The sequence below is a fragment of the Oreochromis niloticus genome, linkage group LG6 (assembly GCF_001858045.2).
Source record: "Oreochromis niloticus isolate F11D_XX linkage group LG6, O_niloticus_UMD_NMBU, whole genome shotgun sequence".
Classification (NCBI taxonomy): domain Eukaryota; kingdom Metazoa; phylum Chordata; class Actinopteri; order Cichliformes; family Cichlidae; genus Oreochromis; species Oreochromis niloticus.
Genome location: NC_031971.2, coordinates 28,708,698 through 28,768,499, shown reverse-complemented (window position 1 = coordinate 28,768,499; position 59,802 = coordinate 28,708,698). Strand labels below are relative to the sequence as shown.

The 59,802-nt window shown below is 38.6% G+C and overlaps 2 protein-coding genes across 4 annotated transcripts; both read left to right on the top strand.

Moving 5' to 3' along the window:
• The first annotated feature begins 20,755 nt into the window (after positions 1–20,755).
• Positions 20,756–34,231, top strand: LOC102079154 (von Willebrand factor A domain-containing protein 7). Its single transcript, XM_019359715.2, has 18 exons — positions 20,756–20,850; positions 22,784–22,991; positions 23,123–23,330; positions 23,527–23,612; positions 23,719–23,812; positions 24,331–24,459; positions 24,858–25,044; positions 25,300–25,469; positions 25,578–25,690; positions 25,998–26,114; positions 27,492–27,698; positions 27,843–27,978; positions 28,438–28,590; positions 28,680–28,766; positions 31,056–31,165; positions 31,471–31,635; positions 31,812–32,111; positions 32,912–34,231. Exons 2-18 carry the CDS (start codon positions 22,800–22,802, stop codon positions 33,623–33,625), a joined length of 3,168 nt encoding a protein of 1,055 aa, XP_019215260.1. The 5' UTR covers positions 20,756–20,850; positions 22,784–22,799; the 3' UTR covers positions 33,626–34,231.
• An 8,586-nt stretch (positions 34,232–42,817) lies between these two features.
• Positions 42,818–58,225, top strand: LOC102079061 (von Willebrand factor A domain-containing protein 7). Of its 3 annotated transcripts, none has more exons than XM_019359710.2 (18): positions 42,818–42,952; positions 49,447–49,669; positions 50,433–50,640; positions 51,132–51,217; positions 51,333–51,426; positions 51,558–51,671; positions 51,772–51,958; positions 52,759–52,928; positions 53,164–53,276; positions 53,532–53,648; positions 54,016–54,219; positions 54,304–54,439; positions 54,742–54,894; positions 55,026–55,118; positions 55,410–55,519; positions 55,991–56,155; positions 56,408–56,731; positions 57,346–58,225. In XM_019359710.2, the coding sequence occupies exons 1-18, from the start codon at positions 42,921–42,923 to the stop codon at positions 57,760–57,762; spliced, it is 2,946 nt and encodes a 981-aa protein (XP_019215255.1). In that variant the 5' UTR covers positions 42,818–42,920; the 3' UTR covers positions 57,763–58,225. The 3 variants fall into 3 exon arrangements, with proteins under 3 accessions (XP_019215255.1, XP_019215258.1, XP_019215256.1); XM_019359713.2 differs by having other exon boundaries at positions 42,819–42,952; positions 49,447–49,529; XM_019359711.2 differs by lacking the exon at positions 42,818–42,952 and adding an exon at positions 48,448–48,665.
• The last annotated feature ends 1,577 nt before the right edge of the window (positions 58,226–59,802 follow it).

The following is a 59,802-nucleotide window of genomic DNA, read 5'->3' as shown; positions in this document are numbered from 1 at the left end:
CACACAACAGGAATAAATAAATGCTTTTCCTTGTCTTGATAACAATTTTTAGATATACACTCATCAGTCATTTTAAGAAGTACACTTTGCTGGTACTGGTTTCTGCTTCCAGAACTGCTTTAAATCTTTGTGTCACAGACTGCTGGAAACATTCCTCAGAGATTTAGGTCCATATTGCACACACATTATATGAATCTCGGAGAAATGATGATATTTTTAGGTTTTCATGGACACCCCTAACCCCTAACCATGCTTAACAGAAAACAGATGTGAAAGCAGTGACTTAGTAGAAAGTCCCCTTACTTCCTTAAAATCTGAAGTCCAACATGGTTTGTGGGCAGAGAAGAAACAGGAATTTTAGTTGCTGAATGATGGTTAGTCACCCTGTGTTCTGCACTTAAACTCTAAATGTGGATGATGTGCTTACTCACCATGGAGAAAGGAAGGACTAATAATGAAATTTTTCCGATATAGCATTTATACATTTTCTCATGAACTCACTCCTCCATCTGTTCTTGTCATGAGTAAGCAAGCAACAGGTACATGTATACCCTGTGAGTCAGACATCCTGGGCCTGACCTTGTAATATTCCACTCCTCTGAATTCTCTAAGACAGTATGGTGGGGAGAATTATTATTTGATCCCCTTCTAAATTTTTTATGTTTGCTCATTCACAAAGAAGTGAACAGTCTCTAATTTTTATAGTACTTTCATTTTAATGGAGAGAGACAGAATGTCAACCAACAATCTGGAAATCTATTATCTTGATTTGTTTCTTCTTTACCCTCTTTTTTGTTGCATTGGTCATGATGGAAAATAGATACAAAACCCATCTTCAGCATCGTGGTATGTGGTCATCGTCGTCCTGTACCCTTAGCAGAAAAAGAGCATCACAGAACAATGTTTCCACCTGCTTGACTGTGGGGATGGTGTTCTTTGGGTTATACTAAGCATTTCTCTTCCTCTAAATATGGTAGGTCGAGTCAATGGAAATTAAACTCAATTTTGGTTTCATCTTGATTTTCACCTTAGCATTTTCTCCCAAGCCTTCTCTGAATAATTTAGGTGTTCCCTGGCAAATCTAAGACAGGCCTGTACATTTGCCTCCTTTCACCCTCCTTTCATTTCCTGGTAACTGTTGTCCACCTTCAGATTATTACATAGCTCGTCACATGTCATTTTCTCAGGATGATCCTCACCCTATGAGGCAATATTTTCCATTGAGCTCCAGACAAATGGCGTTTGATGGTAATTTTATATTTTTTTCAATTTCTGAATAATCACACCACCAGTCACCTTCTCACTAAACATTTTGTTGGTGAGCCAACAGCCCATTCCAGCTTGGTGCAGGTCTATCATCTTGTCTCTGACATCCTTCGACAGCTCTTTGGTCACCCATGGTGGTGGAGAGGCTGGAATTGAAGAAAATTATTCTATGGAGATGTGTGTTATCTACACATAACAAGTTGAGATCAAAAATTGAGTGTTTGATTGATTTGATCGTAATCTATGTGCCACATGAGCACGATGTAGAAGCCAAAACTCTAACTGCATTATAAGGGATCAAAAACTTATTACACTCAGTGATGTGCAAATCTATTTATAACTTAAATGCCATGTGATTTCTGGTTGATGTTCTCTCTCACTTTATATAAGTGAAGCTATAATATTATATAATTATATATAATATTATATATATAATTATTTCCCTTGTTATAGAAAATTAGACTTTGTGTATTTGTTACAATGTTTGAAATAAGATTGATTTTGTTTTGGGTTTGGGTTTTTTTTTTGTTTATTTCTTTGTTTCATTTTTCTCATGTTTGTTTCTACAGACTGATGGGCCTCTCCCAGTCTCCTGTGTTGTGTTTTGTCATAGACACAACAGGAAGTATGAGTGATGACATTGATGAAGCAAAGAGGGTTTCTTTAGAGATCATTGACAGAAAAAGAGGAACAGGACAGGAACCCTCTGGTTACATATTGGCAGTGATGGGAATAACGGCGTTACAAGTAACGGCGTTACTAACGGCGTTACTTTTTTCAGTAACGAGTAATCTAACTAATTACTATTCCTATCGTTACAACGCCGTTACAGTTACTAACAAGGTAACGCGGTCCGTTACTATTTTTCAACAAACAGTTGAAGCTGTGTTCAGTTCACCGCATCTTATATCAGCTGCAGGAAGTAGCTGTAAGTAATCTGGGCGCTACAGCTTTAAGCAGCTGCGCGCTCCCGCACGGACGGTAATCACGATCACTGTCTAGCACAACACCTGGAGCTAAGGAGGCAAAACAATCGCATGAGTGCTGCTGTTTGACTGAGGAAGAATAAAGTAGTCGTGGTAAGCCGATCACATGACCACTTAAAGACAAAGCAACAAGGTGCTAGTTTATAAATTGTGTTGATAGGCCACGTAAAACTAGAGTCATGATAAACGATATATACGCGGCGTTTTTTCCTCAATAGTTTCGCCACGTTAGCGCTAGCAAGCACTCTCTGCTTATGGGCAAAAAAACAAAACAAAACAGGGGAAGTTTTAGGAGTGACGGCGAGAGAAAGAGAGAGGGAGAGAGAGAAAGAGGGAGAGAGAAAGAGAGAGGGAGAGAGAGAAAGAGGGAGAGAGAAAGAGAGAGGGAGAGAGAGCAGGAAAAGAGAGAGAGAGAAAGAGAGAGCGAGTTTTGAGATGTGAGATTTGTGACGTTTAGCGTGTTTGGAGTGTGTAGTTAATGTGTTGTCTTGTGTAGTTAGTGTGTAGTGTTGTGGATAGTTTTGTGTTGTGTATCAGAACAATGAGGCGACTGCTGTCTCCAGGTAGAAACAGCAGTGATACACCTGCTGCTGTCAGACCTGCAGGTATCAGGCTGTGATGTTCTCCTTTATAGTGGACAGAAATGATTTTTTTGGAGTGGCACAAATAATTTGTGTGGCATCTTATTGAAGAACAGCTGATTGTTCTGTAAATAGTTTGAAATGGTTATTTAAAAAAAGGGTAAAAGGTAAATGGATGCAAATAACTTTGTTGTTTGCAAAACTTGTGCATAGGATTTTAAAATTGACAATTTATATTTGCATTTGAAGTTATAAAATATGATTCATTAAACATGTTTATGGTTGTTACAGTAAAAATATAACTTTTTCTACTCTGATTTTATGTTTTTTGTCTGATTTTTAGATCAATTCTGTTAATACAGTATGACAAAATGAGAACATAACTGTAAATTCAGGCACGTGAGGTTGCGCTAAAAAGAATGATACCAAACAAGGCAAAGCAAATAGTTTTTAAAGGTAAAATGTGGAGAGAAAATCAAGAGTAGTAAAAAAATGGCCAATTATACCCTGGACCCCAGAGGGTTAAACGTTCTTTGTTTTTTTTTTAAGTAACGCAATAGTTACTTTTCCAAGTAATTAATTACTTTTAGAATATTGTAACTCAGTTACTAACTCAGTTACTTTTTTGAAGAAGTAACTAGTAACTATAATTGAATTACTATTTGAAAGTAACTTGCCCAACACTGCATATTGGTGCCTTTCAATGACCCAGGTAGATCATTTACAGGGTGAATTTGTACTTTATTAAATAGGAAAGATGTTGTTTGGAAAGGATCTGGTAATGTTATGCTGCTTATGAAAAAAATTGTAATTTTTTTCACTTTCAAATAAATAAGAATAAAATAGCAGCTGTGTTTGTAATAAAATGCTTGGCAAACAAATCCATAATTTAGTAACTTGTTAAAATGTTATACATTCTACTGTATGTCCAGATTATGGGCCGCTGGTTATGACAGCAAATGCAGATGTCTTCATAGAACGCATCAACTGTCTGTCTGCAAGTGGAGGAGGGGATATCCCAGAAATGGTCTTGTCTGGACTACAGGTGATATAAACAGAAATACATTTTACTGAGTCATATTCAAATTTTGTAAGGTGTAGCCAGAGTATCATCAAATTGTTATGATACAGTTTAATTTAAATTCCCCACGAGATTGACTTTTATTATTAAACAGGTGTACTTACAGTGGATAGAAATGTCACTTTTCAGTCAGAGTGGCTGATTGTATTTTAGATTTTGAATTATTAATTTTTAATCTTTGATACTTTGCATGTCTTACATAAAAACAAAAGCTTGCACTGATGGCAGCTCCACCCTTCTCTGAGATTTTTCTCTTCACTGATGCTCCAGCAAAAGATGGCGATCTGAAAAACACCATCATTGCTCTCATAGAGAGCACCAAATCTCAGGTATTAGTGAACTTTATACCATCCTTCCTCTTAAAAATTCAATAAATTTTGGCATGTAACTTCAGATTATTTTTACAGTATTTGTCTCCATGTAACTCTAAAACGTTATCTAAAGGGACCACACTATTTATAAAGGACTATATTCCCCCACACACCTGTATGCTCCTTTCTTTTTCATGTTTTTCAAAGTTATCAAGCCTGAAAGCTGCTACCTCTAGCCTAGCTCATTGATTCTCACTCATCTTCATTCTCAATAAATGTTTTTCAGTCACATTTAGATCTGTGGTGCTTGATCTTGAATAGAAGATTTTTTTTCCTCATGCTTGCAGGTCACTTTCATGCTCACAGGCAGTGCAGCAGGTCGAAGGCGCCGCAGAGCCTCTCAGGGAATGGCTCCACGTGCAATGAGTCAATCTGGTGCCCAGTTATACCAGGACCTAGCTGAAGCTTCTGGAGGTCAGACCATTCAGGTCACCAAGTCAGAACTCTCTCTGGCTACCAGTGTTATAGTAGACTCATCAGCCAGCGCTGTGGTAAGACATCAATCAAGAGAATCATATCTGACTGAAGATGACACGGTGTGAGTAAATGTGATGTTTTCCTCCTTCTTCTCTTAGGTGACAGTTTTTCAGGCAGCAAGAAATCCTGGAAGGCCTGACAATTTTAATTTTACTGTTGATGGCTCATTACAGAACATAACAGCTTACATCACAGGAGACTCACCTCTCACCTTCAGCCTCACCAGCTCCACAGGTTTTGTCATCATAACACATGTCGCTTAATAATTCTAAGATGCATTTTTGATGCATTTGTTTATTCATTTTTTTACCTCTTATATCATCATATTGAAAATATCTTTATAATTGTTTGTCCCTCTCCTCCAGGTGTATCTCAGACTTCCAGTCAGTCCAGTGGTCCTTTGGCATCTGTCACCACAGCAGGAAACTTGCGTCGTTTAAGCCTCAACACTGATCAAACAGGGCTATGGCAACTCAGTGTTAGCTCAAACAACCCCTACTCTGTTAAGGTCACAGGTCAGTATCATTATTGTTAACTTTTAACCACTGAGTTATATGAGATGTTTTTCAAAGATTTTATTTGTCTGTGTCTACTGGTGAACTTCCATACTCAGGTCAAAGTTCAGTGAACTTCATTTATAATCTTGTTGAAGAGTCTGACGGAGCCCACGGGGACTTTAGTCTTAAGGAAGGACGTCCTCTCTCAGGTCAGGCTACTTTTATGGTGATTGTTTGTTCATTTTTATAGTTTGTAAAGTTCTCTTGTGGTAATCAGTTTTCCTCACTTACTTTGATCACATAGTCATCTTTTAAGCAATTTTGTTTCTCTCACAGGGCATGTCACACTGATACTCATGTAGACTACCTTTCTTACTTCACTGCTCTTTCAGGTGGTAATACCAGCATCTTGATCACTGTGACAGCAAGTGACACAGTAAAGGTCACTGAGGTCACTCTTTTTGACAACTCAGGTCCCACAGAGGTCAAAGGATCATTGCAAGTATGTCAAAAGTAATACTTGAATAAATTAAAATACAATGAGAATTTTTATATCAATACTGTCATTGTTGTGCAAATGAAATATCATGTGAAAAACAAAGTTTTCACAGGTCTCTATGCAGTCCTGTGACAAACTGAGTACACCCTTACAGCTTTATTACCAGACTTAGGGAAATGATGCAGAACTAAACTAGACTAGACTAGACTAGACTAGACTAGACTGGGAAAACAAAACCTAAAACTCCACAGAGAGACACACCAGCGATCACACAGCATGAGGGAGGACAACACTGACACAGAGAAACACAGGGCTTAAATACACTGGGGAATAACGAGGGGAATGAGACACAGGAGGGGAGCACAGCTGGAAGAAATCAGACATGACGAGACCAAAGGGAAACAATACTAGAAACACTGACATGAGACACGGACCTTCAAAGTAAAACAGGAAACACACTGACTGAACTCTAGACACGTAAACTTAACAGAGACTGGGGAGACAGAACATAGAGACCTGAAATGTGGGATGGAACGGCGCAGAGTAAACACCGGGAAACCAAATAACAAAACCCAAGAATTGGAACTCAGGAAGTACTATAGAACTAGGGAGCTAGAAATACTTAGGACCGAAACCAAAACACAAGCAGTCATAATCTATGATAAAATCAAAAGTAAAAGTACAAAACTCAAAACACTGGGTCACCGACCCAGGAACGTGACACTTACTGCTTCCAAAGGAATTAAGAGGAATTAAATTCCAACCAGGTACATCTATACAAATAGAATAGAATAGAATAGAATAGAATAGAATAGAATAGAATTCAACTTTATTGTCATTGCACATGCACAGGTACAGGGCAACGAAATGCAGTTTGCATCCATCCAGAAAGTGCTTTAACCGTGATATAGATATATTACAATATATATTAGCAATAATATAGATGTGTAAGTATATTACAGAAATGGGTCTATTATGGTATGTTATAATGTACACGGTGTGAAGTATGTTATGAATATTCTATAACTATAACTATGTACAGGCTGTAGTGAGTACAAGCTATGTACAGGCTATGAACAGGATATACATATGAAATAAAAACTATACAGAAATCTGAGATATACAGTTATACAGAAATGTGAACTATGCAAGTTATAAACAGTTGTAGGATTAAAAATTATCATATGTACAGAATGATATTTACACAGAACTATACAGTACAGTACAGTACTATACAAATGCACTAGATTAATCAGCAATTGTAACCCCTTCTATATAAGCGGAAGGTTTGGCAGTTGGCTGGTCTGGAACATTCAATTGCATGTCAATGCAATTAGACAGTTTCCCCAGTAGCAAATAAACAAGCAAATTCCCCTTAAGGTCTGACTAAAACTGCAAATAATGCAAGTTCTAAAACTCAGACTCTACAGGTCTCATTATGCATGTTAAATGCTAAAGTTCAAGACACTACAATTAGAAAAAGACTGACTAACTATGTCTTGTTCAGAAGTGCTGCTCAGAGAAAGCATCTGATCTCTAAAAAGAACATGTCAGCACAGATTAGATTTGCAAAGTTGCATCTTAACAAACCACAAGACTTCTGGAACAATGTCCTTTAGACAGGAAAAATTCCTTCACAGCGATATGACGGACTGATAAGAAAACAACTGCGTCATATTATTTTTGTTAAAAATAGTTCTGCGAGTCATGGACTTTAGGTAGTTTTCCACAGGTCTGCATAGAGTCCTATGAAAACTTTCATTTTCAAATGACTGTAGCTTATGCCTTCAGACTGATCACATTCCTTTTAAGGAAGGAAGGTATATCAAAAACAGATGAGATTAGGAAATCATCATTCTTGGTGGATAAAAGAAATGTTGCCAGATATAACAAATTAAAACTTTTAGCATATAGCCAAATATACAGATTTATTTGTCACTACAGAGCTTAATTAACATTGTGTTAATTCATATGCCAAGGAAATTAATTAAACACCCTGAAGGCAGCCATTTCTTGCAACTATATTTCATGGCAGGTAATATTCATATCTTAAATGTCCCACAAAAATAGTCTTTGCACCTGCCCTACTCTGTAGTAAAGATGTAGTTATATATTATTTTGTCATGACTATCAATCTGTTGACAGTGCATATTACTCCTTGTCTCATGCAGTCATTAGGAAGCAGCGATTTCCTGGTGACATTTAGTGGAATCCCAGCAGGTGAATTTGTGCTTATCCTGAAAGGAGAAGACAGCAGCTCCACTTCCAGGTCCACTTCAAGCAGCTTCCAGAGACAAGCGTCCACACGGATCAAGACCTCCAGCATCTCTGTCACTGTGAGAACAGTTAATGTGTGCTTTCTGAACAATCTTCGTCACCGTATATAAACTGAAAGATTTTTCCATTAATTTGTTTCCTGTTTTCTCTGATTTATGCAATATCCATCTACTCAAATGAGTGTACCCATAACAAACACATTCTCACTATTCTTCTCTACATACCAAGCCATATCAGCATATTGTTGTCAACAATGTCAAAAATAATATTTTCCTTCCCCTGCTCCTCTCTCTCTCTCTTCTTGTCCAGGCCCAAGCCAATAATACCAACATCGAGCCGGGCACCACTATCTCCATCCCCTTCACAGTCGCCACAACTACTGATGGAGTTATAACTGACTCTGCAACTGAGACATTTACAGTGCGAGTCAGCAATGACCGCAGTTATACTTCCACTTCACCCAGCAGTGTTACTACTGTAGCAGGCAGTGGAGGTAAAGCCAATGGCACCGTGACCCTAACGGCTCCATCCAGTGCTGCATCAGGAACAGACGTGACCCTCACTATTGAGGCAGAAAACGCCGCTGCCACCGACATCAACTATGTAGTTCTCAGGTTTTCTGTGACTGCTAAGGTAAGTGATATTTTCCAACTTATCATCTTTTACTTAGTGTTATCAGGGTCCCGAGGGGGGTTGGACCTAGGTGATATTTTTCAATGTAATATTTCTCAACATTATTCTTAATGTACCAAACAAACAAAATTAAGAAGAAAACAGATTTTGGGGGGTAATTTTCTTTTAAATTAAAAATCCATTTAACCTTTGCATCTTTACCCATGTTTTGCATTTCATTAGATTTGATATTTGTGTTTTTGGTTGCAGTAAGGGTTTTTATGTCGTACTTCTCTTGTGAATTTCTAAATGGCATGAAAGGGTTTTATTCTTTTTTGCCATTTGCCCGTAACACATACCCAACCCAGTCTTATCCATCTTTTCTGTATGTCTCTCTCTAGGTGAAAGATATTAACCACCCAGTGTGCCACGTAGTCAGTACATCAACAACATGTGCCTCCTCACAATCACTTTGTGCTTCCTCCCAGTGGGAGTTCATCGCCAATATCACCGATGGCATCAATGGAACTGGCATTGATAGTGTCACCATTCGCCAAGGGAATGGTACTCTGAATATCACCACAGCAATTGGAGCAGGGGGTGACAACATCACAGTGGTTACCTACACTGCCTCCTGCTGCTCACAGATAGTGGAGCTGACTGCTGTAGATGGTGTAGGAAATGTGGGGACATGTGTGCAGCAGGCTAGATTGCTTGACACCGTCACTAAACCACCTCCTGTGACTAGTTCTGTAGTTAAGACAGCATCCACTGGAGAGTACACTTTGTACATATCAATCATTCTTTGGATCAGTGTTGTGTTTTCTGTATCTTGGAAGTAACAGAGAACAAATAGAAATTATATTATGATCATGAATCTGTGACACATGAATCAAATAACTTATCTTTGATTGGGGAGCTGAACAGGCTATGAAGCAACACAATGAGAAAGAGCAGGTATGACATACCTGCACAGAGAGACAATATATCAAAGCTAGTTATGTCTGGAGTTTTGATCTCCTCCATACCTGCTTCATGCCCTGGAGGTCGGGGCAGTGGCCCCCCACACCCTCTAGCACAGTGGTTCCCAAACTTTTTTTGCTGGGCCCCCTTGTTTAACAAGAAAAATGTTCGCGCCCCCCCCCACCCCCGCGCGTGCGCACGCACACGCACAAACACATCCTTCAACCACACCACCCATATTTTGCTCCACTGCGGTTTATTTCACACCTCAAACATTTATTAAACAATTGAGCAAATACAAATAATCTGCAATAAATTACAGGTAGTAAGAAAATAAACTACCAACTCTTTTACGCTCAGTCCGCACCTACACGGGTATTTTTGAACGCGCAGCTGTTTCGGGCACATGTAAACGGCGTATCGAATCACCGAGAACGGAGATTTTTTAAAACTCCTTTTTTTGCGTTTACGTGTGGACAAGGAATACAGAGTTTGTCACGCAATGTCAAAGGTATGTGCCTTTTTCACGTCACACTGTGCGCCACGTTATTGTTTACATGAGATGAATTGCAGAATGGCAGATAGAGACAAAATACTGTTACTGTTAATCTGACTATCTGCAGGTTTTACAGGCTTACATATACAGGCCATTACTGTCCCTGCATTTAGAAAGGCAGAGGCATCACGGTGTAATTATTTTACATGTAGTTGTTTTTTTTTCCTGTGTAATAATGTTCAACATTGCTATCAATACATTTTTCAAAAAAACCCTCTACAAAATGGGTTCAAAAACATAAACAACTGTGGGATACTGTTTGTCCGTGATTTGAACAGCCCAGCGCTGCTCCCGATGCAGGGAAAACTAATTCTGCAGGGAGACCTACCTCAGCACTTGTGCAGGTGAAGCCAAAGGGAAGATATGCTTCACCATATTTTCTAGTCTTTGGCTTAGAATGAAGTTGGTTTGGAAACATATTCAGCGATGCTTCATCTCCTGCTTTGCGTTTGTGTGGGCGCCCCGTGCTAGCAGTGTCCAAGCGTTGTTTTGGTTTTTGTTTTTTTTCCCTTTTCATGCTGCGCCCCCCCTGCAATAGCTCTGCGGGCCCCACACTTTGGGAACCACTGCTCTAGCAGATCATTACATGAAGGAACCTTTTAAAAACAAGCGCGTTCATGCTCACAGGTGTACACACGGGTGATCACACACACAAACTACACCCTTTTGGGCTCCTACCTCAAAGCACACTGTGCGCTGTCGATCTCACGTGCTGCACCATAATGTTTAATATTTAGTATTTACTGTCATATTCCCATTGTGATCTTGTTTATTACTCTTGTCTTCTTCTGCTTGCTTTCTTTTTTCTTTCTCAACAGGTGATCCAGGTGATCGATATATGTATTTTTTTTTGTCTGCTTATTCTGTTGGTTTTTGTTTTTTGCCCTTTTTCCCCGTCCCTCTTCTCAGGTTTTTTTTTTTCTTTCTTTCCCTCTTTCTTTCTCCCCTTTCTTTCCACCAGTCAAGTCTGTCCCGTATTGAGCAAGTGAAAATAAAATAAACAATTGACTATGTGCACGTTAGCATATGCTACTTCCGGTGCAAAAACTCCTGTGGGGAGCTTTGTTTCCGGTGTCCTATTCGCGCCCTGTTTAATGTCCAAAAGAAGTTAACCAAATGAATGAATTAAGCGTCGATTTACATTTATATAGATGTCTTGGTCATTTACCCAATATAACTGTAAATGATGTTCATGGACTTGTCGATATTTTGCCCCCACGCCTCAGAGCAAAAGAGAAAAGGGATTCAAATGTTATATTTCTCAGCTGTCCCTCATTTATTGCGGGTGTTATGTTCAAAAAATAACCAGCGATAGGTGAAATCAAGTAGCCAATTTTATTTTTTTGATGCGTGGACATCGTGGACATCCAGTACTGCACTTTTTAATTTAGAAGGTAAGTCACAACATACCCTTCATACATACTAATGTATAGAAACCCTCACCAGCAATCGTTCATTTTTTGTGTGGCTTTTTTCACGGTTTGTTAACATGCTGTGTAGGTGTGGACATAATGGGAAACATCTGTGACTATTCTTCACCTGTAGTTTGAATGCTGAACATTTGCCTGTTTAAAGAATAAGACCAGTCACTATACAGAGATGTGCTTCTGAATGTGGACGATGTGTCTTGTGCTGCAGTGATGCAGTTCTGCTTGTGTTGAGTGATGCAAACAACCGATCGATCTAAACTCTTTAAACGTCAATCACGTGGTTACCGGCTACCGGTGAAAATAATCGGGACGGTAAGCCAATTTCTGTCTTAGAGCATTTGCGCCGCTGTGTGTTTTTGTGGTCTTCTTTTGCGGCTAATTCAGTGAATTTTGGTCTGATCGTGGTGAAACTTTGTGTGTGGAGTCAGTGATAGCTCTGGGAGCTAACCAGCCTATCTTTAACCGGTTACTTACATGAAGTCTGAAGAATTTCTGGTTCGGTTTTGTTTGTTTAGCGGACTTCTGCGCATTTACGTAACTGCTCGTTTAATCGCGGCTTATTTTCGGTGTGTTTGGTGGTTGTAGAAATGGTTTATATGACATTTTAGCTGAGATTATGAGGTTTCTGTGGATACCACACATGTCTGGACTTATATTTCTCAACCCGCGTTATAACCGATTAAACGTCATCTCCTCCTTTTTGCCCCGGTACCGGAGACGTGGGGCTTAAGTGGTTAAACGTCAAAATCTATCATTAGATTTTTTTGTGACACAACAGTGGTGAGTGTTCCCACCTTCTGCTCTTTGGAACTTAACGCAATCTTTCCGTTTTCAAGTTTTGGACATGATTTTGGAGTATATCTTTGCAGTAGCGATTTACCGCAAAGTAAAGCTACCGGAAATGTGCAACCCTACATCCGGCCTCAAACCAGGAAGTTAGCATTTTCTCGTGCACATAGTCAATAAAAGGTGAATCAGATGGACCATTACGGCAAGGCTGGGATGGTCCATTTGGTAAAGTAAATCCATTGGGCATCTTTCTTCGCCTTTAGACAATAATTCTGATGGCAAAAGAACCAAACGGGACAGGTAAAAAGAAAGAAAAAAAAAAAAAAAAAAAAAGCTAGTTATGTTACGTCTGACACTGAAGCACTTGGTCCTGTCGGGGTTTCAGTGTCAAGCAAAGGGGGCGTGTCTAAACAAAGCCTGTGTGCAGACCCATATCATTCTTCAGAATGTCACCTGACCAAATACAAATGAGGCCCCGACTCTCTGAAACAACGATACTGTCCCGTTATGTGATTCAAGCTCTTTAAAAGATGCTCTATTAAGATTCTTATGCCAGCAGGAGTAGAGTCTTTGAGGGGTAGCACTGCCCGCCACCAGGATTTTTGTATTTGTTTTTGTCTTTCTATTTTATACTGGGGTGCTGTTAGAAAAGTTGATGTTGTGTTTTTCTGTGTAAATTTTTTGCACGTTTGAGATGCCAAATACCTATGAAGATACCTACACTCAAAAAAATCTGTTGTTGGATGAACACAATTTAATCATGGCACCTTTTTCCACCTGATTTAACCAAGTACAATAACCTATTTTTGACCATGTCAAACCAACACATTTGGCATTTGGTGGTTTGATGTAATCAGATTACGTTGGATCAACGTAGTATACTTACATTGACTTGAAGTGATTTATTTAAGTATGTAGAGTGAAATTTGTTTTAATTCATTCTACACCAGTTAAAAACTTTAGGAAAACGCAATGAAATCTTATTGTTTGAACAACTACTTTGTTAATCAAGGCAATTACTGCAAGTCTTCCTTAATGAACCAATATGGGGGTTGACAATTTTATAGAGACAAACAACCATTTGCACTTGCATTCATGGGTAATTTAGGATCACCAATTAACCTAACTGTAATTACACACTGCAAACTAGCCAGATTGTGGATTTGAACCCACACTGAAAAAAAGGGATTGGCCAACTCTTGGATTTACGTAAACATCTTGCGTGTATTTAACACAATTGCCTCATGCTTTAAAGTTAAGTGTAACTATATAGTGTAGAAACTACATGATATGCAGAGAGGCTAGATTAAATTGTTCATATCATGTTCGAGTGAAGTAAGTCAATAACTTTCAGTCTCGTACGCTTTGGATCGTGGTTTCAGGAAGGCATCCATCTCAGTCAAATCGAGCAAATTGGGTGGTTGTTACATTAAAAAAGTCTAACTTGTAATTTAAACACAATAATATCATGTTTCTATAAACGTAATTAAATCATGAAGGATCTGCATGAAATTCAACAACTTAATTTGTTCTTGTTGAGATGACATGATACAATCTAGTCAGAGTGGTTAGTTGCTGAACTCATGAAATTCACAAGATCGCACGAGATGTCAAACTGCAGGAAAATCACTGGAGTTATAAGAGGCAGACAACTACACACACACCACGTGTATGCTATTGCTATTTATTGTGGTTTAACCTGTCAAGGACAAAAACGTACAAAACAATTCTGCATCAAGCCTTGAAATCATAGCTTTCCTGCTTTTGTTAAGTCTGGATTGGTGGCATGGTGGTTAGTGTTGTTGCTTCACACTAAGAAGATCCTGGGTTCAAATCCACAGTCTGGCTAGTTTGCACTGGTTTCTCTCTGGGTATTCTAGTTTCTTCCCACAGTTAAAAGCCATGCAGTCGTTAGAGCTAGGTTAATTGGTGATTCTAAATTACCTGTCAATGTAAGTGCAAATGGTTGTTTGTGATAGACTTATGAGTTGTCCAGGGTGTACCCTGCCTTGTAACCTATCACTTCAGGGTTATTTCCCAGCCCCCCTGCAACCAGGATAAAGGGGAGGATGGTAGTTGTTGTACATCCATTCAATTTTTATGGTAACCAGGATCTAGACTTTGTTGAACATTACATAATATGAAGAGAACATGTAGTATTTAAGTGACCAAGTAGTATTGGGGTAAAAGTTATTGAATAGTGTTGAAATAAAATGACAAAATTGTGAAGGATTAAAATATTCCAAGAGCTCAACTTACTTCATCTAAACATGTTTCAATCGCGTTTTATGAACACAAAATGCACAGGTTTGTTGAATATGAAAAAGTTGTGTTGATTGAACTCAATTGTTTAAGTTTCTGCCAAAGCAAAACATTTGTGTGCAACCGATGTCCACTATTGAATCAAGTAAATCCAACATGGCCTTTTTTTCAGTGCAGGCCCTTCTTGCTGTGAGAACCATCACACCACCAAGCTGTCAATACAGGCTTAAATGCTGAATAAACAATACCTGTAATAATAATAATAGCTATCATTACTATTTTGAAGTTATCATCATTAGAAATGTATTTTGAAAAGTAAGAAAAGTTTATTTTGACTCAACATGAATTTAGATTGTTTTTATTTTAAATCATATGCTTACCTTTTCAAAGAAACTCTTGCTTTTTGTGTTTCCCTCAGTTAGGGCTATTAAATAAAATAATACATGTCTATCATATGTATAATCCTGGTTATTAATTCAGTTATACATATTTATAGTTAAAAGTAAAGGTTAAATGTGAGGTTAGCCTTCTAGTTCAGATTGTTGTTTCACTTTTGCAACTGTATTCCTGGCAGATATTTTAATTACTTCCTGTAGCATTTATGAGAAAGGTGTTACTACTGAACATTATTCCCACAACTGTCACAGATTACGTGTTCTGCACATCATACACCAAACAATGCAACTCTTCTGCATATTTGTACCATGAATAGAAATGGGAGGCTCGTAAAAAAAAAAAACAATTGATGAATAGAAAACCCATTAAAGTGTTTTTACATAGTTACTTTAGTGTTTTAAACACTACTATAAAAATGGATATTAACAATCAATTATCATTGCCCAGATTAGCCAGACAGAACTTTTGTTGTTAATCACAAATAACATTGTTTTTTCTTTTTTTTTTTTAACTGTAGAACCATTATATAATGGTTGTTTTACAATATAATGGTAATTTTATTGTGGAAAAAACTGAAACTTTTTGGAAAAGTTGCACATTTTCCAAGGCTGTCGAGTGGGCTGGAGTCTTTGCAGGTTGAACCAGAAGAAAGTTGAACTTGAAGAATGAGCTACATTATTAGCATATTTACATGCATATACACATTAGCGGCCTAGCTTAATCAATTCTGACAATTAAGGACCCCTGAATGTATTTCATATGTTTTTTGCTCATTACTGGCTTTAGATACAGTATATTATCTGGGCCGACACACACTATATTGCCAAATGTATTCACATGTCTGCCATCACATGCATATGAATATCATGTTAAACCTAACATGATATTGCCCACGCTTTTAATCTGTCACAGCTTCAGATCGTCTGGAAAGGCTTTCCACAAAGTTTAGGGGTGTGTCTGTGGGAACTTTTGACCATTCTTCCAGAAGTGCATTTGTGAGGTCAGACACAGATATTGGATGAGAAGACATAATTTGAATGTCTTTTTAATTATTGTTTCTTGTTTTTTAGTTATATTTCTTTAGTTTCATTTCATGGGCAGCATTTTACCAGAAAAGATCAGCTTACCCTTACAGGAAAAATCTGCACATGCCAATGTCGTGAGTTATCAAAACACAGAAAACGAGTTCCCAGTCTTTCAGCAGAATGTGATCATCAGTACAGTCAGCTGGGGCTATTTCACTCAATCAAATGGCCAAACACATTAACAGATAGTAAAGTAAAAATCAGGATATATAAAAATTCCCTACATAAAACATAACATACATACATTTCTTTTTTACAGTGATTATGGCTTCTTCTTTTTTCTTTTTTTTACCTGGTATTTACTTTACATTTTACGGTCAGTTCTTTACGACATGTGATTCCAAGCTTATTGTTTCTTTTCTGTTGGCATGTTTTGCTCACAATTGCACCAACTGTCAAAGAAGGTTTTGCACACCTTAGTCATATGCATGTTTTTTAATCTGTTTCTGCAGTGTTTTCAAACATAATAAAACATGAAATATTTTACGATTAACTTCTTTAGCTTACTACTATTTACAGTGTTTTCTCTCACCCTGACGTATACTCCTATGGTTGTTAGAGGCCATTTTCTCAGTAACCTTCTTGTTGTGATGTGGTTTAGCACAGGTGTGCAACAGTCTACCAAACAGGAGGATTTTTTTGTTATTTTATTGGAGATTTTTTTCTGCTCTTTTCTTACTAGTTTATAATGGTATGCTGTCATAAAAGTTGACGGCATGTTTTTCTCTGTACTTTCTGAGATGCCTAGAAATATACTGGATGCTTGTTCTTATCTGAACGTCAGAACAACTAAACAATTTAATTTAATGGCACTACCGCACGCTGTCCTACTTAATGATGCATCAATCATTTCATTGATCACTTAATCAACAATTAAAACAGAATCTAATTCAATAAAAGGACTAGATGTTATAATCCCTGATATTGCATTGCTTTGAATGGAGAAAGTCTTGAGGGATGGCTACAATGAGGAAAGGCAGCCCGGAAGCTTTACCAGCGGGACACATCATCTGTTGTGTGCCTCAACTTCACAGGTTGTTTTGGCCTTTTATCACAAATTATTCTACCAATTTTTATTTTCAATTTCTTTTTAAATTCCTTGGTTAGGTTTAGGGATTAGAAATCTGATCTAGATTATAATATTTAATTCGAATATAAAATTTTTAAAGACGCATCATCAGTAGTGGACCTTAGATTCATTGTGTCACAGTCAGACCGTATGGAGCGTGAGTGGAAGAAATGAATGCAGACACAGGAGAACAGAATTTGAAAAGATAGTGGACTCTTATAGGTACCTGGGTGTTCACCTGAATAATAAACTAGACTGGAGCCACAACACTGATTCTCTTTACAGGAAGGGTCAGAGCAGACTGTACATGCTGAGGCGGCTGAGGTCATTTGGAGTCCAGGGAGCGCTTTTAAAGACCTTCTATAACTCTGTGGTGACATCTGTCATTTTTTACAGTGTTGTATGTTGGAGCAGCAATTTATCGACAGCTGAGAGGAAGAGGTTGGATAAACTCATTAGGAAGGCCAGCTCTGTTCTGGGATGCACCCTGGACCCAGTGCAGGTGGTGGGAGAAAGAAGGACTCTGGCCAAAATAACATCTCTGATGGACAGAGTCTCCCACCCCATGCATGTAAATGTTGCTGAACTGCAGAGCTCCTTCAGTGACAGACTGCTGCATCCTAGATGCATGAAGGAGCGTTTCCACAGGTCCTTCCTCCCTGCAGCTGTCAGACTGTACAATCAAAACTGCTCCCAACAAACATAGATGTTTACATCTGCGCTGTAACTTGCACTATTTTATCAACCGATTCACGCTACAACCTGGGTTTGCCTCTTATCTGTATTTTATTTTATTTTATTTAATAATGGTGCAGTACTCTGTTTTGGTAACCATTGTCCTTGATGTAAATATGTAAAATTGTGTATGTTTCTGTTCTGTGTCTTGAGTACTGTTTGTTTGTATATGTGTCTTTCTTGCTGCTGTTACATCCAAATTTCCCCTTGTGGGACAATTAAAGGATTATTCTATTCTATTCTATTCTATTCTATTCTGTTCTAAAAAACAAAAAGCAAGCCTTTATTGGGCTGAAACACGAGAAACAAAAATACAAGGTGAGATACCCGTGGGGCGAAACTAAACTAAACATAAACTGGGCAAAACCAAATACCTGACAAAGCAGTGACTAGACTGTGAGACTGTGAAACAACTAAGATTGCTATGTTAACTATGAGGCTATGACAATAACTATGACACTATGAGAGCTAAGACGAGAGGTACTAAAACTGGATGAGAAGAACAGAATTCCTGACAACGACTGAATGACAAGACATATACTAAATACACACACAGGAGGTGATCAGGGGGAGTGGAAACACATGGGAAAACAGCTGACACAAATGAACGTCATGACACCACAGGGAACGTGAAACTAAAACAATGAACATAGAACACAAGACCTCTTCGGAGTAAAACAGGAAACAAGGAGAGACGTAGACATGACCCAGGCTTGACAACATGAAAACACACAGATAGGAAATCCATGACCTGACACAGAAGACCTAGGAGAAACATAAACTAAACTCACGTTCTGGGATTATTATTTGTTTTGCCTTAAAATCCTTTCACATGAGAAATCACAAATACAAAAATGAACACAAAATGCTGTGTCACAGACCCAGTCCCTGACACATTGGGTGTTTTGGCCATTATCACTAGACACCCTCATTCAAGGATAACCCTGTCAGGGTTGATCAGACTCTGCAGTGTGTCTCTGGCATATGTAAAATATATGTAAACTGCCTAATGACAGTGATGAAACTATTTGTTTACACTGCAAGCCAAGTCAGTTAAATCTTATAAAAGTGTATCCATACAGTCTGAGTATAGCAAATTTGATTACCTTTTAAATGTTGAGTATCTAAAATAATCTGAAATAATAAGAAAAAGAACAATAGCTATCATTAGTGTTATTATGATTAATTTATCAAGTTGTCTGTGAAGGTTCTCAGTCATCCAGGTCATTGTAGACTAAGGAGCTTGGAAAGAAAGGTATCTGGACCAGATGCTCCTTAAAATAATCAAGTTATTAATAATAATGAGTTGTACTAAATGCTATAAAAACTTTAAAGAACGGAAAAGCCCCAGGACCTGATGGTTTTTGTAGTTAATTTTATAAAGAATTTAGTGAGCTGTTAATAGACCCATTACTTAATATGTTTAATTATTCGTTCTTACATAATAGATTACCTCAGACTCTAAGGGAAGCTAATATTTCTCTTATTTTGAAGAAGGGGAAGTGTGCAGAGATCAGTATAATCCTACCTTTTCACCCATGTGCCTCAAATGCAAGACAGAAATTGGTACCCTAACTCACAGCTTCTGGTCATGTTTGAAATTGCAAGAATATTGGTCTAATGTGTTATCTGAAATGGAGAAGATTTTCTGTTGTGAATTGGAGATGGACCCTATGTCTCTCATACTGGGCCTCCCCAGCCGGCGGTTAATATCCAAGAATAATAGGAGATTGTACTGTGTTCTCACCTATGCGGCGAGGAAGAATATACTACTCCAATGGATTAATGAAAAAGCACCAACTATTAAAGGTTGGCAAAGAGTAGTGTTGGATCTAGTCCCATTGGAATACCTTACATGTGTACTACACTCAAAAACAGATCAATTCTTTAAGGTGTGGGAACCATACTTCAATTATGTGGAACCTGATGTTTCTAATAATATGTTACAAGGACTCTCTTGAGTGTTCATATTGGGACTACAGATATTGTACTGTATTGTATTCTTTCTTTCTTTCTTTTTTATTTATTTTTTTAGATGGACCTGAGCTGGTGTTTTGTGCTTAGTTATCAGTCTGTTTATTTGTTTGTTTTTGTTCTGTTTTGTTTATTTGTTTTTTGTTTGTTTTTGTTTTTTATTTATTTATTTATTTTTGGTTCTGAATTGTACACTTTATTGTGTTATGCAATTATGTACTATTTGTGAAAATAGAAAAAAATAATAAAAAACTAATAATAATAATAATAATAATAATGAGTTGTAGCAGTTTAAGATATTGTTTGTTGTGTGCTACATCAAAACTGTAGACATAAGGTTTTGCAAACAGAAACACAGGATATGAAGAATGTCTACATCAGCAGTGGTGTTATACAGTAGTTTTAATCACTTGCTAAAATCCACACAAATAATTTCCTTTACTTACCTGTTATAATTTAGATGAAAGAAGCTAGATGCTCTAATAGTCTGCAATGTGTCTTATGATTCAGAGAGCCTTTTTCCCAAGATTATGCTAATAATGCATTCTTCCTACTTGAGCAGTCTTTTTTTAAAATTTTTTTTAATTCACAGAAGTAAAACATTCGAATTATGCCAAAATCATGAGTTTAAATAAACATGTCAAAGAGCTTTAAGGGAAGAATGGGGACATAGACACATCCCATATATAAAGAAAGGAATTGCAGTGATTTACAGCAAAAACACATGCCAAACAATCCATCATCAGCACAGTCAACTGTGAATGACCTCTACATGACGAAAGCAAATGATCAAACACGTAAAGAAATACTGAAGGGAAGAATGAGGATATAGAAGTGTTCCTTATAAAAGTAAGCATTCAAAGACACACTGCACACTAAAACGTCTGCTACAGTCTTATTCAAGAAACTGGACTGGCTGCTACAAAAACAATCAACACTCTGTGGTATGTGTTTAACAGTATTCTTTTGTATATCAAAAACATTAATTTATTGTTACTGTAATAAAAAAAAAGATAATTAATAACCCATAGTAGATAACTCATGGACCAGATTAAATGTGGGAAAATGGTGAATTTAGCCAAACTATTACTGACTTGTATTGGGCATCTTAGCGTAGTCTTAGAGTAAAGACCTGGCACAATTATTGCTGGCTAATTGTTGTTGGAACCTTAAGCGCCCTAGGTGCATATTTAAGAAATTACTTGGTGAAAGTTAAGTTTAAAATCTTCTTTCTCTTTTTATTGTTGTCTATTTGTTTGCATATGTTTTTTGTGTCTCTATTCAGGGTCTTGGGTTATTTTATTTTATTTGTCTTCCTTTTTCTTTTATCCTTTTTTTGCCTGGTTCCTCCAGGAATTTTTTTTTTACTATACTTTATAATATTCTTTTTCTTCGTCCTTATGGAAAATTAATTTTAAAAAAGGCAATGATAGATTCATGTATGACAGTGACTCATTAAGGTAATAAACTCATTAATTAATTAACCTATTAGTCAGTTACTTCACAAATTAGTACTTGCAAATAGATACAGAAAATGTTGAGTTGTTGATAAACTGTAACTGTAACAGAGAGGGAGCAGATTAAAACTAAGAATAGGTGGATGGAATAAGATAAGAAAGAAAAACAAAAGATGATTCCTTAGCTGAGATGAATAAAGGCTAGTGACTATAAAGATGATTTTTTTTAATAAATCAAAATCTTCCTAAATTTGGTTAACTTTTACTTTTTACTCATAAAGTTTTAAACCAGCAGCTAGCAGTGACTTTTAAGGTGAGATGTTGGTTTAAGCGGTCACTCAGTTTCAGATTGAACATTTTAAATATCTGTTTGATAACTTTGAGCATGCAGTTTGTCTTTTGTGTCAGTTACATATAGCATTGCTTGGTTGCATTTCCACAGAGGACCGCACTTCAATGATACTGTGGACGATGTTAACTTTATCAGTAACTGGATAAGTTGAATAAATCCTCTGTATGGATATCAAGTTATTTTAATTTTAAGAAAGCAAATGTCTGTTTCTTACTTTTTGCATAAAAAAGCAAAGTAACCTTATCATAAAAATAGCTTTATTATCTCAACATTATGGCATAATTTGCTCTTAATGATTTATGATCCATACCCTGTACATTGGGACTACCATACAGTAACATTAGCAATAACACACAAAGAACTGCATCTTAATAGTAAAGAAAAAATAATTTTGAAATGTAATGGTATCAGTGTTAGACATGATGCTATTTACATGCATGCCTCCATATGTGTTGGGTAAAGTGACGGCAATTGTATAATAACACAATGATAAAAAATTTGGAAAAACAATGGGAAGAAAAATAGAAACCCTAATGATGATTTTGGTGATTCTGATGGATTTGGGTAGAATTAATAAAATAAACATACATTAAAAAGCCTGACCTTTAGCTTTGCCTTTTAACACAATGACAGTCAGTTCCTCTGGCCTCTGTTTTGCTTATCAAATAATGTTTCAAGCACTGATTGATTGTTGTACAAACAATCGCACCTGGAACTTTAGTCATGGAAATATGTCCTCAGACTGCTGATTGCTCCTCCCTGCCTTTTTTGTTTTTCTTTCTTTCGTTCTCTCTTACCCTCACTACTATTATTGTTTTACTTTTTATTTATCTACTTATTATTATTTTTCTATTGCCATTTTTATTTTTTTTTTATCCTATTTTTCATTTATTATACTTTTGCTATTTAGCTTTTTTCTTACATCATTTGTATTTTTTCCTATGATAATTTTACTTGCCTTTCAATCATGAACCTCTGTTCTGTATATTTTGCTAAGGAGGGGGGAAAAGACAGATTTTTTTTTCTGATGTTGCATTTTATGACTTTGCCTTTATCTTGTTCCTTTAGTACAACACTGTCCATCATGGCTGTCAAACACACAGTCATGCTCCTGGTGGCAGTTTGTCTCTACCTGCCAGGTCTAAGCCATGGCTTTCAACCATCCTTCTCTGTTGATGAAACTCATCGTAACATCACCAGAAAGGCAGTTCTCAGAAAGACAGCTGAGGTCTGCCGAGACCTTGCCGCCGCTGATGGAAGAGACTTCAACTTGAAAGTGGGCTCATTATCATTTAAAATGGGGTCACTGTTTATGCATTCATGTTTAGTCTAACATAACTGTGAAGTATAACTTTTTGAGATTTTTCCAAATGTCCAGCTAAGCACTTGGCATTTCTTTGTCTCCAGATTGATGACAACTTGTCAGTTCAGGAGGTGCAAAAGGCCTGTTTCTCCTCATCTACCTCCACCGCTCCGCTCTCTACTGACATTTTCCAAACTGCCCTTAATGAGATCTACGGTAGCAATGAAAAAGTGTATTTCTCATTGGTCGATTTCCCTGAGTTCCATTTTCACAGTGAGACCTTCCTGGGAGGACGGGACATCATCACAAGAGGTACACTTTAAAGTTCCTCAAAATTAAACGTGTTTACATTCACAGATAGTAGATTATTTTGAATTTTTAAATTAATTTATATTCCTATACACCAATTAAAAAAAAACATTTAAATGATAAGTGCAACAAAAATCAGAATTTTGCTTCATTAGGTTTCACTTATACTGGATTCTTAAGGTTATATGTTTTGTTTGAGGTATGTCTGTTGTGAAGGCTAGTGTGAAGTTGGAGAATTTTGTTGCTGCAAGAGAGGTTCTTGGACAAATTTGTCACATAATTCAGGTGAGAGTGATAATTATTGTTTTTATTTAACTGGATGATGTTAAGATTTTGGAAGTAGGAAGCAGTGATAGGATTGGAAATAATGTTAGATTTTCCATACATTAAGGACTTTTACAGCCACAGTAACTGGGTGGAGTTGGGGAAAACCACTCCTTACTCCGCTCTGATCAGACCAGATCAACCACTGCAGAACCTAGCAGGTAAAAGCCTTCCAGCAACTTTAATCACAGTAAGAAAGCACACTTGTCACGACTTGTTTTAGTTAATTTACCTGGTGTGACGTGCACGCACACACACACTTGCAATAAGGGAGATGAAGGGGATGAATAGGAAAGAAATGAAGGTGTGAAAGGAGGAAGTAATTACATTCATCCAACCTCATCTAACAAACAATGTAGAAACGTTTTAATGATCATCAGTTTAACAACTGAGTTTGAATAGATGACAATATTTTGTGCTTTTTATTAGTTATGCATATTTGTTTTAGAATTATTTAAGTACTTAATATTTTTAATTTGCCATTTTTAATTTTAAACAAAAACTGATGTTGGACAGTTTTTCCATTGTAAAACCAAATCATTTTACACAAGCACAGTTCAGACCAAGTCTTGAATATCACCAAAGCATAGATGGCACACTTGCAAACCTTTTAAATACTGTATGTCATAACCTGTTTCCAGATGGTTTTATGGATAACTTTTCTCTTGCTTTGCTCCAGGACCATTTACACCAACTTGTAAGAGCTGTACAGGAGACGCCTGTGCTGATAACATTTTGCCTGAAGTGCTGAAACAGGGGCTCCTGACCTCAGGCTACTTTAGCACATTCTCTTCTTCAAAGCCTACTGGTAACAATCACATTTATTTGTGTATAACAGCAAACTATTAGGATTTGTGTTATTATTTTCTTTTGTTTGCTTGTTTCATAGCAAATGGACTGTTTATCAAACCAGCAGAATGGGTAAATTGTAATCCAAACTAAAACTAAATTGGCTACAGTTTGTTTTTTCATTAGAAAATGTAAAAAAGCATCTTACAGCAATGAAGACCCACAAGCTGCAAATTTAAATATTACAACAAATAGATGTGTTGGCCCACCTTGAATTTAATTTAAAAATTACCTAACTCATCTATTCATTGCCATACCCCAACTTTAAAACTCTTTGGATGTTTTTTGTCTTGTTGATCAGTTATTCAGCTATTTATCTAGGTATCATTAAATGTAATTTGTTATTTTTTTGTCCAGGTAAATGTAGCCATGGTGGTCTACTTGACAAGACAAGAAAAAGGGACCCAGTTGGGGGCATCAATAAGGATTCTTTTACATCAGATCATGGTACATTGCACAGAAAAGCAGCTAATCTGGCAGTGGATGCTACTATGGAGCTGCTGGAGGACATCAGACTAGCTGCTGGAGACAGGAACTTCCTGCGGTACGGGAAAAATTGATCAGAGACATTCTTGCACTCATGAAATGGTTACTAGAACTCTAACAAATTTGAAATTGAAACAGTTTATATTTACTTTCATGACACAGCTTTTTAGGAAAAAGTAGTAAAAAGCCTTCCTCACAGAAGATACACATGAAAAGTTTCTGCAAAGACACCAATCATTCTAAATGTAGAGAAATTGGGTTCCTTACAGGATAACAAAGAGCTGATATTGTTTTGTCACTTATGTTCCTCCAGATTGATGGGCCTCTCCCAGTCCTATGCACTGTGTTTTGTCATTGACACCACAGGCAGTATGAGAGATGACATTGCTGCAGCAAAGCAAGTTGCCTTTAACATAATTGACAGTAACGCAGGAACGCTACAGGAACCCTCTCAGTACATACTGGTACCTTTCAATGACCCAGGTACTTCCACTTTTATGGATATTCCCCATGTTGCCAAAGAGAGCCAACAAATAAAGCATACATCTACAAAAATCTGTAAGTTCATGTATTTATTTGTCTCCCAAAAAGAATTTGGACCCGTGATAAAGACAACTGACAAAAACTACTTCAAAAAGGAAATCAACAAGCTCACTGCATCCGGAGGAGGGGATGAACCAGAGCTGAGCATGTCTGGACTGCAAGTGAGTGTACTTGTGTTCTATCATTGGGATGTGTGCTTACACAGTAATTTGTCTGATGTGAATTATGAACTTTTAGGATGAAGACATGGGGTATTTGCAGTTAGTGCAAAGGACATAGTTAGGAAATTATGGAAATTAATATGAACTGTATGTGTCCTATTATGTCATAACAGAATGACTGTGTGCACACATTATTATAACTTGCTTTTTTGTTACTTTTTTAATCACTTTCTGAATTACAGTTTTGCACATCTGGTAAATCACAACAAATAATGTTTAATTCTTCTGTCATTTGTATCACTGACAGCTTGCGCTGACATCAGCTCCACCTTCCTCTAAAATCTATGTCTTCACTGATGCTTCAGCCAAAGATTCCCATCTAAAAAGCACCAACATTGCCCTTATAGAGAGAACCAAGACTGAGGTATGTGTGAGGATAAGTTGCATTTTTATTACTGTTGCACTTTAGATGTCACGGCGAGTGGGATGAGCCGTGTGAAGAAAAATAAAAGAGGATCCAATTGCAGGCACTCATGGAGGTGCGAAGGAGGTTTATTGTAAAAATAAAACACAAGTTGAAAACGGCAAACGGAACAAAAGATAATCTAAACTGGGAACAACTAAACTACTGAACTTAAAACAAGAACACGAACATGAAGGAGGGTGAGCAGAGGCATGTGACAGTAGACAGCAGGGAGAACACACAAATGGAACACAGTAGATTCACAGACAGACCAGCAACTAGTACACAGGTAGACATGACTTAAATACACACAGAAGAACACAGGGAGATTACAAACAGGTGGGGAACACAGCTGGGAGTAACTGACAAGACGAGACAGGGGAAGCAAAACAGAATACACTGACATCAGACATGACCCTTCAAAGTAAAACAGGAAACAAGAGAAAATTCACAAGACACAGACTAGACACTGAACTACACCTGCAGGAAAACCGAGGACACCAAAACAAGACCTAAAAACTAACCCCTTAACCAGAATAAACCAAAACATAGAATTCCAATAATAATAATCAAGAAAGGACAAGAATCAGAATACAATACAAAATACAAAATCAAACCAAAACATGAGAACTCAAAAAAACTGGGTCAAACTGACCCAGAACCGTGACATTAGATGTTAGTTCAGCTGATGAAGACATTGCCAAATATAAACATGCAGAAAGGAAAGAGTGTTCTTTGTTGAAATTTAAAAATAAATAAATCCTGAATCTTAATTCGAGCTTACAAAAATGTGTAAAAAAAAAAAACAAAAACAACAAAAAAAGGTTGATACTCTGGGGGAACGAAGTACGGTGTGGCGCAGTGGTGCCGTGGTTAGTACTGTTGCATCACATTAAGAAGGTTCTAGGTTTGAAACACTGGGTATCCATGCCTGTTTGGAGTTTATGTTCTTTCAGCGCCTCTGTGTTTGCACATTTGTATACAAAATTCTGCATGGTGAATTAATTAATATTTTTTGAATTAGCCGTAGATATGAGTGAAATGTAGATAGCTGCTAAATAATTACTGGTAAAAAGGGTCAAATATAACTTTAAGGCATCATAAATGCCATTCCATTATCAAATTTTACAAAAGCTTTTTTTTTTTTTTTTCAAAAAATTCAGGTTTACTCAAGTTATTCCAATTCTAGAGCAAAACACCTCAGTAAATAGTTTCATTTATCCATGTACTGAATGGTCACTTTAGGTCTCTTTGATCCTGCTTTACATAGAACTTATCCAGTTTCCACTGAGCATGATATATATAAACTAATGCATTTTTCTGTCCCTACACTTTCAGGTATCTTTCCTGTTGACAAACATTTTTTTCAGTCGGCGGCGCCGCAGTATTGATGGTCAAGATTTTTCATCTCGTGCAGTGAGGCTATCAAATGTCCAGCTATACAGAGACCTGGCCCAAGCTTCTGGAGGTCAGGCTATTGAAGTCAGAAAGTCAGATCTTTCCATGGCCACTACTGTTATAAAAGATTCGTCCGCTGGTGCTGTGGTGAGACACTGAGCATTAACAGGAATTACTTAACATGTTTACAAATTGTGAAGGACTACATTTTGATAAGTTGGGGCCTGATATTTAACAGATTTTCTTTCAAAATTGCTTTCTCACAGGAGCTTCTGTTTCTTTGTCTTTCAGGTGACAGTTTTCCAGGTAGTAATGGATCCGGGGCGACCTGATAATTTTAATTTTACTGTTGATTCATCAGTAAGCAACGTCATCATTTACATCACCGGAGTTTCATCTCTCACCTTCACACTCACCAGCTCAGCAGGTTCAGTTCAACGATATTTTTTGGACATCAGTTTTCTTACACCTAATGTTTCACAAAGACAAGTCACTTCCCACCTTGTGTCAGCATTGCTTTATTTATTTTTTTGGCTCTTTGGAAGTTCCTCATCTGACCTGATCTCTGGTCTCTGCTTTTTGCCTTTCGATTTCTCCTGTGCAATGCTGTTGTTTGGGCAGTCAGGTGAAGGTTAAGAATGTATAGTAGTGGTACTAGTCATAATTTTACTTTCTTATTTAGTAGTAACTGTGCAGGTGGATTGGAATTCATTTGCCTATTACAGAAGTGGACTAATTTGCAAGTGTCTCACACCCATGAATTGCAGTAATAGCACAGTAGTAATAAAAACAACAACAGTTACAATAATAATTAAAAGTTTAACTAAGGAGGAAGGAAATTTCGTTGTCATGCTGGTAAATAATTCAGCCATTTTCCTCTTCTCAGTAGTGTCTCAGGAGTCAAGTCAGACCAGTGGTCCTCTGGCATCCTTAACAACAGTGGGAAACCTACGCAGAATAAGTCTCAATGCTGGAAATCAAACGGGTTTTTGGCAAATCCACATCAGCTCTAACAGTCCCTACTCTATTAAAGTCACAGGTCTGTAATATATTTAGGAAATAGTCTGTAGAGAATGTTTTAAATTGGTATAATATTCCTAACTTAGATGTGTTTTCTGTGTGCATAAGGTCAAAGTTCAGTGAACTTCATCTATAACCTTGTGGAATTACAACAGGAAGGTGGCATCAGACCCAAGGAAGGCCGTCCTGCTACAGGTTGACTAAACAAAAATGTATCATTTGTTATAATACCAGTATAATACCAGTATTTAGGTCATCTCAATTTCCCACAAAGGTGACCTAAATGGTCATGAAAAAATTATTCTATTGATTCATGTTTCTGGGTACACTAATTTCCAACTTTTTTGTTTAGATAAACATAAACTTTCAAGTTTAAAGAAGATTTCCCCTCAGAGGTCTTAAATAAACACATGTGGTGTAGGCAGTACTTTCAAATGACTAACTGCAGAAAAAAATGGCAATTTGTGTCCATGCATATACATAAACATTGATATGATTTCTGTACTGTTAGCATTATTACAGCACTCTATCAAATTCAGTAAAGGCAACCTTATCTACCCTATCCATTCTAACAAGAGAACAGCATGTTTACATGTTCACGTACAGTATAAGGATCTGTTGTAATCAGTGTTGGGACTAACGCGTTATTAAGTAACGCGTTACAGTAACTACGTTATTATTGTGGTAACGAGCACGGTAACTAGTTATTATGCCAAAACCAGGAACGCGTTACTCGTTACTGGGATTTAGATAGGCTCGTTACTCGTTACTTCGTGTGGTGGATATCGCGGAGCTTCCACAGATTCAATAACATTAGCAAGTGGTGGAAGTCAGCAGGTGGATGAAGGAAAAGGGAGGCAAGAGGAGAGACCCGAAGCGGCCGCCGGTCCGCGTGTCAGGTGAACTGAACTTCAGGTAAGAAGTTATGACCTGCAGTCTATCAGTCAGATATAAACCAAGTTTAGGTGGAGTTTATTTTCGGTATGCTGACATTTTCGTACTGCGTGCTAGCTAGCATGACGGAGTTTCTATACAGCTGGGTGGGTGCTATGTTACTGATGTTGAACTTTATTTTGTTCATACGGTTAATTATTAGAGTTGCCAACCGTCCCCTAAAAAACAGAATCGTCTCGTATTCAGAGAAAATATTTCGCGTTTCGTACTGAGGTGAAAAGGAACACAGTTTGTCCCGGACTTCAGCTACAATGAAAAAGACACAAAGCTGAAGCTGCACAGCTGCCTCTTCTTCTCTCATTCTCTCCTCTCCTGTTTCTACTTCAATCACAAAACTGATCAATGATCAGCTGATCGGCTTTTCTCTCTTGTTTATTTATCGCCCACTTTGCGCCAGAAAGAGGAAACCAGCGGATGTCGTGCTAAACAACAGCAGCACGTTTAAGCTTGATCAGCTGTTGTTAGAATTTATTTAATATTAATTTCTAGTATCAGCTGATGTTTGCTGGAGCCACAGCTGTAAAGCTGCTGGTCATGATATCGGTTTGGTTATCTGGTGAGAGGGAAACATGCAGATGAAACCAGGAGATGTCCTTACTGAATCATCAGAGCTGAACAGGTGATGGAGAAACAGGTTTACCTTTTAGGTGACATGGATGAGTTGAAGGGAAGTTATGAACTGTTTCTGAGAGACAAATAACACCAGCATCCTTTTCTACGTAGCTGACAGCTGGTAACTGTGCAGGGGCGGGTCTAGCAAATTTTTGCCAGGGGTCCATGTAGGGCATTAACAGGGAAAGGGGGGCACAAGGAAATACTTTTCTTTATTATTCTCATTTAAAATGTCTCGGTTTTAAAAAAATAATTATCTGAGTCTTACAACAAACAATTGATAGATTAATACATATATACCATCAGAACAGTGTACATCACTGTCACAACAGTGTTTATTTTCATTCAAAGGCTTTATGATTTTTCCTATAATGGTGGGCCGGTCTCTAGTCAAAATGCCTGGGACGATTGTTTTGTCCCAGTCCAGCTCTGTATGCAGCTCATGTGCAGTCTGGTGTTACCTACATCTTCCTATTCAGAAGGCAGAATTTCCAAGTTCTGAGTACAATCAAAAGCACCACGACTGCAGTTTTTGTGTTGGATGTAAAAAGCAGGCTAGAATCATGGCGGCGGTCAACGACGGTCCAGGCGTGGGATTTCTCTCGTGGAAATGTGCACATTATTTTTTCCTTTCTATTGGTAGGTGGCACAGTGCACTTGTGGGAAGTAAGCAAGCTAGAAGACTGACAATCTTGCTGGGTATCCAGTTACAGAAGCAACACATTAACAAGAGAAGTCTGAGTAAAACCAAAGTTACTTTCCCTAGTAACTAGTTACTTTGAAAGTAACGAGTAACTTGAAGTAACTGAGTTACTTTTTTAGAGAAGTAACTAGTAATGTAACTAAGTTACTAATTTAAAGTAACTTACCCAACACTGGTTGTAATAATACTCTTTTGTGCCTTGCTATCGTTTTCAGGTGGTAATGTCACTCTCCTGGTCACTGTGACAGGAAGTGACACAGTAAAAGTCACAGAGGTCACGCTCTTCGACAGTTCAGTGCCAAAGGAGTTGACTGGATCAATACAGGCATGTCATATTTTACACCTGATAAATGTAAAAGGTCAAAATTGCAACTGAAATTACAACAGACCACAGCAAGCATTCCTAGACTTAGTTGGTTTTAGTCTATGCTAACTGCACTGTCAAACATAGTGCTATAAACATAACTTTTGTAGTTCTACAATAGCTTAACAAAACACCAAGAAGTAAAAGATACATCAATAACATTGGTCTTTGGTGGCTGCTTGTGTACTCTGATTACTGATTGTTGCTACCATCTAACCTAAACATGCATAAGGTGTTATCAGTTGCTATCTTTCTGTTTTCCACAGTCATTAGAAAGCAGCAACTTTCTGGTAACATTCAGTGAAGTCCCAGCAGGAGACTATGTAGTTCGACTGCAAGGTGAGGACACCAGCACCACATCCCGGTCTACCTCAGATACCTTCCAGAGACAAGCCTCCACCCGGATCACAACAGCTAGTCTCTCTGTTGCTGTGAGTAGAGTCATATGTGTTTTTTTGAATTCCTAGAGCCAATTTTTTAAAATCTTCTTATCTGTCTGGCTAAAATCCAAAACCACTGTCACATTATTTTCCATGTCATTTCATAAAAGAAAGGAGTGATTGTTTAACTTCAAATTTCCTGCCCTCTTCTATCGCTACTTTTCCAGGCTCAAGCTGACAGTATCAACATAGAACCAGGCACTAGCATCACCATTCCTTTTACAGTGTCTTCAGATGTAACTGGGACATTCAGAGTGCAAGTCAGCAATGACCGCAGCTTTGACTTCACCTCACCTGGAAATGTCACCATTGGACCAAGCAATGGAGGCAAAGCCAATGGGACAATAACCTTAACTGTTCCAGCCAGCACTGGATCAGGAACGGACGTGACCCTCACCATTCAGGCACAAAACGCTGCTCCCACTGACACCAACTATGCTGTCCTCCGATTTTCTGTGGCTGCCAAGGTAAACGAAAAAAGACTTTTGGTGAAATGGGACTAAAAACTGTGTTTTACATTTTAAAAAACTAATAATCCAAACTACATGTATCACTGTTCTGTATTTTCAAATGCCAAATGTTTCAGTTTACATAATGCTTAACTGTGATCTGAGGAGAGCTTTTAAAAGAATCAGCTCAGTGATGAATTAGTATTACATATGTTCTAGTAGTAGAAAAACAGCATACATAGGGTTCAAAATAAGAAAAAAAACCATGATTGACTGCGTGGACAATGTAAGGGCTCATGCTACAAATTTCACCCAAGAAATCCATTGATTAATCTGTTAACTTTTTCATCATGGTTGTATTAGTAAATCCAAAACCAAATGTTCTTTTGCACTCCACAGCTGTTCAATCAATTGTTTTTACAAACAATTTGTTATTTGGTATAGTGTCATTTGACCACTGTGCTAAATTCTTTTTATCGCCCAGATTTGCTAAATTATTGAAACAGTAATACTACAATCGGGGTTATATTCAACAATCACTGAAACCAATTTTGTGAGTCAATCTGAATGAAATGTCTGGATTTATAACCCATAATATCAATTAAAGTGAGTTTTAAATCAGGACGTAGTTTTTTTTGTAAACAATAATATGTCATTACATACACATTTTTAATAAGTAATATCCAAAAACAAAAGAAAACGCTGAAAAAATGAAACAACAGAGATATAAGGTAGCATCTATACCTGATTTTTTTGTTGTTGTTGTTCCTGTTCTTTTGCCTTTCTGACTACTTGAGCTCCTTTCTCTCTCTTTTCAGGCAACAGATTTGTCCAGTCCAGTGTGCCAGATAGTCAATATATCAGGTATCTGTAATGTGTCTTCCACCCTATGTGCATCATCCCAGTGGGAGTTCATTGCTAATCTCACTGACGGCATCAATGGGACTGGCATCGCAAGCATTACCATCCGCGAAGGGAATGGTACTCTTGATACTAGCACAGTAGTTGGAGCAGGGGGTGAGAATATTACACTGGTTACCTACACTGCCTCCTGCTGTTCACAGAATGTGGTTCTAGCTGCTGTGGACAGAGCAGGAAATGTGGGGACATGTATGGGGCAAGCTAGACTACTTGCCACGCCTGCTCCTATGACTACAACTACCCCAGTACCTACAACTACTTCTCTGACTACAACTACTCCAATACCTACAACTACTTCTCTGACTACAACTACCCCAGTACCTACAACTACTTCTCTGACTACAACTACCCCAGTACCTACAACTACTTCTCCGACTACAACTACCCCAGTACCTACAACTACTTCTCTGACTACAACTACCCCAGTACCTACAACTACTTCTCTGACTACATCTACCCCAGTACCTACAACTACTCCTGTCCCTACAACCACTCCAGTGACTCCCTCGATGACTACTGCTGCAGCTAACACAGCATCCACTAGAGGTCATACAATGAGTGTAACACATTATGTCTGGGTCAGCATTGCTTTTTCTCTGCTTTTTAAGTAAGGTATATAAACAGAAATTTAACTAGAACTCAATCAAAATCAGTTTTAGAAAAGTAATACTTTTAACTCTTTTTAAAATATGAGCCATTGCATTTTTGTAAAGGTGCAATTGTGAGCATCTCATATTTTTATTTTTTATTTTTTGGGTGAAAGTGGTATAATAACGTACATTTTGTTTGTTGTTTTTTTCATTGCCTGCTAAAGAAAAGCTCCAAGTAAACATATATGTTGAATTCACTACATAAATCAACATTAATATCCTCTCTTACAAACTTATAGTTAATCTTTTCATAGATGAAATTGTAAAGTATTTGATTCCTTTTAACCTGTACACATAAAGTAGCAGTTTCTTAGTTTCCAAAGCTGCATTTCATTCCCCAGTATAATGTAAACAGCAACTACTATCTGCTCAGGGAATGATGATTTAGAGAACGTTTAGAAACAAAACTCCATTTGGAACATCCTGAAATGCCACCATTCCAGACATTGCTTCCGAATGAGACAGCTTGGATGCCTTTTGATGCTACTGTGGAAGATTTACAATAGACTATTAATATAAAATTTATATATACGAATTTTGGCAGAATCACAAAACATTTTAATGTGTTTAAGCAATAAATAAATGTGATTTCATCAGTTTACAACTATCTCATTTTATTGTCTCATTCCTAAAGCAATTACCATCATGTGCTATACTTATAGGCTATTACAGTATGAGGTGACTGAATTCATAATTTTTTCTTGCAGTTTCAGTGTGCCACATTGACTGATGATTAAACTTGCCTCCAGTACTATGTTGAGTTTATCCCTTTGAAATAGACACTTTTGCTTCTGCAGTTTGGCTTTCCAGGAACTGCTTGGCAATTGAAAGCACCAAAATTATACAACAAAGAAAAACATGCAAAATATCATAATTTAATCTTTGTTAGAAGAGTGTGCTCAATTATTTTTAAGTGGTTTAGCTTTCCCTCCATATTTTGATTCAAAAGCAACACACATTAATTATTATTAGTCAAATTATTATTGATCAGCTAGAGACGTTTTAATACTGTAGATATACTTGAAGCTTATTTCCCGTCAACCTATGATTTTTTTAGTAGATTAAGGAAAATGAGTAGATTACACAGTCTCACAGTCAACATAAATGTCAGACTCTACAGGTCTCGGTTAGTATGTTAAACATTAAAATTAAAAAAGACTGAAAAGTATATCTATTTGGAAGGACTTGCTGGGAAAAGTGTTTACTCTCAAAAATAAAACTTGTAAATGTTAATGACTCAAAAAAGGTGAGACCAGCAATACGGTAAAAAGAAATGTCCAACATCTCAAACAATGTAAAAGCACGATGCATAAAACACTAACATTGTGGGTCAATTTACAAATCGAAGCAACACAAAACAGGAGCACCAGGAGCCCAGAGATTACAAACACAAAAAACTAAGCACAAGAGTCCAACAACACAGTTCAGGGGGCCAGCCCGGAGGCCAACTGCACAACAGTCCATCATATACTTCTGTAGGCCGACCACGGAGCCAGCGGCGCCGATAAAGCAGTTCTGGAGGTCAGATGTGTGAAAAGCAGAAAAGCAGAAAGCAGAAATACCGTTCAGGAGGCTGTCCATGACGGCGAAAATGCCCAGCCGATGGCCTGGGAAGCGGCCGACCATGGTGTGGTGCTGGACAAGGTCATGCTGGATGTGGCGGCGGTGTGGCAGCAGTAAGACCAGACAAGGCACTGACCTCTGGCAGAGACGCAGATGGCAGTGTGGCGACTGCAGGTGGTAGCATGTGTAACGTGCGGTGCAGATGTAGCCTGCCGTGGAGGTGTGCAGGCGGATAGCGAATGAGCAACAACTTCTAACTTTCCACAAGCACTCATTTATTTCAAACATCAAAAATAAAAGTGCTACCTCTACCACACATTGCTTGAGAGCACACATTGAAGAATCCATTACAGAGATGGTGCGAAAAAGAACAAAAAGGGGGGTGACCCACCATGGGCGCCACCATGCAGCAATACACTGCATTACAACAGCAACTGTTACATAGTCCCCCCTGGTAAGAAAAACGCTGTCCTCAGCCGTACACAGCTGAAGAAGCACACACCACACCTAACAGTACCCTGTACATAGAGGTTACAGCTAAGGTTGGCACACACACTTTCAGCAGGAGATGAAACGGAATGTTCCTTGGAAGTGAGAGAGTCCCAGGTATGGAACAGTTGCATGTTCACAACATGGTAAACACCTGCATCCACACCGGAGTCCACCCAAGTGACCCTGTAGTTAACATCACTGAGTCTCTGAGATACACACAATGGTCCCTCAAACAATGGTGCAAGTGTAACAGTAAAGTTAGACTGAGCGTCTGACCTGGTGCGTGTCCTAACTCTAACATGGTCACCAACACGAAACGTGGCATGTTGACGTCTCAAGTCATAGTAATGTTTTTGTCTGCCATGGCTATAGTCAAGAGCCGCTCTGACGTGGTTGTGAGCTTCCTGTGGGGAGGCTTTAAGAGTCTTAGGGTAAGGTATACCCGGTTCATCAATACCTGCTGTAAAAGGATGAGTGATAAGGTCAAGTGGGGTGTCCAACTCACGACAATAAAGCATCATGGCAGGAGTCATACCTGTACGCAGAGCAAAGCAAATCTGAAGGAGATTTGCTTTGCCACGATGTGTGCTTATCACATACATAAGCGCGAATTGCAGTCTTCAGAGACCAGTTGAAGCGTTCAGTAGCATTTGTCTGAGGGAGATATGCTGTAGTGAGTCTGTGCACTGAGTCTAAAGCAGAAACAACCTGTTCAAAAAGCTCACTCACAAAAGGAGACCGTCTGTCAGAAATCAGGTAAGTTGGTGTACTGTGTCTAGCAAAAATGTCAGTGACAAATTTATCAGCTGCTATCTGAGATGTAGCTTCTTTGACAGCACTGGCTTCAACCCACTTATTTAAATAGTCAACAAACACGATCAAATATGCATTACCAGCGCGTTGCAGGGCAGTGACCCAACAAAATCCACGCATTGTCCTTTCTGGTGATGGTATGAAGAGGTTCGGCATGGCCGGCAAAATTCTGAATGATGCGGCGATAATAACCAGTCAGGCCGAGGAACTGACGAGCGTGCTTCACCAAGGTTGGGGTATCGAACCCCTTAACCGCTTTTACTTTGTCTGGTTCAGGTTTAACACCTGATGATGTGATGCCGTACTCGAGTAAGGTGAATTCATCGAGGCTGTTCAAAGGTAGGTAGGTGAGGCGATAACAATGTCATCCAGGCAGACTGCGCATGTTTTGTAAATGAGGCCAGCCAGCACAGAGTTCATGAGTCTCTGAAAGGTTGCAGATGCATTGCAGAGCCCAAAGGACAGCACCCAAAACTGGAAAAGATCGCAGTGAGAGATGAAGGCAGTTTTAGGCTTTGAGTCCTCTGCTACAGCAACCTGCCAATAGCCTCGTGCTAAGTCCAATATTGAGACAGACTTTCCCCTTGCCAGAAAGTCCAAAGACTCATCTACACGAGGCAAGGGATAAGAGTCTTTTCGGGTAACTTGGTTGAGCCCTCGTAAGTCCACACAAAACCTTGGTTCTGCGGCCGCTCTATTGACAATGACTACAGGAGCTGCCCAAGGGCTTGCAGAAGGTTCTATGATGTTGTCCTTCAACATTTGTTGCACCTGTTCTTCAATCACAGGTTTCTTAGCGGGTGACGTGCAATAGGGTGGGAGATTAACAGGTTTTGCATCACCAGTCTCTATGGCATGTTTGGTGAGAGCAGTTCGACCAAGATGACCATCAAACATGGAGCTAAACTTGCTGAGCAGATTGAGTAAAGCATCCTTGTGGTTCTCCGAGAGGCTTGCTTCAGACAGTTTGGCTGTTAAGTGGGTTCAAATCAATTCCAAAGACATCAGTGTTTCAGTTGAATGTGACTAATCATTTTGAAGGTCCTCTTCATCGTCTGTGAATGGGCAGGGGATTTCCTCAATGCAGATTGTTCTAGTGGGAATGTGAATAGACACAGAAGCTCTTGCCATAAAATTTGTCTTTTCAATCTTGCCATTGAGAAGACAAATCTGGTATTATTGCAAAACGCTGGTAAAAGTTGTTGTTCATGAATCCAGCATTGAGCCAAGTGAAACCCTCAGGGATGCAGGGAGCATTATTGGCAAGGTTAACTGCAGGACCATTCCACTCACTTGTCTTTTTAGGGTAGGAGTCAATGACTTGAATTAGATCTGCTCGTACAGCTGAGAGGTAAGCACCTGTGTCGAGGGTAGCATCCATGGATGAAGCATTGAAGTTTACTTTCGTTCTTAGCGGTGTGTTCCAGTGGACTTGTGAAAAATCGTCTTCCAAGTGTCCAAGAGTATGTCCACCCTGCCATGAATGGGGCATGTGAGACCCCGTTAGTAACTGTCGGAAGGTTGGCCTCTGCCAAATGTCCTCCCTCCCCTGTAGTTTCCCGACTGCCTGCGGCTGGGCTGCAGTGCTGCTAAATTCCAACTTTTCATGACCTGGGTCAGAGGAGCCAGGCGCCGGCAAAAGCTGGACTGGGCTGTCTAGTGGAGTTTGTAGGTCGTTGTGCTAAATGAAGTTGGTTGTTACAGGTCGGGCAGGAGCGCGTAGTGAACCCTGGCTGAGAGCATTTGAAGCAGTAATGTTCAGGCTTATGGTGTTATTTGCCACATGAAGCAGGCTGTGGTCTATGTGGTCCAAGCACTGAGTGAAGTTCATGAGCTCATAGAAGCAAGTCCATTACAGAGTCCTGGCTGATTAGGTACCACACCCGCTTTCACACCTTGGCGCATGTGATTAGAGGATCACCAGGGGGTCCTTTGTCCCTCTTTGGGGGGATACTCCCACTGGGTTTAAATCTGGGACTCTCGGCCATTTGACCTTAGAACTGAAGAAGCTTCTCGGATGAGAGGTGAAACGTCTTCAAGCAACTCAAAGAAGTCCAGACGCTTTTCTTTGCAAACTCCTTTGACTAGGATGACCTGGATGACTGAGAACCTTCACAGACTTACAGAAGTGATGTTAGCACCATACAGGACAACAATTTTTCAAGAGCATGTTTACTAATTAGGTCGATTCTGTCTATCTCAGGTGGAGGGCTTTTCAGTTTGTCAAACTCACTCAACATGTGGGCAACAAAGGTGGGGAGTGGTTCGTCCTGAGCCTGAACATGATCAAAAAGCCTTCTCAGGATGTGTTCTTGGTTGTCGGAGGGCAGAAAAACTGTCTTAAACAGTTGACAGAATTGAGCCCACGATGTGATGTGGGAGCTCAATGCCTTGAAGCATTTCCTGGGCTCTTTTGCAAGAAAGTGTGGCAGTTCGTTAAGCAATTGTCCATCGCTCAGGTTCAATGAGGATTTGTATGTGCCCACTGCATTTAACCAGTCCTCAGGTTGCACTTTGTCATCCCCAGCATACACGGAAGGCTCCAGTTTGGCGTGATGTAAAGCTGCTGCAACCAATCTGGAAGTGTTGCTGAACTCGAGTGAGCGAGATGGGAGGAAAGCATTTGTAGGTTGAAATGTGTTGCTGGGTAGGAATGGATTAGTATTGCTGGCTGGGTTCAGCTTTGTCCTTCATAGGAACATGAGGTGTCAAAGTGGCCATTGGGAAAACATGAAACTGTGGGACTGCAGGAGGGGGAGAATTCCCAGTTGTGAGTTGGTCCCACTGCTTGAGTAAACTCTGCTGTATGTTCAGTGAGTCATGTAAACAGTCACTAAGTCTAGTCACCTCTGTTCTCAACTCCACCACTTGTTGGCAAAGGCTAGGAGTCACATTTTCAACTACTGTACATCGGTAATGAGGTAAGTTCCATGTCTCAGTCATAGTCATCTGGGTAACGCACCATTGTGATTTCCAAAAAAATTAAGCCACTCCAGCACATGGCACAGTTTTTATATAGCATTAAAAGAGTCAGTCAGGTGAGACTACAAAGACAAAACTGCAAAAGCACCTGTCAAGACTAAATTTGGAAGAACCACCTCTGAAAATATCATCCAACAACTAAAATTAGACTGGAGTGATCACAATCATGTTATTACAAAAGCATGTCTGCCACACTAGTGTTCAGTGCAAAATTAGTTTAAAATTGTTTCCATTTACACTGAGCAGAAGACCAGCACTAATAGTTGTAGTCGGTTAAGTTACTACTTACATATGCTACAGTCAGTCTAGTCTCAGCAAAGGAAAAGTGGAATGAAAAGCTACCATAAAAGTTCAGTTCTACCCACAGCATAATTAATCCATAGAAGATGAATCCAATATCAACATGTCCAAATAACAGATCCACAGTGTCGATATGCGTCGCGGAGTTATCTTCTTTTTTTTTTTCCAAGCGCAGCAGCGTCAAACTGCGGTATCCAGAAATTAGTCGGCTGCAGCCGAGGTCGGGAAAAACGTCCGAGTGTCCACAAAAGTGTGGGCATTTCCGAGACAGTTCATGTGTTGGAAGAGAAAAATCCTCAGCGGGATCCAAAAATCGTCTGAAGTCCAAGGGGAAAAAAAGTTGGGGTGCCAGTTGTAACGTGTGGTGGAGATATAGCCAGCCGCGGAGGTGTGCAGGTGGATAGAGAATGAGCAACAACTTCTAACTTTCCACAAGTACTCATTTATTTTAAATATCAAAAATAGAAGTGCTACCTCTACCACACATTACTTGAGAGCACACTAGTCCGCGTACACACGGAAGAAGACAGAAGACAGAAGGCTGAACGGGACTCTCGGACCCTTCAGGGTAGGGCTGTTCGATATAACGATATATATCGGATGACGATAGAAAAACGTCTATCGTTTCATTTTACGCTATCGTTTGTTTCGTGGTGTCGCAAATTAAACTGTTTACGGCAATATTTTTTCATTATTTTGATATATTAATTTCCTAAAGTTCTCTTTCTCTTATATTTAATATAACCACACTACAGACGGACAAGCGCTTGTTTTTATGCGTTGTCATTAGCAACAACGACGGTAAAACCACCTCGTGTCCGCTTGTTTATTTTCCACATAAACCTTTCACAATAAAGCTCAAGATCCTGTTGAGACTTTTCAAAATAAACTGAATCACGTGAAAGATGCAGAGTATTTACGGATGAGAAGCAAAAAAGAGCCGTCAGGTGCTAAAAAATAAACGTTAGCCTCAAACGTTAGAACAGGCTTTTCCCCGCAGCACGCTGTGTAATAAATACTCACAAAGAAAACGGCGGCCATAACAACTTATGTCTAAAAATGTATAGTTTCATGCATCAGCTAAAACACTCGACTCCAGGTACGCGACGCCCAGCTGGAAACACTTCACACAAGTCGAGCTGCCCGAGATTCACAGAATTTACAGAAAATGTTACATTTTTGTGATTTTATATCGTTATCGGACGATAGATGTCTTAATATCGGGATATGAGATTTTGGTCATATCGCACAGCCCTACTTCAGGGGAGACAGAAGACGGCTGGATGGACCCCTCAGACCCTCCAGCGGAGACAGAAGATGGCTGGCGCGGCTCCTCAAAACCTCCAGAGGAGACAGAAAATGGCTGGAACCACCCCTCGGAACCTCCAGAGGAGACAGAAGATGGCTGGAGCGACCCCTCGGAACCTCTAGTGGAGACAGACTCAGGGCCAGCGGGTGTGGAGACCCCTGGCAGAGACGAAACAGAACCGGCAGGCGCAAAGACCTCTGGCAGAGACGAAGCTAGCTGAAGCTGTGTGAGACACACAATCAGCTCAGGCTGCCATTCAGGCTGCAGTAACACAATGTCCATATAGTGGGCTGGATGAGCTCACTCAGGAGTGACAAACATGGAGTTAACAGTCTCTGAGTTAACTCTGGGTTGACAGATTCAGGGTGGACAGCCTTATGGTTGGCCATCTCTGAGTTTGCAGAGTCACAGGAAATAGTCACTGAGTTGGAATTAATAGATTCAAAATGAACAGTCCCCGTAGCAATAATTTCAGGCTCGTGAGGAGCAAAACAAACAGAGTCTTTTTCACAAAAATCTGTCCCAGAATTCACAAGACTAACGCATGCCAGCTGCTCAGAGGTCCCAGAATCTGGCTGAGGAGAGGAGCGCTGGTGACGTGGACGCCGTTTACTCCCAGATGAGGGAACGGCGGTGACTGAGGAGACTGGTAATGGCGGGGAGGTGGAGGCCGGCTGCTCATCCTCCGAAAGCATTGCTGCCAGGAATGAGGCTGGCGAACAGTAGAAGTATTCTATTTACTTGGTGACAACTTCGTTTTTAGCCTTCAATCAGAAAGCCTTAATTTAGCTAGTTATGTAGCGGGCTAACGTTTAAAGCTTTCACTGGAGTGAAGCGATGTTAGCTAAGTTCACACAGGGTGTTCCATAAATCATCGTAACTAACTGCTATAATAGCCGTATTGCATCACACTCGGTGCATTTCAATCATTTATCCCGCAAGTTTGCTAGCTAGCAAAAGCTGAGAAATGAAATAAAGTTACAGTTTCTAGCTAGCAAAAGCTAGCTATCTAATAATTACAATTTTAAAATTTAGCATGTGTAACGTACAAACTCTCAAAAATTACTTACTGGGACTCACCTATCATGTGACTAGAGAGCGCAAACTCCGCTATTGTCGTTTTCCATCAAACACTCATTAAAACAGCAACCTCCAGGTATGTTAACATACTCATCCCTGACTGTTAGGGGGGAGGGGCGGGGTCACTCATTGAAACAGACCAGGTGCAAGGCAGCCCAGGTGGAGAAATTTTGCTTTTACACTTTGCAACTCATTTTATTTCTCTGTTTGATAAGAAAAGCATTCAGTCAGATTGTTATTTGTGGTGAATGAAATAAAGTTACAGTTTCAAGCACTGTTAAGCACCACATCTGAAATTCAAGCACTTTTCAAACCTTGAAAAGACAGTATTAAAATTCAAGCATTTTCACGGATTTCAAGCACCCGTACAAACCCTGTATATAATCTGCGTCCTTTTTATGTTTAAATAAATATACTGATTTTGTTTCACTTTCATTACAGAAGGACAGAAAGAACAGAAACAATGAACATGAAATGTTTTTTTCTTTTAAGACGATTTTAGGAATTGGGTTACATATTGTTCAGTATTTAATGTGTTACAACTTAACAATGTTAAGAGTTACAGTGAACAAGTTGGTTAAAGTTTAACTCATCGGATTGTTTTATTTCACTGAATGCACTTTACACGCCTTTTAATCCGATGTGAGAGGGATCCGGGCTTGCTTGATGCAGAAATCGCCCAACTGTTAAACTCAGACGCTGAAGAAGAATAATTTGATGGATTTGTGGATGTTGAATGTACTGAAAAAGTAAGTGTATTGTTCAGTATTTAATGTGTTACAGCTTAACAGTGTTAAGAGTTACAGTGAATAAGTTGTTTAAGTTTAACTCATCAGATTGTTTTATTTAGCTGAATGCACTTTACACGCCTTTTAATCCGATGTGAGAGGGATCCGGGCATGCTTGATGCAGAAATCGTCCAGCTGTTAAAATCAGACACTGAAGATGAATAATTTGATGGATTTGTGGAAGTTGAATGTACTGTTCAGTATTTAATGTGTTACAACTTAACATGTTGAGAGTTATTGTGAATGAGTTTAATAAAGTTCGATTTATCTGACTGTTTTGTTTGGCTTAATGCACCCTATAATCCAGTGAGCCTTGTATGAAAACAGAGCAGGTCATTGAGAGTGTGTTTTCAGATTTAAGCCCTATTGGAGTGTCCCCAAGGGAGACACCCTCTACGTAATTACACGAGCCAAGGTGTGAAAACGGGTGTGGGTCACAAACAACCAAGGTTTCGGGTGAACCCATTGTGAAACCTATTGATTTACTGAGGTCAAATGGCCCAGGATGTGAGCGGATGTTAAGGCATCTCAGAAGGGATCTCAAAACTGCATTATAGATAGCAGACAGTTGGTGTCGTAAAGACAGCCAGGAAATATGGGCGAAGAACTTTTCGAATAGGAATCTCACTGAACCTGAAAAGAAAGTGCTAGCCAAAGGACTCCATTTTGCCATTTTTCCTCAACAGTTGTTCATAGTGGATCTCATCACAGCCACAGAAACCGCCATAAGGATTAGACTAGGTGTTTTGAGATGCACACGTGCTTTGGCTCTCACATAACATATTACTCTGCAAGGGCTGTCAGCTGATCACCATCTGGTGGTGAGTTGGTTCAGATGGCAGGGAAGGATGCTGGACAGACCTGGCACACGTAAACATATAGTGAGGGTGCAGTGGAAATGCCTAGCAGAGGCCCTCATCCACAAGATCTTCAACTCCCCCCTCGAGCAGAGCTTCTACAGCATTCCGAATGAGACTGGGGACATTGAGTCAGGATGGACTGTGTTCAGTACCTCCACTGCTAAGGCTACTGCACTGAGCTGTGGCTGCAAGGTGGTTAGTGCCTGTCACACATCACATCTTCTGTAAAGGAAGCAGAGTCTGGGGAAGAGGGAGATGACTTATGCATCACTGGAGGTCAGGTCACTGAGGCAGTTAAACAATTCCTCGGTGGCACGGCCCCTGGGGTGGATGAGGTTCGCTCTGAGTTCCTCAAGGCTCTGGATGTTGTAGGTTTGTCTTGATTGGCACACCTCTACAATGTCAGGTGGCAGTACTTCAGGACTGGCAGACTGGAGTGGTGGCTTCCAACTTTAATAAGGCGAACCATAAGGTGTGTTCCAACTATAAGGAGATCACACTTCTCAGCCTCCTCGGCAAAGTCTATGTCAGGGTGCTGGAAAGGTGAGTCTCAGTACATTAGATCCCACTGACATCTGATATGTTTTCAAAATGTTCATTTAATTTTTTGACCCAATCTCAAAACAATACAACTAAAAGCTGCCTGCATTTTTTTAGTTCTTAAACACAAAACTGCAGGCAGGAAAGCATTCAAACTAACAAGCAGGAACTGGAGACGATCACAGAAAAGGGTTAGCAGAGATTTCCAAGAAAAAGAAAAAGTGGTATGAACATCACCAAATGTTGATGTCCATGGGTTAATGTAAAAATCTTTGTAAAAGCCCACTGAGCGCGATTGATTGTTTGATTTAAAAGGCACCGTGGTTGTGTGCAGAAACAAAACTACAAGAAACATGCATGTCAAACTGAGAAATGTTACTCTACAAGTGGTCACTATCATATCATTGTTCTTTTGCCATTTTCTGTTGATAGCATTCTTTGAGTGTTAGCATCTATTGTCAGAGCAAAGAAGTAAAAGCAAAAGCAAAAATATGTCAGTGCACTACTGTCAGTATAAACATAGGTTATCAAGATTCAAGATATTCAAGACAAAATATGACTTTGCTCAATGCTGTGAGGCTGTGATTACAAAGTGTGGATAAAATTACTATTGAAAGCTTGTCAAAGGTGCAATTGTAACAGGTCAAATAATCTTGTTTGCACTGTTAATATCAAGAGCAGGGCAAAATAATCAACAGAGGGGAAGCTCATGAATGGCCTTGTTTGTGGCAAGCAAGCCTTTTGTTAATATTTAAACTAGTGAGACTGTGAAAGCTTCCATCGTGTCAACTATTGTGACACACCCATTTGAAGTGTTGATAAATGTATTTGTCTTGAAAGTAGACAGTGGTATTACTATGTGTTTGTGTGGGGCAGGAGCCGTGTGGTCATTAGCAAGAAATCTCTGCACGATGTAGCTCACTGTCTTTTAGCATTTGGGAAGTATTTTATGTCTCTTTGTCTTTCTGTTTTTTCCCCTCTGCTTAAGAACCTATTATACCTCTATTCATAACAGGTTTTCACTCTCACACAGTATTCTTTGTTTTGTTTTGGGGTTTTTCCATTAGGTTTTATGGTCCAAAGTAAAGAACATGTTGTCTAAAACTTGCACTTAAAGTTAACATTTTACACATTCTACTGCTAGTTTGTGGTTTAATACAACCCGAGAAAGTTAACAGTAAGTGTAAAGAAACTGTTAGGACTAAATCCAGGTATGTTAACTTAAACTAAGTTAATTTAAAATCATCTCTAGCTAACAAAAACATAAAAATGAACTTACCCATGGGGGGGGGAATTGCCCCCCAAAAAAGGAAGAAAGAAAAGCAAAGCAAATCCTAAAACCATGTGTTTGTCTCCCTTCAAAGAAGAACATAATTCTAGTTCTAACAGGAACAGCGGACATCACCAAATGCTGATGTCGATGTAAAAATCATTGTAAAAACGCACTGAATGAAAGCTGATGTAAAATCATAGCTAAAAGGCTGCACTTAAGTGCTAATTGTTTGGTTTAAAAGCCACTGTGGCAGTGTGCAGAAATATGACTACAACAAACATGCCTGTCCAGCTGATAAATGTTACTCTGTAAATTGTCCCAATTATTCACACATTGCTCTTTTTGAGATTTTCTGTTGATAAAGTTGTAAAGCATTCTTTGAGTGTTAGGCCCTTCGGTCAGACCAGAGAAGTAAAAACAGGTCAGCCAGTACACTAGACTGTTGCAAATAAAGAGAGATTATCTTGGCTATCTCGTTTGAGTTTGTACTCAATGATTCAGACACAGTTAATACATGAAACAAAGATTCAAGACAAAATATGACATTGTGCAACAATGTGAGGCTGAGATTGCACAGTGCAGATACAATTCTTTCCGGAAACCTGTCTGATGGGTTCTTGTGCAATTATTTGTAAATGACTAAAAGTTGAGTTCCCAAGTACATCAGATTACAGTTTTTTACTGTGAATTTTGTCATAGTTTCATTGTACATGTACAATGACAATAAAGGGCTATTATATTCTATTCTATTCTGTATCTGATCAACACAAAGCTTAGACTTCATTACCATCACAAAACAGCCGCACCATCACAGATATAGCTGCACCAAAAAGAAAAACAGTGAAAGTACACACATCAGGGACAAGAGGAGAAAAAAAGAACTCTACTCGAACTGAGCTCCTAACTGGGAAACCAGCTTGAGGACAGTAAAAAAAACACCTCAGCACAAAAAAAGCACATGAATATTCACATTTACACCATGTAAAGCACATGACATGCATCGGAGGCATTTGGGGTGGGTGAGGGTGGGTGAGTGCGCATCTGTTTCAGTGTACATGCATTTGTATATGTGTTCTGTGTTCAGCATGAGAGAGTGTCCTTTCACCCAGTTAAGCAAAAGTTAACAGTACCCATCCTACCCTGGAAGGATTTTTTTTTTAGTGATAGATGACAGCGGAGTATAATTAAAACAAAATGCAAAGGTCAGTTTCATATTCTGTGTGTCACAGACTTCTACACCCACAGTAAGTGGGTGGGGCTGTGGAATAAAGCTTCATAGTAATAGTCTTTACTCTCCCCACTGTCTGTGTTCAGAAATGAGAGTTACAGTGAACCAGATTGAAATTCCAAGTATTATTTCTAATGTTTTTATTTTATTCATATAAAAGCTGCTAAAGGACAAAGAAATGCAGTATGTGTACTTTTACGCAAAACTGAATAAAGCAAAAGGACCTACTTCTGCAGGAGCGTATTCACATGCTTGTTGTTGTCATATTTATTTGGATAAATTTATTTACTATGATTAAAGGCACAGCTTTCTTCTTAGCACAGCAGGCAGCTGCTTTGCTGCTTTGTCACCTGCAGGTGAGAGGCCTCATCAATGACCATGATGTGTTATTTTATTATGTCAAATAATCTTATTTGCCCTCTTATTATCAAATATTAACATTCACGTCCTTTTGTTAGCCAGCACTCATAGGTCCTCGGCTAGAAGCATTATAAAATTTCCAACATAAATAAATAAAGAAGTGACAGAAGTGGATAATCACAAACTTTTGAGCATTACCGTTTCTGTTTAACCTACTTTACACTTTTAATCAAGACTACATTCAACTCCATACTCAAACAACTTATACGCTGGAATATTCCTTTAACTGAAATTAGTATTCATAGATTCATGGGATTCTTAGATTACTTGGGCCTGTCTCAATATGCATACTTGTGCGTACTTGCTTTCTCGTGTACTCGTGATACGTCATCAGTCGGAGACCAAGTACTGTTCCAATTCAAAGTACGCATCAAGCCGAGAACGCGAAAAAGTCCAGGATGTGTTCTTGCTCCGCCTGTTTTATCGAGCATGCATCGGTGGTGACTTGTGTGGACTTGATACAGCTAAATATCCCAGAATGCATTTTGTCCAAAACTCAAACGCGGCAATGGCGGACTCCCGGCACATTGTTTTCAACCCCCCCGCGGTCTTTTCACTACTCAGACCCCAAACCCCAGCAGCTGTCTATTATATTGAGTGTCCACTGAAATAAAAATAAAAGCGTTCTAACATCTCACCTGCTTGTTTTTATTAAGGCATACATGTACACTATTTTTATTAATAGAGATTTCGCTACTGAGGTTAAACATGATATATAAGTCACTTAGATCACGTCTAAATGTTAATGTTTGGTTTATTTCAGTGTTTTATTTGTTCCTGAGTAAATCGGTTTGGCTGTGATTAAAGTTAAGCTTCATAACATATTACTCACAGTTAAATTAAGAGGGGACGGCAGTAAAAACTCTGGACCTGTGACATCATCAAGTACGCTGGTGTTCCAATTGTACAAATGGCGAGTCCGTGTTCGCGTTCTCGGCAAGTCCGGTCTCGCCGAGAACGCGAGTACGTACTCGCATACTTAGAATTGAGAAAGGGCCCTTATCTAGGTTTTAGATAAGTGACAGATTAGCAACCAGTACAATATGTGTCATTTTGTTACACATTTACTCACACCCTTGATGTCACACTAAGATGCACAGATGATAAAACAAAACCAGTTTGTGTGTGTGTTCTTTGGAATTCATCAGCTTAAGGGAAGCATGAATATAAGAGGAATGATTGAGAACACACACACACACTGTGCACACTCAGATACAGCCTAGAGTTGACACAGAAAACACGCATCTGTCTTGACTATAATCTACTTGAGTAAACAAAGTCTCACACTGAAGAAGTGCTAAAGACTGAATCCGACAAAACTACCTAAGAACGACCTAAGAACGGTTCACACAGGTAAGATGGACAGTGAAACCTTTCTATAGTGTATCATAGAATTATTTTGTTGGCATGTTAAACACATGTTGTACCATCTGTTTTTTTTCCTAGTATCCCATTCATTTTTTTTCTATATTATTTTCAATGTTAAGGAATGGAAGTAAATTACCAATGCATTTCTGTCAACCCTTAAATTTTACATCTAAGTAAAATATGAGGTCCAGTGTAAAATTTATCATATGATGTAGTGCTGATGTTAATAGCATTAATCTGTTTAATAAAATATCAAACATGATTTATCTTATTTCCACTTACTTTTACTTCTCTTTCTTTCTCATGGGTGTAATAGTTGCACTCCTTTACATTAATTGCAAAGGCAGTCTCTGTGCTTGATCATATTCTTTTTGTCCCAAAAAGTTGATTCTGTTCAAATTGTCATGCCCATTGATGAGAATGGTCATGACAATTGGCATATTAATGATCAAGGAACTGACCTCTTAGCCCATTGTTCATTCAGTGGTGCTAGTTTCAGTCATTGTGCAATGTGCTGTTTATAAGGTTGGGGAAACCTGCAGTCAGCTGAAACTGAAGAAGTCACTTGGATGAGTGACAAAACTTTTCTCCCACTGAAAACACTACATCCAGATGAACAGAAACAGCCTTTTGGGATTTACTTACCTGCATGATTGGGCATGCATCAAGACATATTGTTTTTGGTTTCTGGCAGAAAAAACTATGTTGCTAAAACCAACATAAAAACTAGTGTAAACATTCCCATCAGGATTTCTTTTTCTTTCAGCATTACCATCCTGCCCTCCTGCTCAACTATGACTACCAGGCAGTCAGGCATGCTTCTGGTGGTGCTGGTCCTCTCCCTCCCAGGTCTGATTCATAGCTTTAAACCACTCTTCAACTCAAATTCTTTCACCCACCGTGAAATCACACGAACAGCAGTCCTTCAAAAGACAGCAGAGGTCTGCCGAGATATCGCTGCTTCTAAAGGACTGGACTTCAATCTGATTGTGAGTTAGACTTACAAATAAACACAGCAAGAACAGTGATACATCTGTGCTTTGCGCATCGGCGTAACTTTGTGCTGAACATTGGGGGATTCAAGATCTCTGTCTAAATAAATAAATAAATCTGGGTAAATTCCCAGATGAATAAACATGAAACTATTTTGCTGGTAATACCTGAAATGAGTAAAGAAAATCAACAGCCTATTTATGCAAGAGAATTCATAATTTTATTGGGGGGGTTATATTGGTTGGGTCTGATTACTGGGGGGGTCATAACCCCCCTAACCCCCCTGGAAATTACGCCCCTGGCTTTGCGTATTGTTTAACACTAACTAAAGAATATACATTATTCACATTCTAGTGTTGTAGAATGGAGAAACACATCAGTCAGACGCAACATGAATTACACTTTTCTCCGTACAGTTCAGTGTTGTGCTATAAAACCTCATGTCCTACTATTCATGTTGGTGTCACTTTGATACATCCATCTGCATACATAATAAGGAAGATTCTGTTGGATTGTGCTCAAGCAAGCCCAGTCAACAGACGCCACACTGCTGCCAGTGGCCTCTGACCCAAATTAGTGGTGTCACGAGTGGGACCTGCACTTTATTACTACTATTACGCACAAACTACTTTGCTGGTCATAATTGCTGATGATGAGATAAGACTACTCTTACCTTTAGTGCAATAGTTAGTACAAATTTTGGTTAACATGAGAGCAACATATTTAAGGAGTTGTAATATACAAATTTATTGTCTCCAGATTGATAACAACTTGTCAGCTGGCAAGGTACAAAGGGCCTGTTCGTCTATGGACACCTTCACATCTTTCGTTTCCACCATCAAGTTTGAAACTGCCATTGCTTCTATGTACCTCAGCAATGCAGCGGTGGACGCGATTTTTCTGCTGAGTGCAGCGCGCCATTTTGACGATGAGACCTTCCAGGGAGGACGGGATATCATCACTGAAGGTACCTCAAAGCTTGTCAATAATACTTTAATAATGAAAATAATAATGTTATACTATGTATAACTCATGTGAATACAGATCTATAGAATTCAACAGCCTAATAAAGAAAAGTGTTTAGAATTAGGGTTTGGTAAATAACAGAAAAAACAAAAACAGAAATCTAGAAAGAATTTTTGTAACATTTCTCATTAATTTCAACAAGGTTTGTAGCAATTCCCACAAAAGTCTTACATACTTGAAAATTCTATATCTAGGGAAGGAAAGTGATGTTACAGATTACTTCAGCACTCAACAAACAAGACTTGTTTGTCAGTTGGAACTGCCAAGTTCAAACAGAAATCTTGCAGAATAACAGCTTCAACATTCACACACACACTGTAACACTCTCCTTTGAATGGATAAAGACTGGTGATGTAATGTTGTAGTTCAGGTTTTGCAGTGCAGGCTACACTATTGCAGCTTGTATCTAATCTGTTGTATTTTAATAATAAGGTGCATCTGTGGTGAAGGCCCATGCTAAGATAGAAAACTATTTCAGAGGGAGGTTGACTCTAGGGCAAATCTGTCACACTCTACAGGTACTGATACTTGATTTACTAGTAATTTGTTAAGAATGCTAGATGACAGCATTGTGTAATTAAAACAAAATGCAAAAGTGATATTCTAAATTTGTTTCATTTTCTGTATATCAAGGACTTCTACAGCCACAGTAACTGGGTGGAGCTGGGAAATAAAGCTCCATACAGTGCTCTGATCAGACCTGACCAACCTCTTAAGAATCTGGCAGGTAGGCGCCCTCCTGAAAGATGAAAATTCCAGCTTAAATATGATCTAGATTAAATTTGTAATAGTATTTGTAAAGTTTATTTTCAAAATATAAATCAATATTTTTTTCTTTGTTATTTGATATTTCTGCAGGACAAAATACTCCAACATGCAGAAGTTGCGTAGGAGAGAACTGTACTAACAACATTCTACCTGATGCGCTGACTTCAGGCTACTTTAGCATCATCTCCTCATCAAAACCCACAGGTAACTTGGAGAAATCATCTCTTTTGATGTGTTATGATAAAGTCTTTGTATGTTTTCAATATCTCTTGATAACATGATAAAATGTTATCCATGTTCAAAGGTAAATGCAGTCATGGTGGATTCTTTGACCGTACAAGCAGGAGGGATCCAGTGGGGGGCATCAATAAGGATACAATTGATTCCAGTCATGGCTTCCGTCACAATGAAGCAGCTAATCTGGCTATTCGTGCCACTATGGAGCTTCTGGAGGATGTCAGATTAGCTGCTGGAGACACAAACTTCATGAGGTAAAGCTAGCTCTCAAGTGTCACACAAGAGGAAATAATAAATAATAATAAATAATGATAATCATTTTTAGATTAGATTCGGGGGGGGGAAACAATATTTTTAGTTTGTCTGAGGTATTTCTGTGCATGCTTTTCTGCATCTCAAATACAGATGTTGTAGACTGCCACCGTTTCTGTCCACTTTCTAGTGGCCTTTTTCTTAGCTTCAATCTTAGCTGACAGAGGAGTGTCAGACGCTGTGGTCTTGTGTTGCTGTAGACAGCCTACTTCAAGGTTTGAGGTGTTGTGCATTCAAAGATGGTCTTCTACATAATGAGTGTTTATTTCCTTCTTATTTGCCTAAAGCCTCTGGTCTCTTGTAACCTCTGACATCAACAAGACATTTTTACCCAGAGAACTGCAGCTCACTGGATATTACCATCTCCGTAAACACTGGAGATGGTTATGTGGCAAAATCAAAGTCGATCAGCAGTTTTCTGATGCACTCAGACCAACTTGTCTGGCATCAACAACCAAGCCACGTTCTAACTCACTTAAATCACCTTCCTCTCCTTTTCTGATGCTTGGTTAAAACTTAAGATCATCTTGGACATGTCTACATGCCTAAATACATGGGGTTCATGCAATGTGACCTGATAGTTAGATAGTTGTTTTAACAAGAAGTTAAACAGGTGTTCCTAATAAGTGTATTTTTTCCTGCCAATTAATTAAGCATCAAGGAAACCATAGTTTCAAATAAATCAGATTAATAATGTGAAAATATGTAATTTGTTTTTTTTTTCTCATGTTTGTTTCTACAGACTGATGGGCCTCTCCCAGTCTCCTGTGTTGTGTTTTGTCATAGACACAACAGGAAGTATGAGTGATGACATTGATGAAGCAAAGAGGGTTTCTTTTGAGATCATTGACAGAAAAAGGGGAACAGGACAGGAACCCTCTGGTTATATATTGGTACCTTTCAATGACCCAGGTAGATCATTTACAGGCTGAATTTGTGCTTTATTGCATAGAAAAGATGTTGTTTGAAAATAATCTTGTATAATAATTATCACATTATTATAGACTTAAATTGGGAGTTAATTTTCTTTGTTTTTTAGTCTTCCATATGAATGAGAATATAATAGCAGTTGTGTTTGTAGCAAATCTTTAACAGAGCAAATGCATCACTTTGAACATTTTTTTAATGTTATGTATTCTATGTGCAGATTATGGACCGATAGTTATGACATCTAATGCAGACGTCTTCAAAGGACAGATGAACAGTTTGACTGCGGCAGGAGGAGGAGATATCCCAGAAATGGCCTTGTCTGGACTGCAGGTGACAACACAATGGACTGTTTTCTACTTTAGACAAAAATAAAAATAAATCTCATATTCGATTTGGGAGAAAAAAATGGTAAAGTATAGAGACAGTATTATCAAAATTACCTTTTATTATTAAACACGTGTTGTTGAGGTGGCCAGAAATGCTACTTTTCCCTCAGACTGTATTATTGATACAGTCTGATTATTTTTATTATTAATTATTAATTATTGATACTTTGTCCTGTCTTTCATACATATAATACTGAAGCTTGCACTGACGGCAGCTCCACCCTTCTCTGAGATTTTTCTCTTCACTGATGCTCCAGCTAAAGACGCCTACCTGAAAAACACCATTATTGCTCTTATAGAGAGCACCAAATCTGAGGTAAGAGTTAACTTTACTCTTAAAAATGTCATAAATTTTGGCATGTAACATCTGATAATTTGTATAACATTTGTCTTGAAATGAAGAACATTATCTGAAGTTCAGAGGGACCAAACTATTTATAAATGACTATGTGCCCCACACGCCTGTATGTGTGTTTTTTTTCTGTGCTCCACCCTCCTTTCCTTTTCATGTTTTTCATTGTCTGTCAAGGCTGTCAGGCCTGAAAGCTGCTGCCTCTGGCCTGGCTCATTGATTATCATTCATCTTTCATCTTCATTATCAATAACTGTTTTCCATTCGCACTTAGGCTTGTGGTCTTTGATAGTCAATAGAACTTTTAAGATTTTTTTCCTCATGCTTGCAGGTTACTTTCATGCTCACAGGCAGTTCAGCAGGTCGACGGCGCCGCAGAGCCTCTCAGGGTGTGGCTCCACGTGTAATGAGTCGATCTGGTGCCCAGTTATACCAAGACCTAGCTGAAGCTTCTGGAGGTCAGGCCATTCAGGTCACCAAGTCAGAACTCTCTCTGGCTACCAGTGTTATAGTAGACTCATCAGCCAGCGCTGTGGTAAGACATCGATCACGAGAATCACATCTGACTGAAGATGACACGGTGTGAGTAAATGTGATGTGTTTCTCCTTCTTCTCTTAGGTGACAGTTTTTCAGGCATCAAGAAATCCTGGAAGGCCTGACAATTTTAATTTTACTGTTGATGGCTCATTACAGAACATAACAGCTTACATCACAGGAGACTCACCTCTCACCTTCAGCCTCACCAGCTCCACAGGTTTTGTCATCATAAATGTCTGTTTACTCTGTAGCAAATATGATAGAAATGTAAATTCATATATGCAAATTGAATGCATATAGTTTATATCATACTATTGAATATATGTAGTATAAATATACATATTATTTATTTATTTTTAATTTAATGAGAAGGTTCACGAAACATGTTTTCTGCCAATTATTTCATGGTTCAGGCTTTTAATTCTAAGGCTCTATTTGATGCATTTGTTTTATTAAACTTTTACTTCTTACACAGTCATGTTGAAAACGCCTTTATAACTGTTTGTCCCTCTCCTCCAGGTGTATCTCAGACTTCCAGTCATTCCAGTGGTCCTTTGGCATCTGTCACCACAGCAGGAAACTTGCGTCGTTTAAGCCTCAACACTGATAATGAAACGGGCCTATGGCAACTCAGTGTTAGCTCAAACAACCCCTACTTAGTTAAGGTTACAGGTCAGTATTATGAAAGCTGATTTTTAGGCTCTGAGTTACATGGAATGTTTTAGAAAATAATGTATTTACTAGGTCTGTTTCTACTATTGGACTTACATATTCCAGACCTTCTGATCTATTTTGTGTATCAGGTCAAAGTTCCGTGAACTTCATTTATAACCTTGTCGAAGAGCATGAGGGAGCCCATGGGGACTTTAGTGTAAAAGAAGGACGTCCTCTCTCAGGTCAGGCTACTTTTATGGTGACTGTTTGTTCATTTCTATAGTTGTAAAGTTCTGCTGTGGTAGACTACATTGTCCACAGAGTCATCTTTTAATCAACAGTCATTTGTCTTGAAAAGTTATTACTCTGTGTCCCAAAAGTTTATGCTACATCATGTTATAGTCAGTAAAGTTCAACCTTAACTATTCTGTCCTACAGCTTACCTTTTTTATTTGTGCAGGTTGTGTTTCGCTTTAAGGCCATGTAATATTGATACTCATTTAGTTACCTTTTTTTCTTCACCTCTCTTTTAGGTGGTAATGCCAGCATCTTGGTCACTGTGACAGGAAGTGAAACAGTAAAGGTCACTGAAGTCACACTTTTTGACAACTCAGGTCCAACAGAGGTCAAAGGATCATTGCAGGTGTGAGGCCATCTATCTGACAGATAAGGCTTAGTGAAAGTTGGGGTCATGCATTAATCCCAAGTGTCACCAGCAAATCTACAACACAATGACTGAAAAAGAAAAAACGATAGTGTTGCATTGGTCCAATAGAAATCACGAGCTGTGCATAAACCTCAGTGAACTGAAGAAGCATTTATTTAAAATTATAATATTACTACATAGTACAGAGATATTCTTGGCATTTCAGAGCTTAATTAACATTGTGTGAATTTATACAGCAGAAGTTTTAATTTTAATTAAATGAAGGCAGCTAATTTTGCCACACTATTTCATGGCAGCTAATTTTCAAACCTTAAATACATGAATGTCCTGCTGCAACATCCACAAATATTCCTAGCACCCGCCCTTCCCTGCAGTAAAGATGCTCTTTATTGTTTGGTTACTGTTAATGTGGTAACATTGTATGTTGCTGCTTTTTCTCTCATGCAGTCATTAGGAAGCAGCGATTTCCTGGTGACATTTAGTGGAATCCCAGCAGGTGAATTTGTGCTTATCCTGAAAGGAGAGGACAGCAGCTCCACTTCCAGGTCCACTTCAAGCAGCTTCCAGAGACAAGCATCCACACAGATCAAGACCTCCAGCATCTCTGTCACTGTGAGAACTGTTAATGTGTGCTTTCCGAAGAATCCTTAACCTCACCATAAGTAAACTGAAAGATTTTTTTTAAAGCTTTTTAATAGCCACATACTTAAATAAGTCTATAATCATAAACAGCAGACAGTCCTACTGTGCTTCTTTCAGTGTGAAGTCATGTTATTATGCATCAACATATTATTGTCTACAATATTTAAAAAGAAAAAAATCATTCCCCTGCTCCTCTCTCTCTCTCTCTCCCTTCTTGTCCAGGCCCAAGCCAATAATACCAACATCGAGCCGGGCACCACTATCTCCATCCCCTTCACAGTCGCTGCAACTACTGATGGAGTTATAACTGACTCTGCAACTGAGACATTTACAGTGCGAGTCAGCAATGACCGCAGTTATACTTCCACTTCACCCAGCAGTGTTACTACTGTAGCAGGCAGTGGAGGTCAAGCCAATGGCACCGTGACCCTAACAGCTCCATCCAGTGCTGCATCAGGAACAGACGTGACCCTCACTATTGAGGCAGAAAACGCCGCTGCCACCGACATCAACTATGTAGTTCTCAGGTTTTCTGTGACTGCTAAGGTAAGTGGCAATGGTTATAATATTTTTCAACATTATTCTTAATTCTGTAATAATTAATGGTCACGTACATAATGTATCAAAAAGAAATTTTTGTTATTTTTATTTCAAATTAAAGATCAAATTTTACACGCAATTCGTTTTGATATTGTTGTTTTGCAGTTACAGTAAGGCTTTATGTGTCATACTTCTCTTCTGTATTATTGATGTTAAATTGTTTGTCATGGGTTGTTAGACAAGGACACAAATGCAGACTCACCAGACTGGCTGAACAAACTAAAACACACCTTTATGTATAAAAAATACAGATGAGAAACACATCACAAAAATGACAAAGGGAGAACTGAGGATGTTAATGCACAAAGGATAATTAGGTGAATGTGGACCAGGCGGGTAAACAAACAAGTGCAAACAATCAAGGACGAGACAAAGATAAAGTAAAACTAAATGAAAAAGCCTACTAAAATAAGACAAGAATGTGAGAGCAATCAGCACAAAGACAGAAACTTAACAACAACTGACATCCAAAGATTTGATTATGTTCTTTTCTTTTTATCTTTAATAACTGCTACCACACATTCCCAACCTCTTCATCCTGTTAATTTCTCTGTCTCCAGGTGACAGATGTTAACCGTCCAGTTTGCCAGGTAGTCACCACATCAACCTGTGATTCCACTTCATTGCTTTGTGCTTCCTCCCAGTGGGAGTTCATCGCCAATTTCACTGATGGCATCAATGGAACTGGCATTGAGAGTGTAACCATTCGCCAAGGGAATGGTACTCTGAATATGAGCACAGTGGTTGAAGCAGGGGGTGAGAATATTACCCTGGTTACCTACACTGCCTCCTGCTGTTCACCGATTGTAGAGCTGACTGCTGTAGATAGTGTTGGAAATGTGGGGATATGTGTGGGACAGGCTAGAGTGCTTACCACACCTGCATCTGCAGTTCAAACAACATCCACTGGAGGGTACACTTTGAACATATCAACCATTCTTTGGCTTAATGTTGTGTTTTCAGTACTTTTGAAGTAAAAGAGAACAAATGCCAATTGCACTGAATTTGCGAATCTGTGACATATGAGTCAAGCCTAACCTTTACTGCTGAGCTGAGCTGGCTATGAAGCAAAACACTGATAAAAAGATATATATACTAAGACCTGTTATTATCCACACACATCTGCATTGACTTTGAGAAATCTTCTTTAAGACCTAAAGCTTTGGCACATATTTAGGAAAATTATTTTAAAAAATAATCATTTTTTACTTTACAATATTGTATTTTACAATACTTCATTAGGAATATAATGTCTGTAATTTTAAAAGAATGCAATGTTCCACACAAAATTACAATAATTTGCAGTTTTTATGTTGCAGTGTTGTGATTTATATGCAACAACCTTTCTCTTGCTGCCTAATTTCGCTGTGCAAGCAACTGTACAATGAGAATACAAGTTCTAAGTTCTACAAATAAACACTATCAATCAGGCATTTGGTATAACTTCTACATTCCATTCTTTTCCATGAAAATACATAAGAAATGACAATGAATAGCAAATGTAATGAATTCAATTCAGTTCAATTTTATTTATATAGCGCCAAATCACAACAACAGTCGCCTCAAGGCGCTTACCACACCTCTGCCGAGTTAGTAGTAATTGATAATGATTTAAATCCAAATAATGAATGTGTTCGCCAAATTTTGCCTTCATAAAAAAAAAAAAAAAAAAGGTTTTTGCAGTGATTACAGCCTGCCAAACCTTTTTAAGGTAATTTGATGAGATTTCACTCTATGCTTCCTGGAGCATCTCCCAGAAGCTGGATTGGCTTGATGAGTCTTTCCCCATACAATATGATCAAGCTGTTTCCAAAACAGCTCAACAGGCACAACTATAAAAGGAAAGAAAGAGGGCACAAATACAATATACACTCAGACACAGGCCTAGAGTTTCAACAGAAAACAAACATTTGTATACAATATCATCTACCTGAGAGTAAACCTCCAACAAGGTCAATACTGAAGAAGTGTTGACCATGAATTGCCACTGACCATGATAAATTATTTTAGTGGTTAAATAACCCTGCTCATCCTGTTAAAATCAAATATTATCACAGCAGCATAATCAGTTACAACAGAGGGGAAGCTCTCTGTGTACATGAATGAATACTCCTTTTGTGAGCTTGCAAGTCTTTTATTAATAAAAGTGTTCAATGTTTATTTAATGACTCTTATTGAAGTTTCTTTCAATAAAGGGGCATAGTTTTCAGAAAATGTTGGACTTTATGGATACTCGTTGTCATAACAGATGTAAATGTAAGTACATAAAGTTTTATTTTTTGATAAATGACAATCAACTAATAAACTACCATTTTGTTGTTACAAGGTTTTGTGGACTAAAGTAAAGAAAGTGTCAGCTAAAATTTGCACATAAGGTTATGGTTCTACACTGTTTTGCTCATCTAACAGTCTGAAAGAATGAATATTAACTATGAAGAAAGAAAATGTGATGACTTAAGACTATTTAATCAGTATTTTCTAATTATTTCAGGGTAAATCATCCATGAGCATAAACTAACAGTTAAAGATTAACAACAGTTCTCTTAAATCACATGACATTTCTCTCTATCTTCTCTGACTGCAACAAAAAAATAAGTTCCTGTGAGCATTTCAATTTTTCTTCTGCCAAGATCTAAATTGTAAGGTGAGTCTTTCAGTTAAGACACCATATTTTGTTTCAGTGGATTTCAGCTTTACCTTTTGATTATAATATGTAATAATAATAATAATAATAATGATGATGATGATGATATTGCCAACATCATTTCCATTTTAGTTTTACTTTTATTTAAGGAAACTGATTTTCCTAAAACACATTTTTCTGTAGTAGTGTTATGTTTTATTCTCGTGATATTTCCATTTCCAAATTTCCGTCCAGAATATCCAGAATGTCAAAGATCAGACTCCTAACCAGAGTTTAACCTAAGCAATGTATTCAATTCAATTCAATTTTAAGCCTATTTTTAAGATCAGACTTGAAACCTTCCTTATCCCTCATATGATTGTTGGGGTTTTCT

Excerpts from the sequence above, each read along its gene's own strand:
- LOC102079061 (XM_019359710.2), top strand. The coding sequence starts at position 42,921 with ATGGATTTGTGGATGTTGAATGTACTGAAAAA. Across the intron at positions 51,427-51,557 it reads ACCTCTTAAGAATCTGGCAG|GACAAAATACTCCAACATGC; the intron begins GTAGGCGCCCTC and ends ATATTTCTGCAG. Across the intron at positions 56,156-56,407 it reads CCTCCAGCATCTCTGTCACT|GCCCAAGCCAATAATACCAA; the intron begins GTGAGAACTGTT and ends CTTCTTGTCCAG.
- LOC102079154 (XM_019359715.2), top strand. The coding sequence starts at position 22,800 with ATGGCTGTCAAACACACAGTCATGCTCCTGGTGGCAGTTTGTCTCTAC. Across the intron at positions 27,699-27,842 it reads ATTCGTCCGCTGGTGCTGTG|GTGACAGTTTTCCAGGTAGT; the intron begins GTGAGACACTGA and ends TTTGTCTTTCAG. Across the intron at positions 31,166-31,470 it reads AGTTGACTGGATCAATACAG|TCATTAGAAAGCAGCAACTT; the intron begins GCATGTCATATT and ends TGTTTTCCACAG.